Raw genomic sequence first — 72,089 nt, forward strand, 5'->3', positions numbered from 1 at the left:
CACACAAGAGTGGAATGTAATTCCCTTAGGTTCTGGTCTTGATTGGTTCAGACTAGTTGTGCAGTAGGACTGGAACTGCTTTCTATAAAAGAACAAATATGTATGGTAAGACAAGCAAAGAAAAATGACTTCAGTGTTTCAAAAGTTTACAGTTCCTGAGACAGCATCTCAAACAATGTTGATTGGCTATAGCTGTCATATCGCTACCAGTTATATATGTGCATATCCTTACATAGAGAGGCTGTGATGGGGAAAATTGATACAAATGTGACATCTCCCACAAGTATGGTTGCCCAGGGGTAGGTTGGATTTGCATCTGTGGATCCAGGAACTTCAGATGCTGACCATTTCTAAATTATAGTTCCTTTATAAAAATCATCATGATAGTCTCTAGTTTCTGCCTTATCTTTTTATCTCGAAGTCAAAACAAGAAACATTTAACCTGAGAAGTTGTCCAGTTTCATTTACAGAAATAAGACACTCAGCATTGCTTGTGCTAAGTAGGTCAGAAAATTCCCCACGGCATTGAACATGCAGTTGGAGTAAACATGGGTTGGTAGGCAAATGAGTTAAAATATGGACACAGCAGATTTACCACTTAAACACCATGGTCTTTTCTTTGAATAAAAGAGGAACATTTGGTACACAAGGAGTGACAAAAACCTTGCTGTTGTTTTAGTCAAACATTAGCCTTCCATGCAGAGAAAGTGTGTCTGAGAAGCATCAGGCCTTGTAAGTCTAAGTGTAAATATGAATATATTTGTGATAATGTCTACTTTGTTAAAAGCTCATCCCCATTGTGCCATATGTATGATGACCTATCTCACTGGCAAATCAAAAATCAACATCTGGAATACCCAGGGCATCACTGTTAAAAGTGAAAGAATCTGAATTATCTTTATGGAAAAGTGTGGCATACGTGGGAAACAACTAATCATGACAAAACTGCTAAGATTTTAAGGAAGGAAAAATTCATTACGAGCATCTAGTCTGATCTCTTACATTATAAGGCTGTAGAATTGTATCCAGTCACTCTAGCAGGAAGCCCCAAAGCAAGTGATTAACTTGGAGTATATATTTTAGACAGGTACACAAAACATAGTTGTTGCAAGCTGTGGTGATGGTAGTGTTCTTTTACTGAATAGCCTAAGGATACAGGTACTCACCTGGGAGGTAGGAGGTCCAGCCTTAAGTCCCTCCTTCGCATATTTTGGAAGAGGAAGCTGACCTTGATTTTCCCACACACCTGGGAGTGCTCTAGGCATGGGCTGTTGAGGAAAAAAAAAAAGAGGGCACCACCACCTCTAGCAGTTGCATTTTGTGTTGGGGAGAGCTGAGCTAATCGCAGCCCCTAAACAGGGTTCATAACTTTGATTCCAGAGCAGAGGGAGGAAATTAAATCCCTGAGAAGGGTGGAATTGAAGGCTCACTCCTTTTCTCCGTGGTCCCCACTGTGAATCTAAGCAGCTCAATGGTCTGGTTTTGTGGAATCTTTCCTAAATTCCTCACTTTTGCCAATCTCAGCAAAGGAAGCTGCAGCATCTAACCAAGGGCTACAGATCCTACCGTGTTGCAGATAAGTCATTGCCATGAGGAGTGTAAGTCTCTTTTGTGGATTTAGTCTTCAGTCATTTTGCAGGAAGCCTTCCTTAGGCTCACTTGAGCTCTGTGCAGTTAGGATGGGATTTACAAAGCAGTCTAAGGGAGACTGGAACCCAAATCATCCTGAATATGTGTTGTGACCCTTTAGGATTCATTGTACTTGTTCATAATGTTTTCCCTCTGTCATCCTTTCCAGTTTCACCTCACTGATATAATTCACCTTGAAATATATTTTTAAAATATATTTTGGTCCCTTTGGGCAAAAATTCCAATCCAATGATAATCTCTTGCAGGCAAGTGGATATGGCCCCTGTTTTCTTTTTCTTTGTACTGAAAACAGTTCCCTCAGATGTGGATTTCTAGAGGTATAAAAGTGGCTTGGGCGAGATGTTATTGTGTGACATATCCTGTCCTGTTTAATAAGTCATATTATCTTAAGTCCCTTCAAGTGACATAAGTAGAATGGAGATTCACAAAGTGATGTTCCTTTTTAAGAAACCTGAAAACAAAACAAAACAAAAGAGTGTAGAGTTTTGTTTTTTCCTTAACTTATCTGAGGTTTCATTATATGCTAAAAATGTGGCGGACTTAACAGCTGAACTGACCCGCAATTTGGGGGGAAAAATCCTGGTTTAGGACAGCATGTATAAGTCTAAACTTTATGTTAAGCATATTCTCAAGTTCAATTGTATTTTATAGGACTTCAATCATATGATTAGTATGTTGTCCTGAACTGGGATGCAGCTACCTAGGCACAGTCATAACAATGAAGGACACTGGGAAGAGGCAGTCAGAGAATGAGTAAGTGTGGTGTGGAGGAAGTGGAGAGACAGATCTGGGGTAAATCTGCAATAAAAAGATTCTAGTCAGGCTAAAGGTCAATTTTCACAAGATAATGATAAACCAAGGATGACAGAAGTTTGGTCATATAAATAGGGACACCACTGTGCCAATTATCTACAAGTATCTACAACTGGCAGTAGGCCAAGAGGACAATCAAGATTGAGGGGGAAAGGCAACATTGAGAAAGGTCTGAGAGAGCTGAACATCTAACAAAAGAATGTAACATATTGCACCACAGCCGGCAAGAAAAAGGGAAAAGTAGATAGGAAAGAATTAGATGTTGGACACTAGAGTACTTTTGCTTGGTGCCTGTATGACCCTCAAACTCTAGGGCTATGACATTACTGGCAAGTGCCAGCTAACCCTACATTTTAAAGCATGTTAAGCACTGAAATCATGTGGTTGAACCACAGGCCTGGCACCCAGGAAAACTGTAATTTACTCTCAAATCTGCCATATATTTGCGGGGAAATTTATTTCCAGTCCTCAGTAATTCTATCTGTAAGAGTTAAACATCGATGCCTCATGGGGAGGCTGCACAGATTACCCGATGTGTGAAATGTACATGAAGATTCTTGTGTAGATATGTTAAATACAAGTGTTATTTTTCATTTATTATAGGAAACCTGACCTCACACATCACTTGGGCTGTGTACAAGTGTTCATTTCTAGCAGTGGAAATTTCCACTTCTAGAAATGATTCTGGGAGACAGAACAGTACAGATATATGTGGCAGGGCACTGTTTGTGCCTGCCACTTTAAGGGCCCAGCCAAGCAGCCAGCAGATGCTTGATTGTAGCATTCATTTTAGATCCCTGGCTGCCTATATAATCAGATCAGTTCACTGCTGGCAGGCCAGGCAGTAACATCGCCTGGCTGCAAGGCTGCTTGGAACATCCTGGAGGTAAGGGCAGGAGCTGTAGGGGATGGCCTGGAGGCTCCTGGTCCTGGGCATGACCTAAAACTGCACTCTGCCAGGAGTGGGTGGCCTGGTGGGGCTCTTAGTGGCACGGGAGCCTCCAAGAAATACCAGGCCAGTTACCACCCTGGTGAAAGGTGGGTCAGGGTGCCTTAATAACCCCAGCTCCCACAACGGGGAGGGTTACTCCTTAATAGGGGCCAGAAGGCAGACCCCAGAGAGAGAGTGGGGCTAGAGGCTCAGAGGCCTGATGTACAGTACCCTCGACTGCTCAATGCTGGGGCCAGGACCAGACTGTTCAAAAGGGCCAGGAGCCTACTGCGAGGGACACCCAGAGCTGGAGGCCTGGGGTTTCAACTGGTTTTGGAGATGAGGCCAGGGCCTGTGTGGCCAAAGGTCCTGTGGGGGGACCATGCCTGAGAGGGGAAATAGGTTCAGGGAGCTAGGCAGCCTGAATGAAGGCAGAGTAGGCCGCCTGAATGGAGGGATCTTAGAGGGGTTCTGATTGGAGGATTCTGGGGCCCAGTGTAGGGCCGGTGATGTTAACAGCTGGATGCCATCTGTGAGGCTTGGGCTGCAGTGTAGGGGAGGAATGGAACTGCAGATAGTGCTCCCTGGCATTGAGGCAAGGATGGGAAGCCTCCCGCCTTAATAGAACCAATTAAGAGACAACAAGGCATAGCAGACAAGAAGGTGGGTGGTTGGCCCAGAACAGGTGGGTGGGGCAATTAGTAGATGGGCCCCGATAAGGCCCCTGTTACACATACTACCTGCAACCTCTCCATCTTCCCTGTTCCTCATGCATTTCCAAGCCTAGGGCAACCCTGTTCTGGGAAAAGCATGAGCTGTTCCAATCCTCCCATTCCCGGGAGGACTGGTACAGTGGGGCAAAGTGAGCTGCCTGATTCTCACACTGGGAATTTTACTGTGTGAGGAGCTGGTGGGGAACAGCAAGTAACTGCTCCTCCCCTCCCAGTTTATGGAAGGGGCAAGAAGAGCTACTTCCCATGCTTTCTCCAGACCAGGGTGACCCTGGTCACAGGAAGGCATGGGAGCCTTTCCCAGTGGCTCTATTTTTCCTGGTCCTCAGGAGGTATGCCACAGAAAAGGGTACAGATATTCATTATCCTGGGAGAAACTCTTCTAGAAGCAACTTTTACCTTGTTGGAGTTAGGCTATTTTCCTCCCCAAACTGCCTTTTTCACTCTGAGAGACAGTGTATGCTCCTGTTTTCTACCAGGAGAGTCATGATTTTCCTGGTAGAAACTGTAAAGGGAAAAGAGGAGGGCAAGAGGAAAGCCTCAAGAGACCCACACAAGGAACATTCATCTTGGGTGCAGTGAGAGGCCTGGCTAGAGCAGGGAAACACACTTCCATGTTTCCTCAGTGTGTGCTCTCTGTGGATAGGTGGGTGGAAGTTCCAGGAAGTTATTTCTGGCCCCGGAGAGGGGCAGTCAAAAGAGAACCACATCCAGAGGATAGAGGTGAAACTAGAAGTCTCTCCTGATGGCAGACGCCTGTGGCCAGTGGCAGAAGAGGAAAGCAGATCCTTCATGCAAAGTGTTCAGAGGAGCACTGACAAACTTCAGCACCTGCTGACAGGAATCTTTTGAAGACAGCCAGCTGAAGACTAAAGGGGCAGAGAGAAGCAGTCCACTGGGAGAGAAGCAGTCCATGAGTCCAGGGGCATGGCCCTGGTGGTTTCTTTATGTTCTTTTTTTCTTTATTGTTTTGTTTGTTCTCATCATTGTTTGGGGACTGTACTCCCCTTCCCCAGTATCAGAGCAAAGCAATTGGAGGGAATAGTCCTCTCCTGGAAGGATCCTCATACGTTCTTACCTTGAGGAGCCAACCAGGGAACTGAGACCAGTGAGACGGTTCTTGTGTGTGTGTGTGTGTGTGTGTGTGTGTGTGTGTGTGTGTGTGTGTGTGTGTGTGAAGAGTAGAGCCATCCTTAAATTTTGATTGATTGATTTGATTGTCTATTTAGCTAGGGGACTGGGTCCTCTGAAGGCCTGAGACAGGCTGATTAACCTAGGACCAAGAGATGCTTTATGTTCATTTTTCCTTTTTTTTTTCTTTGCTACCCACTAAATTACATTATTGGGTTCCTAAGGGCTGGCCCAGATTGATTAACCAAAGAATCTAGGAAAAGCTGATTTAAGGCCATTGGCCTAGTGGACTTGCGATGGACTGATCTCATTTTGGGAAGATTCACGGCTCAAGGGGGGATGAACTTTGGAAGATGGCTTCAGGTGGCCTGAGTAAAAGGGATTTAAATTCCTGGGCACTCCTTGGGTCCTCTAGCACTTGGTTGTCTGCAGCATTAGAGCAATATAAGACTTGAGCCCTGATTTAAAGAATCCATGACATGGTAAGGGTAGGGTGTGAGGGGAGGCAGAGCCCCACAAAGAAAACCCCTCAAAAAGGACCTGGCAGGATGTTTGCCAACCCCACATCCAGATACCAATAGTTAAAATCGCATCAAGATGTGGAAGGTGAGAGAAGAACATCAGAAGTTAGTACTGGCAATATTGTCTGGTGACCTAACACCTTACCCAAGTAAGACTCCAGGCAGATGTAGGCCATGGCCATACAACACGTATCCCCTGTGACAGCTGAAAATTATGTCTGTGTGATAAAGGTGCTTGCTGAAGGCTCTATGAAGATTAGATCAAGTATTTTTCTGTATTTGTTTAAAGATTAAGCTATATATTGTTGCTAAGAGCCTAATTAAAGTTTAAGATGTAGTAAAGCCTAGTAAATTTAGCAAAGCCTTGAAGTAGTAAGGCCCTGTGGCATAATTAAAATTAACCTTATCAAAGGAATGCAAGGCTTGTATTGCTATTGGTCAGTCTAAGGACAGTTAAAGTAAAAAGAATCTGAGTGGTTGTGCATTATCAGTACCATTCAGAAGCTATAAATTAGCTGGAATTTCCGGAAATCATTCTGAAGGAAGATACAGCTCTTTGAAAAGGATTAGTTAACTGTTGAACTGGATCAGTGAGCTCGTGGATCTCGAGGAGCCCAAGGACTGCATTCCAGGGTCCTTCCCAGTACCTCTCAGACAGTGCTAGGACTCCTGACTTCACTGAACTTTGTGGAAAGAGAAACTTGTTGTCCATCAGGTATCAAAGGGGACTGCCGATAAGCTGCCGATGCGAATTGTTCTTGTTTGTCATTGTTTGTCTTGTTACTACGCATAGTTGTGTTTTTGTTAAGTCAATAAACCTTTCTTACCTTTCTACCTCCAACCATACTCTCAATTCTGAACCCTCTGCAGGCGGCTGGGACATCCCCAAGAGAAACCAAACATTCATACGTAGCCTTTGAGTATTTAAGGGCATAAAGGTGGAAATGTGACTAGGTGGCTTGGATAAACAAGAACTTTAATACAACCCAGGGAATTATGCAGAGAGAAATTCAAAATTATGCAAAATTAATTACTACTACTTCTTTTTTCATTTTTGTTTTTTAACATTTTATCCTATATCCTTAATATCTGTGCCAAAACACCCATTTGGGTGGGTGTGGGGTTTGTGGGTGGGTGTGGCCCCCCCTGCCACACATCCATTCCTCCCCCCATGATGCACAGTTTCCGTGAGTGGTGGCAACAGCAGCAGCCAAAGAAGCGGGCCCTCAGGGTACTCATGGTTGCAGAAGGCAGAGCCTCCCAGCCAGGCATGGCTCTGGCTGAGTCCTAGGGGCTGCACATGGTAGCTTGGAGCCAGCCCAGCCCAATAGCATGTGCCTTCACACCAAACTAGGCTGCTCTGTGCCAGCATGTAGGGGCTGCTGCACTGCAGGCAGGAGCTGCACACCATCAGGCCAGGTGGGCTCCATGCCTTCATGTGGGGCTTCCAGCACTCCAGGAGGAATGTGGAAGCACGTGAAAGGCATGTGGATGCAAGGAGTCATGCACCATCAGGCCAGGTGGGCTCTGTGCCTCCATGTGTGGCTTCCTGCTGGAATGCTGGAAGCTCCCCATGGAGGCATGGAGCTGGATTGGCCCAATGGCACATGCCTTCCACCTGCAGTGCCGCAAGCTCCACATGCTGGCATGGAGCCAGCTGGTCTGGCTTGAAGGCGTGAGCCAGTGGGCTGGGCTGGGCAGGCTCTGTGCTGCCATCTGTAGCCCCTGGGACTCAGTTGGAGCCATGTGCCACCTGGTGCTCTGCCTGCCACAGCCATGAATGTCCCAAGGACCTGCCACCTGCTGCTGCTGCTGCTGCTGCTAGCATGGGTGGCAGAGGCTGTGCACCATGAGGTGGGGGGTGGATATGTGGCAGGGGGGGGCCATACCCACCCACAAACCCCACAACCAGCCACATACACCCCCCATGTCCATCCACAAACAGCACCCCCACCCTCCCTCCTGCAGGCAGGAGCTCCCCTCCCCACTCACCAGCTGTCCAGTTGCATGCCACCATGCTTGGTGCCTCCACATGGGGCTCCCAGCTAGAGTGCCAGGAGCCCCAGGGAGGTGGAGGCACAGAGCCCACCCAGGTTAAATTGTGCAAAATTATGCGATTATGTTTTATGTGCAAAATTGGGCAGACACATCATTGCATAATTTCCCAGGGTGTACTTTAGCTGTTGCTGTTTCTCATCACATCGTTGTAAAGAGAGGGATCTCCTGAAGCCATTTTTCTCCCCTGCCAGCACTTCACATTAATTAACACAACTATGCCTAAGTGCTGACCCACATTATTATACCTAGAGCCAAATAGGGACACAAAGGCTGCTTGCAAACATTAAAAAAAAAAACCAAACACTTTACTGGAAGAAGCAGCTCATTACTTGAACCCGCTCCGCAGTGTCTGTGTAGATCAGGCCTAATTTTTGCCATCTTTTTAAGAGCCAGTTCCTGGAGTCAGGTGCTTATGGGATAATCTGTTTCCATTTAAAACACAAAAATCATAGTGCCGTCCTCAGAGTTGTGAATAAATATGTGAAAATGTGAGTCATTGCAGTAATCAGTTTGGCTGCTTGTAGACATTAAAAAAAAGGTGCTTTACTTTAAACTGCACACTCCTGTGCCACAAACAGAATATGCCCAAAAGTTGGACCACACTAGTTGGACCCAGCTCGCCCAACATCTGTATAGATCAGCAGGGCTTTTTGGTACTTTAACAAAAGCTAATTCAATCAGCTATCACATAAAAGTGCCAAAAAAGCCCCACTAAAGCTCCTGATATAGACAGATGTTGGGTGAGCTGGGTCCAACTAATGTAGTACTTCTTAAGGCGTGTGCTGGGCTTGGCACAGGAGCACACAAAGTTTAAAGTAAAGCACCATTTTTTTTAACGTCTGCAAGCAACCAAACTAATTACTGCAATGGCTCACATTTTCATGTATTTATTCACAACTTTGAGGCTGGTAATATGATCTTTGTGTTTTAAATGGAAACAGATTATCCCATAATCATCTGACTCAAGGAACTGGGGCTTAAAAAGAGCAAAAATTAGGAAAAAGGCAATAAAACTATAAAGTTTATAAATCCCAAAAACTAGGTGGATAGCAAACACATGAAACTATTATAGAAAATTATTCTTACTTAGAGTTTTCAAAAGGGAAACCTTGTGTCCTATTTCTCATACTATTCCCTGTTCACTAGCAATCTGCTCATTATCTGTTCTGCAGACATGATGCAAGTGATAAAAAACAATAAATATAAAGTTTCTTGAACAATTAAATATTGGAAAGTAAGCAAAACATTTAATCTCATCTGTTCCTCAAACTTGTGATACAAATGATGGCTTACTTCTGAAAGGTTATGAGCTCTCCAAATTCCCAACAGACTCCATGGCAGGATGTGCCACACATCAGAGAACTGTTCCACACTGCATGCGTCTGAGCTTTCAATAAGTAAAAAGAAACTTTAAATCAGCTCTTTGTGAATGGAGAGGTGTGTTTATCTCTTTGTTGTACTGTTCAGGGTTGTTTTAAGCAGTACATTCAGCAGAAAGACTGCAGCTATTATAGGTAATTTATTTTTAGCTGAATCTGGCCCTGACAAAACCGTCCACTAATGATCACAATTCTGTTCCAGAGGGAGTTTGCATTTATAAATTATTCCAAAATCAAAGTATGAGCAATGGGCATTATCTATTTCACACACCTGTCAATGTTATAATAAAGCCCTTTTCTCTGAGCTGGAGCTGTGGTGGAGTTCATCTGAGATTTGAATTCTGGAGAACAAGCATTTTTGCACCTACTTGGAAAAATTGAAAAGCACATTGTTGTTTGCTCCTTTCCTGCAATGTTTGAGCTATCAAAGTTTCAACTAGAGCCTGGATTTTTGAAAGGGGGTCAGCTCTACCAAATGAAGCTAGATTTTTCAAAGGAACTTGACAAGTTCTGCTAGGTGTTGACTAGTGAGCTCTTCTGAAAATTCAGCCACTTATTTAGGCACCACAATGAAGTCTGTTGAGTGCTCAGAGCTTCTGAAAATCTGGTCCTGTACACTCAGCTAAATTTTAATTATTTGGAAGTAATGTAGGGTAGGAAAACCAGGATTGGATTCCCCCTTCCTTAACATCCAACATAACAGCAATTCACCATACTGAGTCTACCCTTCCCTTGTTTGCTGTCCTAGAGAGCACTTTCTATCAGCCAAGCCTTGAGCTGTAGTCAAATAAAACAAAACAAGACTTGCCAACACCATTTTGCCTATTTGCAAGATATGTTTATTCTTCTATTACTGAACCATGAAGAAACAACCAATAATGACATTTACTGGAAGATTCCAAGTTTTTATGGGATCTGGAGAGGATTTGAGATCTCCTCTGAAAAAGAACATGTCCCCAAAGAGATAAGGACATGTCATATTTATGAACCTCCACACAAGAATTCTTGTCCTTTGTGCTTGGTTACCTTTTGCTATAACAGTAGATAGCTTCTGTACTATAACTCAAAAAACTCTTTTTCTATTAAGTTACTTTGCAGCCACCAATTACCCATTTGATATTTAGCAAGTCACTCAGCCTTTCTGGCTTGTCTACCCAGCTGTTCATAGGGGATTTTATCATTTCTCTTCCTTACAGGGCTGTACATTAAAGATCACTAAGTCATTCAAATACTTCAGTAACAGGGTGCATATAAATATTGATCAATTAATAGAAGTAATAGTCCAGGAACAAAAAATATTTAAGGTGTCTTACAATAATCATGTCCAATAAATAGAAAATGAGATAGATTCAAGAACTTGACATAGAACTTTTGGAACCACAAATGGACTCTTCATATTTGATTTCAAGGTTATGTCTCAATGAAACCTACATTAGAAAATCAGGTTAAAGCTCATACCAGATGTAGAATGGCTGAATTAACCCTGTCCAGACTTGAAAGTGTTTCCCAAGTGAGAGCTCAGTGCTATAGGGAATTACTTCAGTGCTGATATTTAGGGATGTGAAGGCAGCCCATCAAGTTGAACGTTCCCCTAAAAGTTACTGCTTTGCATACTTCCCTCTCATTTGATTTTCAAATCCTCTTTTATCTCCCACTTCATATCACAAAATCTAAGTGCTCTAGTTTCGTGCATGCTGTTTTCCGAGAACAAAGTATAAACATTTCCAGCCAGTGCACTTAGCAGAAGTTTGTTTGCCAAGTGGTGCTGTCTCTTCTCTGGGTGGGGGTATTAAAAAGCATTTTAATTTAAAAGGAAAACAAATGATGAAATCCTTCATTCTCGCAGGCCTCCTCTTGGCAAGAATGAACATCTGTGGTATATGGGATTCACCATAGATTAAGAGAGACTTTTATCTAGGACATCTTGTGAAATGATGACAGCCATCTTGACCGAAACAACTGGGAAACTTCCAAAGAGAAAGTAGAAACTACCACTTCAAGAGCTAAAGAGGCAGGCCCTCCTAACTGTGGCTATAACAAACTCATATCCCCGAGAACTCAGGCCTGCAGGGGGACTGGTAACATGTTTCCCACTGTGTTACAAGGCCACATCACTTGCCTTATCTAAGGAGGTTTCAACTGACAGTGTAATCAACAGGGATCCTGTTTTCTCTGTTTAAAATCCCAAATTCTCTGATTAAAAAACCTAAAAGTCGTGTTTTTCCATGATTAAAATGAAACATTACTATGGATATAGATATCAGTTGAACACGATGTTTTATTGATATATTTACAATTTTAAAGCAATTTGGAAGCCTACCAGTGCCTCAATCATTATAATAACATTAATTCTAAATACCTATATATTTTTGGGGGGGGGGGCGGGGGGGTTGTTTTTCGTTTTCTTATCATGGAAAGTCAGAGCTCTCCCTGCCCCACTTCACTTACCAGGATGTGAGTGCAACTGCAGCTGCCCCACTCCCCCCTGTTGCTTTGTGGCACTGAACAGCCCTGATATGCTTGTGTGCTGCTCCTGCCCATGTTGTTGCTCCTCACTCCCAAACCACAGCCCCCACCCCATGCTGGTGCCCCTCACTCCCAACAGCCCTCTGGCTCTGCCAGTCCCTTTACTCCCACCCTATAGCCCCCCACCCTCTGCCCTGCTGCCCTCCCCTCAGGGTCCTCATCAACCCAGCAGCTAGGAGCTGGCACAGGAGGCCAGAATGGGGCAAGGAAGGTTGGTGCTGCCACCTCTGCTGCCACTACCACAAAAAGCAACCAGGAGCTGCCACCAGCAGAAGCACCACACTTCCATGGCAAGGCACCATGGGGCACAACTCTATGCTGCTGCCCACCCAGCAGCAGTAGAGGCATTGGCAGCAGCATAGAGTTGTGCCCCATGCTGCTGCCAGGTAGGCAGGGGGTGCCTTGCCATGGAAGCGTGACATTTCTGGTGGTGGTAGCAACACTGAGCCTGCCCACCATGCTTTGCCCTCCCACATCAGGTCCTATCCACTTGGCTGTGGAGGCCCCCAGAGGGAAGGCAGCAGGTTGGGGAGCCTTAAGCCCCACAGCAGGCAGCTCGCATCCTCTCCCATCCCATCTGGGGAGACATGTGCCCCACATGTCCAACTCACCAGGAGTGTGTGCAGTGTTGGGAAGCCAATTTCCCCACCATCTTCAGATGAACAACCCAGGTCTCCATCCTGCTCCCCCAGCAAGGCCCTGCAGCCACACATTCCTGCCCTAGCTGGGTAGTGCCCCCAACCCCAGTGGAAGCCACCAACCCTGCCCCCTCTCACCATGACCACTTCAATCTGCACCTCCCCGCATTGCCTATGCTGCTTCCCCCCCACTTCCCCTTGTGCTGCCTGTACTCACTCCCCCCACATAGACTTACCTGCAAGCAGCTGAGGGATCTACTCTCCACCACTGGCTGGCTGTATTTCTGGCCACATGCATATGTTTGCACACACACATGTACATGACACCCCCTGGAACTCTGCCAGCCTACAAGGGGAAACCCATGGTGTCCTGGGTTTTTCTCCTTTAAAGGAAAAATTTGTGAAGGTCTTTAAAGTGTAGATAAGTACCTTGTCTTTGATGTAGTTGAAAACAGATTTTTTTACCTAGAACTTGGACCCAGCCAGCCATGGACAATCTGTGTGGTTAATGACTTAGTCCAGTTTTGTGTTTTATGTTAAGGTTATGGGAAAGGTTATGTCAAGGCAACAGTCACTGTTTTTTAATGATCCTGGCTTTCATCCTTTGTCTGTCTAAGTTCCAATCTGGGTATGGCCCGGGGAACTGTTTTCGTCATATTGTTTTATCTTTTCCGGCAATAGCACAAAGCTCAGATGTCCAAGGTGAGGTGATCAAATCTGTTGTCTGTATTAGATATTACAGATCATAGCTGATTATGATACATCTGTGGTTTCTAAGGGGAGTGGACAGAGTTGGCCTTGAGTAGCTTTGCCCCTTTATTGTGGAGAGGCCCTGACAGTGAATTTGAGTAGTTGCCCCTGTGCTCCCAAGACTCTCTTAGCTAAGATAGAGATTGTATCAAGCTGCCCTTTCTCTTTTTCAATGCCTGTAAACACTTTGAGTGGGGTAGTGAGGAGGGCTTTCATAACAGTGGTTAACTCATCTTTTTCTCACTAGCTCCTCCATCCCTGTAGTTGAGTCTCTTTTTCCATAATCTGGGCAAACCAAGGGCTTCAGTAAAGGCAATCTGACAGAGAATCAGACTGAGACTATGATAATTGGAGCACACCAGAAATTTTCCATGAAAACAAAATTTAATTAAAACATGTTATTTTGTTGAGCCAGAAATGTTTTGTTTGATCAACCTTCTCCAGTTTCAAGGCAGAGTCCTGATATACCCTGATGTAAATTAAATAGGTTCTAGGCAAATCTGCCCAAGAGCAGGGATGCTAGCAGCAGTGTAATCCCCAGCTCTTGCAGACCCATCTAGCAGGTCTACACTGGAGCCAGAGCTATAAGGACCACCTGCCATGGAGAAGTGCATACACATTCTTATTAATTTCACTGCTGTTATATGCAGTGAAATGAACAAGAAATTAACAAGAATATAATTTTAACTGAGTGGCTGTAGCATCCAAAAACCTTTCAGTTCACTGGCAATTTCAATACATTTTGGTTTTGCTCTGATTGAAACAAAAATAAAAATTAAAGAACACAACAAAACAAAAACCCAAACCTAAATTCTTTTCAACTAGAGACCCTGGCTGCCTATAGACAAGCATGGAGGCTGCTCTGACATGCTGTAATCACAGTGCGTCAGAGCAGACTCAATTAATTGAGTCTGCTGGAATGTGGTAATTACCGCCTTCCAGCCAGCCTCTGCATCTTGTGTATCAGCAGCTCCATGCTTTCAAAATGTGGGAGGGGTGCTTTATCTAAAGCTCATTGAATAAACTTTAGATAAAGCTCCCCTGCCGCCATTTTGAAGCATGGGCACGCTGATACAAAAGATGCTCCATCACTTTAATTAGAGTTGATCTCAGAGTTGCTTTAATTAAAGTGGCCCTGCCCCCCCACAGCACGTGTATAGACACCCCCTGTTTTTCAGCAAGCTCTAATTACAGTGGGCTGCAGAGAGGGAAGAGGATGATTTGGCTGGGATTGTCCCAACTCTAATGTTGAAAGAATTTAGATTTTAAAAATAATATATAAGGGCTTGTCCAAACACTATAGAACAGTGTTTCTCAACCGTTTTAGTTTCAAGACACCTGTGGAATAGACTCAAGACACCCCTTGGAAAGTGCCAACTGCTATTTTTCACTCTTTTTTGCCTATAGAAATATAATAGAGCAGTTTTGCTGTTGCAAAAAACACGCAGAAAGACCATAGCTATAGATTTTTATTAAAAATCTCTGGGTTTATCTTCCATCTCCAAGCACTCTGTATCCTTAACATTCTTTCAAGTACACCTTGAAAAAGAGAAATCCTGCAAAATGTGCAAAAGTGCCCGCAAAAGACTTAAGTTCTGTGTTTCTCTGTAAGTCTTCCTAAATACTAAAGAGAGAACATGTGTCTGGGGCCAACCCAAATAGTCCCTTTTTAATTATATTTGTTTAAATTTATAGAATGCTTAAACAATAATGATCTTCAGGGTTGGATATTTCCTGGCAAACAGTGACCATGTGAAGGACTGTGGGCTCAAGGTTCAGCTGAGGTCCCTTCTCCCACCAGGTTGTTAACTGCCAGGAAATGCCTGACTTGGAGGTCATCATTGCTATTAGACACCATGAGAGGATAAAGATGTAATGAAAGAGTAAGGCAATTACCTTATTTTGTGTAGGAAAGTTAAAAGTAGAATTGATGGTTGCCATGGATATAGAGTTCTGTTGGCAATGTTTATCTCTTCTTTGCAGATAGAAACCAAGGTGTTCTTCCTGAAAGCTAAACAGGTCTATATAGGCCTAATGTCTTTAGACGACCTGGCTTTCTGGATCAGGGTCCAACACTATTATTAGAGCTGTAAAACTGAATTTCGTGGAATATATTTTTAAAATTTCTTGAGATACTTTGATGAAAAGAAAAAAAAAAAATGAAGATTTTTTCTTGTTTAAAAAAAAACCCCAAAATAACAAAAAACACACTTTAACATTTATTTTAAGGCCAAATGTAAAAAATAATCAAAGAATCAAAATAGTTTACTGAGACTTTATATCAAAACTATTTTTTCAACAAACATTTTCAGTTTCAAAGCTATTTCTGGTGAAAAAAATGTTTCATTAAAATATTTTAATTATCTCTGACAGCGACTAATAGAAAGTAGGAGTACCTTCTTATTATTCCCTTTTTCCGGGTTGTGCTGTGGTTTTGTTTCTGCTGTCACTGGGACAAGATTTTTAGTTAGAATTACATGTTTGTACGCTGCCTTCATTTGAGACTTGGTCCCCAGTGGCTGCTTCATTTTCATTTCTGTTCATCTGCAAAGAATATTTTAGGACCAGGCTTGTTAAATATCTCTCTTTTTTACTTTTTCTCCTTATTACCACATGCACAATATGCTATAGACACAATCTTGTTGGGTATACAAGGCATTTGCCTTGATCAATACATGTGCTCTATATTTACAACAAAAGCATCAGCAACAGGAGCAGAGTGGAGATTCCAGAGTAATTCCAAGAGTGTCTGTAATATTGCCCATTACAGGAAAAGCTATGTGCTTTTTTTCACTCCCCAGTGGTATTCAATGGGCTGTTGATAGCTGGTAGCAAATCAGGAATAGGAAAGGATATGTGCAGACTTTTAACATAGAAGCTCTGGATAATATCATTATAGTGCTGTATTGATTTTCTTTTGTATCCTTTCAATGTTTTGTACACTGTTGCAAAGAGATAATGGGTTTTCACAGGTAGATGTCGGAATTACACTCATATGCCTGGCCAAAGCATATAGCTGTGAGTCAATGAAGCAGACAGCTATTCTGTCTAAGACAGTCTCTGAGTAGTTTAGAAGTCCTGTAAATTCCAAAGGTAATAGCCCATCCCTGAGCTGGTATAAATCAGCAAAGCCCTATTGAAGTCAATAGTACTTTTATACAACTGAGGATCTGTCCCCATTATCAGATTTGGTCTATTTCTTTGGTATTTGAGCTGTTCAGAATATAATCTCTGCACTGATAAATGCAATTGCAACTTGCTTTGTAGTCACTCTGGGCCAGTGGTTTTTAACCTGTAGTCTGTGGACACCTAGGGTCTGCAAAAGGACTGTGATCAATCAAAAGCGTGTAAACACCCGCACTTAAAATTCAAAGGAGTCTGTACCTCCATTCAACATTTCTAAAGGAGTACACACCTCCATTGGACATTTTTTAAGGGTCTGCAAATGAAAAAAAGTTGAAAACCACTGCTCTAGATACTCTAGACTCACTCAAAACTTGCCAAGGCACCCCCAACAGAGAAATGCCGTCAAGTCAGATTTCAACATTGGGAGAAAATAAAATTAAAAAGTAAATGTTGTTGGCCTATCTATATTAGCATTTCTCCTAATCCTTGGTAGTAATGCTGTATGGATTGAATTATAGGCAGTAATGGATGCAGGGAATAAAACTGTATGGAAATTTGGAACCAGAACTTGAAACCTAGTGAAAGTCTTTGGTATCGTCAAGTTTGGGCCCAGATTCAAGGAAATCTCCAGTTAAACTCCTACCTCCCTGCTATGAACTTCTACCCTCTCCCTGAGCAGAAGTGGGGTTCACCTTTCTACATCCTTTTGACCTCAAGGATTGCAGAGCCTTACAATACACATTGAGGTTGCTCCACCACTCTCTTTTTAGTAATACCAAATGTTTTCACTTAGGACTAGATTATGGCAAGCTCCCAGGTGGGTGCAGGGGAAAGGGTGAGAACAGGCAGACTTCCTTCTCTGTACTCTGGTAGCTAATGACAACTGAGTACCTATGTACTCATGAGTATGAGAGCTGGCCAGGGCTAGTGAACAGGGTGAGCTGTGACTCTGGCCTTACCTGGAACCCCAGCTAGGGAGCTCTATTATGGTTAGTTGTACTAGTTGGGGAGCATGGGCTGTACTCTCCTAAACTACCTGGAGTTCTCTTTGGAGAGAGAAAGTCCCTCATCATTCCCTGGTCATTGCTGTGCTTAACTGAGCAGTCTGGACTATAATGCTTGGCAGTTCTGTAGAAGTACCCATACAGCAAGCAGTATTTGGTAAAAGACAGTACAAGGATGCTTCATAGTAAAGTAAAGAAACTAGCAGTGGTTTTTCCCTCATATGAATACATATAACAGTCATACTTAGTGCTCACATGCTGCTGTCAGCAAGTCAATGGCTGAGCCAGGAACAGAGCCTAGAAAGCTGGCTTTCATCCTTGGGCTGCTTGTCCTCAGTGCTCTGTATGTCTCATGAATACAAAGCAAAGGTCTAGCTAGTTCTTTCAGCATTTGGGATGGGGAGTTGTGGGGTGGGAATTATGCTGACCACTGGGGAGTGGATCAGGGGAGGACTGAGGGCTCTCCTTACTTGAGCAGCAGCTGCTACTGCTGTTGCTGTAGCAGCACAGGCTTGAATTCCTGCCCTGCCACTGTTGAATGCAGATAGGGGCTGCTCTTGGTGACTTGTTCACCCCTCTATCCCTGGGAGATGAACTGTGCCTCTTACAGCAAAGCCTCCTGGTGGTGGAGGTGGGGGGGTGGGCATAATTCTACTCTTCCCACCAGATACATTGCTGATCATGAGGCTGTACCTGCTCAGCTCCTATGGCTGGGCTGCACTTGTTGTGACAAAGACTCCTGGCAGAGAAGACCATACTAGCACCCTCTCTAAGTCAGCGCCCATTGCTGGTACCCCACTTGCCCCGCTCTAGTTATGCTACTGATACAAAGGGTCAGATTCTATTCTGCCCATTATGTATGAGTGGGCTTATGTGATGTTACCTGTCAGCTCTGCGTTCCTGGGAAGCCCTGGCAGAGTACCCAGCCTGTCTGACTCATGAAGGACTTCCCCCTACCACAACCTCACTTCTGCCTGAACCAGACCTGATCAGAAGAAGAGCTTGCAAAAGGAAATGAAGATACAGTGAGAAACACACCTAAGCCCCTCCAGATAAGGGTAACAAGATTACAGCAACTTCTCCCGGGTCTCATTTACATCAGAGATGAGGAAAAAGGGAGGCACCTTCATTAGCATCAAGAGTGGAGAACAGAGTTCCATGGCGAGGACCGCACTGAACTCTGGGACCAGAGAAAAAGGGAAGCACTGCATGATGGCGGGAGCGGGGTCTCTGCTCCAGATTTTAATTAATCCATGCCTGTACATATCCTGCTCAGCATTTATCAGACCAATTCTAGTGATAAATCCTTTATCAGGTACCCAAAAATACCGTCTCTACCTGATTGTATTATGAGCTCCCTCTGAGCAACATCACTCAGAACCAGAAATAATCAGTTCCTATTGTCCAGCATAAACAACTCCATCATTCTCCCTTGAACTATTGTTATTTTCCTATAAGAGACCTCAACTCTCTCTCTCTGTCTTGGTCCTGGTGCTTGGATCCAAAAGCTGCACCAGTTCCACTCCTTTTTTGCCTGCAGTACCTTCAGTAAGCATGCTGGGGGCTCTGCCTGCCAAGAAACACCTGGGAACCAAGGGAAAATCCAGAAACCAAAGTCCAGGAGCAAAGCAAACAGGGTTAGAAAATGAGGAGCAGTAGATTACAGAGGCTTGCCAGGGTAGACCTTCAGCAAAGACTGTTGGCTGCCCTGAAGTCCTTTGCCACAGCTGGAGATAAATGGAGAAGTTGCTCTCCCAGAAGACAACCAGAAGGCCCAGACAGTGGCCAGCTAGTCATTAGCTGGGTTAGGTCTCCCAAAGCGCCAGGCAGGTGTGACCCACTAGGCAATTAGCTCAGACTGGGTTACCTGCTAGGGTCCCTGACACTAAGTCCATTTAGATACCTAATAGGTGGAATAGAATATGGCCCAGCATAGTCAAAAACTTAATGAGCTGAAAACCGAAAGCCATTATTGATTATAGGATTCCCAGGATTCATTGCTTTTCAATATTTTTTTCTATATAGCAGGTCGTTCATGTCCCAAATTGTGAGATTATTCCAAAGTGAAGATACATCTGTCTCAGGCCATCATTCATAAGTTCCCATTTTATCTCAGGGCAAAAAATAAAGTCAACTAAATCTTAACCGAAATGGAGAACCAAGCAATAGGATGACAACTAGCTGGCTAACCACCAAGAAGCAAAGAACATGACAGAAATTACAGTTCATTGTGAGTGACATGTCTGAGGAATAGAGATTGAGTTTTAAAAAATCTGAAGTGTGTCCTCCCTTTAGTTGAAAAGCAGCAGATAGAAAATCAGCCATGGGAAAAAAAAAAAAAAGGCCGAGGAAGAAAAAAAAGGCCATGGAACTTGCCAAGGAGTGGAGTGGAGAAAATCAGCATATTGGGTGGAAGGAGGCAAATTCAGAAAAGTTGGAAGGCAAATTCAGAAAACTCCTCAAGACTTGAGTTCTTGGGGATGGGGAAGTCATCCCTTAAATGGTGCCCCAAAGGCTAAGAACTTTAAAATTAAATTCAGGTAGTCCTGTAGTAGCTAGCCCTGCAGCACCTGTCAGACACAGCACTAGGATAATTAGACTGCATAACAACTAGCAGCAACAGAAAGCTTTGAAACCAAAATTGATTTGAATCTGGAAGCTGGAGAGAAAATATATGGAAGCAGTTGTGAAAATCTCCCAGAAATTACTGTATAAACTGCGACTGAAAAAGCAGATAGTCAGTTTACCTTTTGGATAATCACCTTCTTTAACATCCAGTCTAATCCACATTGTGACTAGCTCAATATTTTCTCAGCCAAAGCGTATTGCAAATTTAAAATCGGTGGGAATGTCAGACTTCTGACACTGACAGAAGCATTACATCACAGAAGTATTTTTTTATGAGTTGTTACATCATCAGCTGATGATGCCAGCAGTGATTGCCTTCCTTTGGTTATAAACTGTACTACCAGCAGGATCGGTGCTGGATGTCTCCAAAACAGATATGTGCTGATTTGAAATCTGTTCAGTACACATCATTTTTATATCAGAATTTTAAATGTAGTTCTTCTGAATGTCATGACCCAAAGGCATGATTTTGTGTGTGCTTCGGCACCAGAATTATCCCCGCCAGGTTGCAACTTCATTGCACGGGAGAGTTTCCTATTGCAGAGGAAAACTCCGGTGCAGGGACAAGTTTCCCGCCTGTTTACAGCTTCTTTTGCAGGGTGCATTGCTCAAGTTGCAAGAGAAATGCATGGTGCAAAAGAGTTCCCGCCACCCGTATGCAAATTCGTTCCCCGCTATTGGCTAGTTCTAAATTATTCCCACGTGGCGGCTAGCGATTGGCCTGTTAGCCGTATAAGAGGCTTGAGCAGTTTCCACCCAAGCCGAAGAGGACTCCACATCCATCTCGTGGAGATTCTGGATACACGGCAGGGTAATAGAGACCCTGCGTGAGATTCAGAGGAGCTTGGCGACCTGATCCATCGCCCACCTCTTCCCGTCTTCGAGCGGAAAGAATTTATAAGACGTATCTACGAGTCCGATTTTGGTGGCGCACTCACCCAGAGCATCCGGAGCTCTGTTCCATGGAGTCTAGCAAACTCCGTGCGACCGTCCGTGTTGTCTGTGTCTGTAACCGCAACTCAAGCAAGCTTTCCAGCCTACACCACTACCATCTCGGTATAAGTAAACAATCTTTAAATCTACCGTTAAGCGTCTGTGCCTAATTCCAGCTCGTCGCCCTCCCTCTCCGATCCAGCGTGCCCGGGCTGCTGGCCACAGCCTGCGTGCAGCACGGAAAAGGGCCCGGGTCGCTCCCGGCCCGCACACTGAACACCAAAAGGTAGGAACAGTGGGCTTTAGCCTCTACTGCTGTTAATTTGTATAACTCCACTGAATTCAGTGCAGCAGCTAAGGATTTGGCTCAGGCTCTCTGTTAGCCCTATTCTGAATCAAATTTGCATGCTTCATCTTCCATTAGGACATGTATGGGCAGTTCTCTGAAAGGCCTTTAATATTTCATTGACCCTAGCCTGAATAAGATTACACCAGCACTGATAAGGGATCATGGGAATAGAAGGAAGCAGAACATTTACATGGGTCTCTGCACTTACGATGTTGCATTCAGTGTGATATCTCATTGCACCCTAAAGTACATAGGGCATGAAAAGATTTGCTGGTAAGACAGTCCTCTGAATACCCACTGTTATTTTTATCTCTTTGGACATGTCTATATTTTGACGTATGGTGACACTGTTATGTCACCGTGCCTTAGTAATTCTTTCTGGAAGTACACTGCACTGTGTGCACAGCGCACAGTTAAATTTCACTGCTACATTGCCATGACAGCATGCTATACTGGGAGAGTGTGCTGCTACTGCGACATAGCTGCCTATCACATGCACATTGCTACATCGCCATAAGGTGATGTGTAGATGCACACTTTATTTACTGAAATCCCTTTCTACTGGCAAGACAGTTAAGGTGTTTTGCTTGTTAAGGTGTTTGACTTGTTCACGTCCAGATTTTTTAAATAGTCTGTAACCTGTTCTTTCACCACTGAGGGCTGCTCACCTGCTTCTCAAACTTTGCTGCCTGGTGCAGTAGTCTGGGAGCTGACCTTGCCTGAGAAGACCAAGGTAAAAAAGGCATTTAGTATTTCAGCCTTTTCCTCATCATCTGTCACTACGTTACCTCCCCCATTCAGTAAGGGACCCACACTTTCCCTGATCTTCTTCTTGTTGCTAACATACTTGTAGAAACCCTTCTTGTTACCTTTCATGTCCCTTACTGGCTGTAACTCCAATTGTGCTTTGGCTTCCTGACTTCATCCCTACATACCTGAGCAATATTTTTATACTTCTTTCAAGCTGTTTGTCCAAGCTTCCACTTCTTGTAAGCTTCCTTTTTGTGTTTAAGCTCACCAAAGAATTTTCTGCTAAACCAAGCTGGTTGCTTGCCACATTTGCTATTCTTCCTGCACACTGGGATGGTTTGTTCTTGTGCCTTAAGTAAGATTTCTATAAAATATAACCAGCTTTCCTGGACTCCTTTCCCCATCAGCCTGGCCTCCCAGGGGATCTTGCCCATCTGTTCCCTGAAGGAGTCAAAGTCTGCTTTTCTGAAGTCCAGGGTCCATACTCTGCTGCTCTCCTTTCTTCCTTTTGTCAGGATTCTGAGCTCAATCATCTCATTGTAACTGTCCAACTTGCCATACACTTCTAAATCCCTCACCAATTCTTCCTTGTTCGTAAGTAGTAGGTCAAGAAGAGGATGGCTCCTAGTTGTTCTCTCCAATACTTGCACAAGGAAGTTGTCTCCAACTCTCTCCAAAAACTTCCTGGATTGCCTGTGCACTGTGCCATCCAAGCAGACATCAGGGTGATTGAAGTCCCCTATGAGAACCAGGGCCTCATCCTCCTGGTCTGGTGGTCTATAGCACACATTCACCGCAGCATCACCCTTGTTGCTCTCCCCTTTAACCTTAACCCAGATACTTTCAACAGGCATATCTTCAGTTTCATACTGGAGCTTCTGAGCAATCATACAGCTATTTCACTTATGGTGCAACTCCTCCTCCTCTTCTCCCCTGCCTGTCCTTCCTGAACAGTTTGCACCCATCCATGACAGTGCTCCAATCATGACAGCTATCCCACCAAGTTTCTGTTCTTACAATCCTATCATAGTTCCTTGACTGTGCAAGGAGTACCAGTTCTTCCTGCTTGTTTCCCAGGCTCTGTGCATTTGTGTACAGACACCTGAGATGACTAGCCGATTGTCCTACTTCTTCAGGAAGAATGAGGAGGCCTCCTGTGTTGCTTCCTCCTGCTTCCGCTTCCTCCAGGTCCCCTGTGTCCCAGGAGGACAGCCATCAGGAGATGGGGACCCCCCCCACCTTCTGTGGTGGGACAAGGAATGGGACAGCCTACTATTACATAAAAAGCCCTGGAACCAGGGCAAACTTACCACTTGCAGGAGAAGAGGAGGTGGACGCACCGCACCAGCACCAGCACCACACAGCCACGCAGTTTGTGAGCTTCACCTACTTCCGGCTGGAGCTGGCATGGGCGGGTGATGTCATCCCTGGATGCCACCTGGCTGGGATAAAAGTCGGCACTGAGAGAGATGCCAGGGAGGCACCACAGAAGGTGCACACTGAAGGTGCTTCCCACGCTGGGTGTTCACAATGCCGGTGTGCAGTGTGGGACATGAAGCTGGAACACCAGAGGGGGTCCCCAATGCGGAAGAAGACCTCGAACAATGCCGAGGGAAAATGAAGATCTTAATGCAAAAGAGTCCATGAGTGGAAAGGGGACAGACTAGGACCCTATCCCAGACTGCTGGGGAAATCATGTTCTTTTTTTTTTGCATGCTATTTCTTTGTTTTACCCCTTTCTGATGAGGATCAACCCCGAGAGGCCCTGAGGTAAGGGCAGGGGCAGAGGCGGCACTCCAAAGGTAGGCGTGACTGAAGGACCGCAGCCAACAACCAGGCTTAGCCAGAGGTCCATTGGGAGGCCTCGAGCAACTCAAGATGCCCCAGGAATGCAGAGGTTGAGATGAGCCATCATCTCCCTCCCCACGAGAGGGATGGGAAGAGACAACATTAGAGGGTAAGCCATGTGAACACCGAGGGCTGTCCTAGAGGCTGGTGCATGGATAGGGTGTAGGAGAGGCCCCATGGATACCCGCCATTGCAGCCAATCTGAGTGAGCCCACTGAAGGGGAGCTCACCACTGAACATATCAAAGTCATGGCAGGAAAGTTTCATAGTTTCATAGTTGGTAGGTTCAGAAGGGACCTGAGCAGATCATCAAGTCCGACACCCTGCCATGGCAGGAAAGAGTCTCTGGGCTTTCCCCAGGGTGATCATGGGCTCATTCAGATGTTGCCGGAATCCACGCAGCAGCCAACACCTGGTGCATGCACCAAGATGGCTCACGAGCGTATTCTTAAAACCAGCCAAGCACACCCTGCTTCCCCACTTACCTCAGGGCTTTGTTCTGCATCTCCCAAAATACGTATTTTAATGCCCTCCTGACTAGGTTAGCAAGCCTATTTGTGAAAATGCTCTTTCTTCTCTTTGTCAGGTGGATCCCGTCTCTTCCTAACAAACCTTCTTCTTGGAAGCTTGAACGAGATTTAGTTAAAGTGCCCCCACCACCATTTTGAAGTGCAGGGACACTGATTTATGAGACACGGAGGCTGGCTGGAGTAAGGTAACTACCACACTCCAGCTGACTCAATTAATCGAGTCCACTCTGATGCGCTGTAAGTATAGTGCATCGAAGAAGCCTCTGCATTCATGTATAGGCACCCTTAAACTCACAATGAAATAAAAATGCATAGGAAATGAAGAATTGTTACAAAGCATAAAAATTATCCTGCATTTTCCCTAATTCTGTGATTTATAACCTATGAATTTAAAATGGATCTGGGGTAATTGGCTCAAATTGGAACCTAATCTACAAATCCATTGTATTTCATATGGTTTCATATTTGTATCCCAGTGTCCAAACTTGCTTCTGTGATCAGATCCAAAACAAGAAGGAACTTGTTTCCCATTTACAGTTCAGATGCACTCAGAATCTCAGAGAATAAATAATCCTATGACATTTCCACCACTGAGGCCTACAATTTCTCAAGAATAGATAGTGAATTTCACTTTAGTGGAATACAAAATGAAATCTAAATGGTAGCTTTGTTTTGACCTCAGAGTAGAAAAAAACAACCTTAGTGAATCCAGATTTGAACCCCACCAGTTCAAAGCCCCCATCAAATCCCAAGTATGATTTGGATAAGCCCCTTCCTCAATTAAAAGGTATCTGGTTAACTTCCTGTTTCTTATCCCCTCCTCATCAATGATCATGGCTGATTGTGGCAGGCCCACACCTCACTCACAGCACTGCTGGCATCCAGCTGGCTGGTCTGCTGGCAGCTAGGCTAGCATCATGCAGCCGGAAGAGGGACTGTGGATTGGTTCAGCCTCTCAAAGCTCCTGGGATAAGAGGAGCTGGCCTGTTGTGTCCAGGGAGAGAGTAAAGGAGGAAGCACCAGGCATGCCTCTGAAAGCCTTCCCCACACTTGAAACAGACCCAGTGTGATGGCAGCAGCACCAGTCACCAGGCACCACAGACATTCACATTGCAGTGGGGGAAACCTCTATCTGAGAGCTTACTTACCTGCATCATTGAAGCCAGAGACTTGTCCTGGGCCAGGGAGCTCTGGTGAGCCATAGGACACCGTGAATGACTGGGGGGCTGAGAGAAAGGACCCAGGTATCAGCGAAGGAGCAGCCACAGAGGGACCAAGGGGTACAGACCTAACTGCAAAACCTTACCAGCAGGTAGACCCAGGGTAGCCGGGACAGGATCTGGGCAGCCAAAGGAACATCGGTAGGACCCATGCAAGGGAAGAACCCACCTGGGAACATGTTGAATAAGGCCACCATGTTTGAGTGGTTGTGGACCCAAAATTCCCCAAAATTCCCCAGCAGGTAAGCATCAGGACCCCAAGGGTCGTGGAGGCATGAGAAAACATTCCTTGGGACATTGTAACACATGGCCAGGCACCAGCTAACCCAGAGTATCAGTCCCCGCAGGGCCAAGCCACAATGCAGGATCACATGGGGGTTGAACAAGTCATATCACACATGGGACAGAACACTGAGGAAAAGTGCCCAGTGCAATAAGCATCACTGCCTTGCTCACTTGCCCCTGTGATTTCAGTTCAAGTCTAGTTAAGTTATCAGTTTGTCAGTCAGGCATGCCATAACTACGTTCCTGCCCAGAACCATGGGAGCAGACAATGCATGCAATACCATAGAAACTAAGCTGGACTGCCTACGTAGAAAGGGGTGGGGTGTAGGGAAGGGGGAGCCTCACAGAAGAAGCACCAGCTGAGGTGCTGAGGATCACAGAAAAACACTGGACAACACCTTCTGGTAGAAACTCAGGTAACATCAAATCATGGCAGACGAGTTGACCCTGGTGTGGCACACACAAGTGGGCAGGGCATGCTAGCAGCTGCTCTGCAAACATGGGCCTGCCACAGTGATACTCACAAAGACACTGGGAGTGTAGGGTGCAACATCTTTTAAATGGCTTTGGAAATCTCAGTCAATGTTGCTTCAGAAGAAGTGGTGGTGATTCTTTGCGGCTGCTCCTTTCAAATTTAGTGACTCTCTCCCATGAAGTGCCTTAGAGGGAATGTCAGTGTCACACACATCTTTGGAAAGCCCTTGATTTTTAAAAACAACCATAAACTGAAACAGCTACTGAGTGACAAGAGTGGCTGCACAAACCAAGAAGAGAGCAAGTCTGCAAGAAGCACTCTGAAAGCATTTGAAATAAAAAAGTATGGGTTATTACTAACAAAGCTTAAAGACTGAAGGGCATTTAAGATATCAGCCCATACTGACATCCAAATTTACTCCAACATATCTTACCTTTGTAGACTATCTAGCAAAGGTTTTCTGGAAATACCTTACATGATGTCAGAGAAGTCACTTCAGAACAATACCACACTACTCAGACTGGAGCAAATGCCTTCAACAGTAAAAACTTCACGTGGGTAAAGCATGCGCATGTAAGGAACAGGTGAAGGATGAGACTATGGTGCAGTGTTGCTGCAGCATGTCTACTAGCAGGGTGGGTGGTAGGAGAGCAGTATAGCTCTAAACTTTGGCTAAAGAAGGGGGAGGGGATACTGTGGTAGGTGAGTTAATTATTCAGAACATAACATTACCAGCTTCCATCAGTGGGGCTGCTCTGTGAGTTCCTGAAGAAATGGCACCTAGCAGAGCCTCTGAAGAGACACTTGGAGGGGCTGGATGTGTTTAAGTTAGCAGGCCCGGATGATCTTCATCCAAGAGTGCTGAAGGAATTGGCCAGTGTCATAGCAGAGCCACTGGCACGGCTGTTTGAGCACTCTTGGTGCTCAGGTCAGGTCCCAGATGACTAGAAAGGGGTCAATGTGGTCCCTATTTTCAAGAAGGGGAGAAAGGAGGATCTGGGTAACTATAGACCGGTTAATCTCGCCTCTATCCTCAGGAACATCTTTGAAAAAATTATTAAGGATCTTATTTGTGGGCGTCCAGCAGGGAAAGCAATGCTAAAGGGCAACCAGCACGGATTCCTAGCAGGTAGATGCTGCATGACTAACCTTGTTTCTTTTTATGACCAGGTCACAAAATGCTTAGATGCAGGAATCGAGGTAGGTGTCATCTACTTGTATTTAAAGAAGGCCTTCGATATAGTAACTCATTATATTCTCATAGATAAACTGAGCAATTGTAATGTAGATGATTACATGGTCAAGTGGGTGGCAAATTGGCTTAGGGGTCGTACCCAGAGAGTGGTGGTGGACGGGACGGTATCAACCTGGAAAGATGTGGACGGTGGAGTCCCACAAGGCTCGGTCCTTGGACTGGTGCTGTTCAATGTCTTCATCAGTGACTTGGGTGAGGGCACGGAAATCACTCTGTCCAAATTTGCAGATGATACCAAATTATGGGGTAAAGTTAACACACCAGAGGGTAGGAAACAAATCCAGGCAGGTCTGGACAGGTTGAAAAAGTGGGCAGAACAGAATAGGATGCAATTCAATATGGACAAATGCAAGGTGCTGCACCTAGAAAGAAGGAATCACCAGAACACTTACAGGCTGAGGGAGGACCTTCTTAGCAGTACAGCAACGGAAAGGGATCCTGGAGTCACTGGGGTCCAAGATGAATGTGAGCTGTCAATGTGACAAAGTGATCAGTAAAGCTAACTGCACTTTATCATCCATTAGCAGGTGCATGGCAAACAGGTCCACGGAGGTGATACTTCCCCTTTATGTGGTATTGGTCAGTTGGAAAATTGTGTCCAGTTTTGGGTGCCACACTTCAAGAGGCATGTGTACAACTTTGAGGGTTCAGAGGAAGGCCACTGGTATGATTAGGGGCCTGCAGGCAAAGCCCTACAAGGAGATATTGAGGGCCCTGGACCTCTCCAACCTCTGCAAGAGAAAGCGGAGAGGTGATCTTGTTGCCACATACAAATTCATCGGGGTGGGAAGGAATTGGAGCAAGGAATAGGAGATGCTCTGTTTACCAGGGCACCCCTTGGAGTAACTAGGAACAACAGCTGTAGCAGAAAGCCACAAACTGATGGAGAGCAAATTTAAGTTAGACATCAGGAAGAACTTCTTTACGGTAAGAGCTGCCAAAATCTGGAATGGGCTTCTAAGGGAGGTGGTGCTCTCCCTTACCTCGGGGTCTTTAAAAGGAGGCTAGACAGGCACCCGACTGGGGTTGTTTGACCCCAGAGCTCTTTCCTGCCCAGGGCAGGGGATTGGACTTGATGATCTGCTAAAGTCCCTTCTGCCCCAAACATCTATGAATATATGATATGGAGAGACTCCAAGGAAATATTGCATAACCCTAAGTGGAGATTGTGTTGTAGGAACAGCAGTTGCTGTATAAAGGTATGGGCTACTTTATTTCCAAATTCAAACACCAGGCTCCACCCAAACAACCATGAGTGAGTATTACAAATCCTATGATCTTTTAAAAGTACATTTTAATCATGGATTTTTATATAATATTTAATTTTTGAAACACCCACAATGAAGGTGATGGGGGTCCTCTGTAGGGGTTTCCCTATGCAAGAAGGGACAGAAAATATTACCAATGAGCTACACCAGTGCTTCCCAACCCCAGGCTGCAACCCAAATGAGGGTTGCAGGGGCAATGTCGGCAGTGCTTCAGGGAAAAGAGGAGCTGTGCTGCATACTGGGAGCTCCCCCACATCGGGCCTCCACCGCTGCCGCTGCTGCACTTCACTCCCAGCAGTGGGGTGCGGAAAAAAATGTTGGGAACCACTGAGCTACAAAAACATTTTGTGATTGTGATCTACCAGCTACAGAGAGCATAGCCAGATGTGACAGCACTCCTCTTACAGTTATTTCTTGGGACTGAATCTAATACAGGAGCTCAGCAAAATAAGATTTGGTGACAATTTAAAAAAAATGAAAAAAATAATTGGTTCTATTTTGGATTGTAAACACAAATTTCTAAAATGCAGTGAATAGAACAAAAGAAAAAGTATATCAGGGAAATTGAAACATATTATTTCAACAACATTGAAACATTTCACTTTGATGTCAGGATTTTTAATTATAAAAGAAAATAAAAGCTGATTTTGAAACAAAAAATAATTTCAAACCGTAAAACTGTAGTATTCTGTTAACAGATGCCAAAACCTGTTATTTGGGATTTTTCAGGATTTTCTTTTCCCCCAGAACCAAAATTTTGGCAAAATTGATACGTATTAAAAAGCCATTTTGGTATCACTGATTCTGCAGACTTTGTTGAAAGAATGTTTTGTGAAAAAAATTTACCCAGATTTACCTGAGACCATTGAGTGAAAAACATGACCCTCTGTCATTCAAGGTAATAACCCAAATAGCTTGTCATCAACAAAGCTGCAGAGTAATAAACTTCTATATGGAGACATGATATGAAGGTGTGATATACAGCCACACAACAGAGTGTAATCAGGTGTACTTCTGGAAGACCATCACAAAGTGGATGAATGTTGTTTTTTTTTTAAATAAAATTCCTGGGTTCTATGCTACTGATTTCCTTCTACGATAAATGCCAGGCTCTGTGGATGGTTGGGGAGAGCAGTGGATGTGATATATTTTGACTTTAGAAAGGCATTTGACACTGTCTCCCACATCATTTGTCGTTAACATGCTATGAAATTACAGACTAAATGAAAATACTGTAACATGGATACATAACAACTTAATGAGTAGACATCAATGGCTCAAAAACTAACTGGAGGGAGCTATCAGGTGGGGTTCCCCAGGGGTCAGTCATCTGATCAAATGGGAGCAAGTGCAAAGTCCTGCACTTGGGACAGAATAATTGCAATGCAAATAGAAACTGGGCAATGGCTGACTAGGCTGCATTACTGCAAAGGACCGACCTGGGGGATTACAGTGGGCCATGAACTAAATGTGAGCCAACAGTGTACTCGTCTTGCAAAAAAAGTCAACTGCACACTGGGTTGTATAAACAGAAGTGTCACTTGCAAATCAAGGGAAGTCATTATTCTGCTGTATTCAGCATTGGTGACGCATTACCTAGAGTACTGTGTCCAGTTTTGGGCCCCACACTTCAAGAAGGATGTGGACAGTCAAGCACAGGGTGACAAAAATGTTTAGGGGCCTGGGAAACAAGATTTATGATGAAAGTCTGAAAGAACTAAGGTCATTTGGTCTGGAGAAGAAAAGGCTTCAAATACCTGAAGGGTGATTTTAGAGAGGATGGAGATGTGCTTTTCTCTGTGACCATAGGGGATTAGAAGCAATGGCAGCAGAGGAAATTTAGGTTGGAGATCAGGAGGAACTTTCTGACTAGGTAAGTAATCAAGTATTGAAACTGACTACATAGGTAAATTGTGGAATCTAGCCTTCGAAATTTTCAAGAGCAGGTTAGACAGATGCTTCGCTGGGGTGGGTTAGTCAGCAACGATCCTGCTTTGAGTGGGGAGCTGGACTAGATGACCTTGTGAGGTCCCTTCCAGCCATACTTTCTTATGATCCTATGTGTGCACAACTAGGTAGTAGCACAGATTAGGCATATGCAGTACCTGGTATACCATGTATGTACAACCTTTGTGGATGTGTAAATGACTTTGACACATGAAAAATGGAGTTGGCCAAAACCCACAACTACCAGATTTAGCCTCAGGAATAGGCAGGGGTCACATCAGTCTCCCTTATAACTCAGCTGCTCAGTGGCTAAGGCCCTCACCTCAGAAACCAGAGTTCCTGAGTTATAGGGCATCTCAACCAGAAAGAATTTGAACTAAGGTTTCACTCACTTCCCTTTGCAGCAATACAACTGCCATGCCATGTATCAACCATTTTTTAATCCTGTCTCCTGTGCTCCTTTGAAGCTAAGCCACTAATATATTCATTGGAAAAGATGGATGGAGGACAGTGCAATATAAGTTAATACCTCAGTGGGAAAAAAGGGCCCAGGGAAAAACCCAAAGCCTCCACCCATCCAAACCAACAGCCACTTCTCTGAGCCACACACACCTGACTTACTCTTAACATGCCTCCCTGGCTGCTGGGGGTTCATGTTCAGAAGGAGTAATGTAGGAGGGGCACAGTAGTTAGGGAGTTGTCCTAGGTGGTCAGGAAATTCCAGGTTCAGGCCTCCATTGGGTGAGAGGGGATTTACAATGCAGATTATTTAGCCTCCTAGGTGAGTGCCTTACTAGTAAACTCTTTGGTGGGGGAAAAATGGTTGGTCTCTCACTCATCTCTTGTTGCCCAACCTGTCTGTGTATATAGTCAACTAGGTGCACAGGGTTATACACCCAGAAACAAAATCCCTCTGGGTGTGTTAAGGTCAGTAATGTCCTGTAGATTACCAGGAAACAATAAAATGTCACAGTTAGTCAACTAAATCTGAACACTTGGACAACCAAGAAGGGAACAGAATGTCACCCCTAGTCTCCAGGGTTGCAGCATGGTTCACCTTCCCCTAAGTTACAAGAACTGAGGGGCTCTCCTACTCTCAAAGTTTTGATTTGCATCTCCAAAATTATAAATACCGAGTAGGACTCTGTGCCATGACAAAATCAGCTAAAACATGGATCCAAACTGCATAACTCACAGTAACACTGGAAAAGTTCAGAGTAAAGGTCATTTTGCCTTTTAGAAAGTATAGCTCTGACTACAGGCTCCAGCTCACAGCAAGATCTTGTCTCTACTACATTATGTAATGTTTGAATTAAGGAATATTTGAATGGCTAAATACAAGCTCTCCAAGGCTTAGTGCAAAGGGCAACATAGCAGTCTTCCCTCAGGTGGCATGGCCTTTGCCAGCAACTGCAGGAGGGAGGTGGGGTATGTAATTTGGATCAGTATTGAGTGTGGCATATAGCAACTGCCACCGTTTGGTGATTCCCCTTCCCCACAAAATCTAAGCTTTTAAAAGGATATTTCCACCTGTTTCATGTGAAGGTGAGATGGTGATTTATTTGATCTTCTTGCTTGTTTACCAAACCTTGAAGGTGAACAAAAATAGGAAAATTACATCAAATGCAGCAGCAGGTGCAATCCCAAGCTCAGAGGGCTATTTCGCACATAAACAACCTAATTACATCCTCTGATTTATTTATTTATCTCTTGGCCCCCTGATAACATATCAGCAAGCACCAACTCCATTCGGATGCTCCAGGATGTATCATTCTGTGATGTCACAGATCTCAAGGAGATGCTACTGGAGCATGAAGCCAGCATGAAGCATGAAAAGGAGCTCCAGGCAAATCCCTTTAACACAAGCTGTATGATTTGCAAGCTTTTTCACTATTATTATTTTGTACCCAAACTCTGAAATACAGATTATTTAAAAATGCCATGTACAGGGAAAAAAGTCCACATGCAAACAGAGGGAACATGCTTTTGTCTCTTTGTCTAGACTAGATGTATAACCTGCATCTGGCCACTCCCAGCGTTGCTGCCACGTGCATAAACAGAAAGCAGTACCCTGAAGCTGACTGCTAGGGATGCTTGTCAGACTTTAATTTCAGGTGGTGGGGGAAGGTGCTGGATCCTAGTTCAGGGACCTAAGCTAGACACTAGCTCAGGGACATTTTGCCTTTACTGTACCTATAGGGTGTACCTGCACCTGCTACTCATTGTGCTCTGCAGTAAAGATGTAAAGGACAGTGAGTTGCTGCTTGTTTGATGCAGTTGCCTTGACAAATAACCTTCTGTTGCCTTGCAGTAGCAATGACATTGAAAGACCGGGTCTAAATTCTATCTTAGAATAGCAGGGTAAAATAATGAATTCCGAAAGCCTTAGAAATGGCAGCCACACATTTGATTCATTAGTACTCTTCTACCTTCTAATTGAGTTGGATGGGCATGGAGAGACTTTTATGCTGACTCAGCAATTTTCAACAAGTTGCCATGGTACCCTAGGGTTCCTCCTTTTAAGGGTGATTCAATGTGCTGCTCACATTTGCATGGTTAGATGTGTAAACACCTAACATGATTCACAAGATAGAGAGATTTCAAACAGGAAGCCATAGTGTCAAAAGCATACGGGCTTGTAGTCTTTTGGACTTCTTTGCAACAGAATTGCTCTATTATTTTCCCAACATCACAAACTAGTGAAAGCTAAGAGCTGGCATTTTCCAAGGATTGCCTCGAGTCTAACAAGTGGTCCCTTGAGTCTAAAAAGGTTGAGAAACACTGTGCCAAAGTGACCATGTGTACTGTTTTTCAAATTACTTCTCTATGCTCCAAGTATTTTTTTTTCAGGATGCCTGAAATGCCCTGGTTTTCCATTACATCATTCAAAAATATCTAGGCTTCTTTTGTCCAAGATGGACTCAGCAGAATTTGGAAACAAGTGATTAGGCGATAACTCAAGCACTAAGGTCCACTCGACAAAAAGGTCCCAGGAATCTAAAGCAAGGCTTAGATTGAATCCAAAATTGCAATTCTAAAAACCCCAGTTCAGAGCTGCTTCATCCACATATACAAATAGTTACTTCTGAATGATAGTTCCTCAGGAGCCTAAAATTCTGCATCTGAACATGTCCAGAAGTACCCCAAACTTACCATGTCTGAGCAGCTGCTGATACATAGCACTTACTTCAAATCTAGTCGTGACTGAGATCTAGAAAGCAGGCATCCTTTGGCTTACTGGTATATCTCCTGGGACATTTAATCAGGCATATATTTTCTCAGAGCATGCCTACTACAGAGCTACAGGATTGGGTTCCAGACAAAAATACAGCGGCAGCTATCATTTTCATTCAAAGCATAGATGAAGGTACCACACTGCTACTCGTTAGAGTATTTGCCCAGGAAGTAGGACACCTGGGTTCATTTTTTCTTCCCTACTCAAAGGATTCAGAGCCCTCCTCTACAGGAGAGTCCCTTGATATTTTGGATATAGCATAGTCTATCCGGGAAGGTAGTCTTTATCCACCTTGCTCAAGCTGTCCCACTGTGCAAAAAAAAATCAAGATTGATTGGGCTGCTAAGAGTTAGACCAAGGTCAGGTACAAGAGGGAACAAGACACACTGGGCTCATCTACATGTGCAATTAATGCACCTGAATTTACTGGGCAGTAAATTCAGGTGCATTAAACTAAACCTGGTCACGTGTCTACACTTGTGACCCTATTGGGAGCAAATTTAACCCAACAGGAGCAGTCAAGTCCAGGTCTGTTCCTATCCTGCTCTGCCTCCCTGCAACAGCCAGGGGGAACTCCAGGCTCCAGCCACAGCTGCCTGGGTGCCAGCCCTGGGCTGGCAAAGGACATTGGGGGCAGCCTCAGGCTGGCAGAGGATGGTGTCTTGGGAGCCTGTGGCCAACACACCATGGATGCTCCTTGCCCTCCCCCTGGCAGTTGTGGCCAAAGCACCATGCCTGCAAGGTACTTGCTGCCCACCTCCTCCTCTACCCCCTGTAGTTGGGTGCCTGGGTAGCCACCCTTAGATCTCAGGCCCACGGGGCAACCCCAAGATCACATGCAATATGGGCTGTTTTCAGCAAACACCAACCTTTATTTCCCTCCAGAACACAACAGACTGCCCAATAAATTCAGGTGCATTAATTGCACATGTAGATGAGCCCAGTGTGTCTCGTTCCTGCTTGTATGAGGCCTTGCTCTTACTCTCAGTGGCCCAATCAATTTTTCTCCTTAAAAGAGAAAATCTACATTTTTCCATGGCAAATAGAAAACCTGAATTCCTGCACACAATACTGGGGTGATAGTTGAGTGTGTCGATGGGAATCCAGGACAAATGGTGTCCTGGAGTCATTCAGCCTGGGACCAGGACTTATTGTTTATATTTCAGGACTGTCCTGCCTAATTAGGGATTGGTGGTCACCCTACCTAGCATGTGCTCACAGCACTGGCGCACAGAGCCCACGGAGCATGCAGATGCTGGCACAGGCCCCAGGGGTCAGGCCAGAGGTCCCTATAGCCCCAGCAGGCAGCGTGATGTCAGTGTCTACATGTGTGCTGAGGTGCATTAGTTTAATATACCATTTTCTAGTACTTGTATCTGTCATTACTATCAAACAGCACATTATACTGATCTCATGCACAGAAATTGCCACACATGTGTAGATGGTGATGCTTTACTGCACATCAGATTAGTCTAATGCACAGTAAAGTGTCTCATCTATATGTGCCCACTTAAGAGCAGGGAGTCCTCAGTTCTGGTGTCTGCTTTTGAGATTGGTTTCCATTTTCTTCACTGTCTGTGTAATGGAAAATGCTGAGTACAGAGGGCAGAACATGAAGATCTGCTTGTGAGATAAGTGCCAAAATCACTGGGATACAAACTCACCCTTTGTCTTACACCTTCTCCTCCTGGCCCCATTAATCTTCCAGTCTTAACTGTATAATACCCTGACTTCAAGAGGAGAGTGTCCTGCCTCTGTCTTCTCTATGGCTTCATAACTCTTCTTAGACATGGAAGATGTCACCCTAGTTTTGAGTTTAAAAATATGGTATCCTAAAATATAGGCAGTTCTTAAGGAAAGGTCTAGGAAATTTCTGGATTGAAGATGGGCTTTATTGGATAATTCCTGGGTGGACTGTGCAATTGTGCGGTCAGTCTTTTAGGGCTTTAGTAAATGTTATTATTTTATAAACTTCTAAATAAACCCTATATGAGTAATGCAGTATACAGCACATTAGCTCTTTGTGGCTAAGAAGGGCACCTGTCCATTATAAGAAAAAATTGAGAATCTAATAGTTTGTTAGTGCCTAATGGGCATCTTACTGCATTTTCTAACACAACACACTTTCCCAGTACAGGTCTACTTCTAATTCTGCTCACCATATAAGCATTTCCAACTCTAGTGGTTTTATTATAACAGCCACAAGTTTGTTTTGGTCTATTTTACCAAGTTCAATGGAAACACAATCAAAGACTGTTAACCTACCAGTTTTCTTTATTCAAAATGACTGCCAGCTTCTATTCAAATAATAAGAATGAAGCCTGCAAAATGGCTACCATTTCCAGAGCTGATTGTGATTGCCCTAAATAAAGATGGCTCCTACTGTTTTGTGAAACAGCAAAATGGCTATTGTTTCACAATGTGAGCAGGCTGGATAGCATTTAGACTGGGAAGATGAGCAGATGCCCAGTGAACTGCATAGGAGGGTTAAGACGGTATCTGAGTGGGGTTGGGAGGGTAGCTCCCTCTACTGGGGCAATGCAGAGGCTGTGGTGTTCCTTTGGAGTTTCCCAGGGGTAGGATGTAATGGATTATGTATCTTTAAGGCTGAATTGAACCCTCAAAGGTTCAGGTATGATTCGTGGGAGGCTGGGCAGTTCCCCCTGAAGGCGTCAGAAGCCAAAAGGAAAAGAAAAGACTGCACCAATTTGTTATTTTAGGAAATCTTTTGATTTTTTTTTTTTAAGCCAGCATCATGACTTTTTAAGTTCTTGATTGCATAGGGCTGTCAATGCTGCTGTACTTGACCAAATCTGGATATTGCCCTGTGTTTGCTTCTGTCCCTCAGGGGTTACAGTGGAGTGATATATGGGGCCTGGAGACCCCCTGAAGTTGACCTTACTGCCTTGCTGCCTCTCTCCTGTTGGTGACTGTAAAAGGTGGCCTAACAATAGCTTAGAAGTTTTGAGGTACATTCCTGTAACAGGGGGTTGCTCCCCTGTTACTGGAAATAGATTCAGAAAACTAGGACTTGCCAACCCAGAAGGAGCGAGAGACTGGTACAGGAGGGCAAAGAGACACAGCTGTCATCAAGCTGCACTCACCCTGATCAGAAACTTCAAGCATCCTGTGCTAGCCTGACCATGCAGGGTCAGTTAATTAACAAAGGGGAAGGGTGTGGGGGCATAAAGACTGGTCCCAGGCAGTAAGCAGAAAAAGAGGAGAGCCTGGAAGAGGGAAAGGGGAGGCATCCCAGCAACAGGAAAGCAGTGGACCCGAGGATCTCAGCCATGGTAAGATAGATTGTTTTTTGTTACCTTTTAGGTCAAGGTGGTTAAGTTTTGTGTTTTGGACTCTGTCACCCAGAGGAGAGGCAGTTCTGTTAAACATATATTGATTACAGCTGGTGGACCTGGTGCAGTTATAAGGGAAATAAGGAGACTGCATAGCTGTGCCAAGGAATGATACTCTGGTGACTAACTCTGGATCAATTCTGAGCTCACATTAGAACAGAGCGTACTTGCTCTGAGGCCTAGGCTCCAAAAGGGCAGCCCATAGGCCTGGCCTAGGACTTAATTTATTGGCTAGTACAGCTAAAAGTTCTGGGTTTGAGACCCAAGAGAGAGTGCAACAAGTCCATTATCCAGGGACAATAAGAGAGAATATGGCTGGAGAAGCTGAGTCCTTGGAAGGAGGGTAACAGAGATTTAAGTAAGAAAAGGCAGACTGGGATGTTAAGATCTAGTCTCACCACCTCACCCATCTTCTCCTATGGGAGAAGGCAACCTCTTTGGTCCCTTTAACAAAGAGGTACAGCAGGTACATAAAGGAGGAGGAGTGCAGGACCAGCTGTGGACTGAACCCCAGAGACACTTGCCAATGGCACCCTGTAACAGTTCCCATGGAGAATCAGAGTTGGGACTGATGGGATGCAACTGAGTCCAGTTAGCAGCATCTGGGTTGCTCTTATGAGTATGAGGAGAAAACTCTTTTTGTGGTCAATAAAAACCTTTCTGAGGCTTCTCTCTTTGAGGAAATAGGATTGATTGGCTCTGCTTTCAGAGCTTTCTGTCCAAAAAGTTGTATATGCAGAGACAATTTTTTAAATTTGTTTAAGCCAAGGCTCTTTCAGTACACTCAGCGATCCAGAGTTTCTGTGAGGCATCCTTCTCCAAAAGGTGTTTTGTGATTTAGGGAACATGTCTGAATTTGGGGAAGGGACATATTTGAGCTCCTCTGTAGGAGCTCCCAAAAATGTAATTATACCTGGAAACAGGGTGATGTCTTTGTCCATAGATCCTCAGCCTCTGGCCTAAGGGATGGGTGTAGCCAGCAGAGCCTTGGAATCTGGCCTGCAGGGCTTCCCACACATTGGGGAAATTTGGCAGTGGGGGAGCAGTGGCCATTAATATGGAAACAAATTTCCCAAACCCCAAGGGGGCTATGCCCCCTTCCTCCTGTGTGGTCAGGCCACACCCTGTTTCTCCCATGGGTCTGGGTTGGGACTGGATCATGCTCCCTTTTCATTTGTGGGGCTGGATGGTCCCTACACTCCCATCCTGGGCCCCAGATGGGGCCATTAGCCAGATCTGGCTCCTGGATGGATAGGGCACTGCCCATCCAACACATGGCAAGGGAAAAGTTTAGGTACCACTGTCTTAGTCCATGTCCTGTCCAGTCTGCCTAACTTCTGGCCTGATAGAAGAGCAATAGTGTATGACCCTTTTCTGACTGATTTTTCTAATGGCTGGGCAAATAAGTGTGAAACTGTCTCTGGCAACAGGATATAAGTTGTTCAGGCCCTGTTCCTAGACAGGCAGGAGTCCAAACTGAGGGTTACTATCTGGAACTTGTTCAAGCACCATCCCTGCAGGCTTGCATTTGGGAGCTTGGAGAAGCTGAATTGGGTAAGGAGGAGTTGGGGTCCAAGCCTCCTGTTTTCCCAGCTGTAACTTTTGCTTTTCTACTTTGGGAGACTGTGAAAACACTCAGTGTTTTTTCTTCTTCTTTGCCACTGAAGCCTGAGCAAATGTGCAGTAACACAGCATAGGGTTATTTTTCTTTCTCAGGGCATACTATGCTGCCAGCATAATGCTGGTTTCTAATTCAGCTGCTCTTTGGAAAGCTGCTTAAATAAGAAATGTCTGTTTGCCTGAAGGTGGACACTGGTAAAGAATGATGAAAATGTTTGTTAAGAGTAACTTCAAAATGTCTGCAGGCTCAATTTGGTGAAATATTTAAGTTTGAGTTCTTGTCTGAAACTGAACTGACACTGGTGCTTTAGTGATCTCCTGGCTAGAGCAGCACCTAGGATGGAAGTCTCCCTTTGTTAGATTTTGAATTTTGGCTTGAATTGGAATTGGAATGAAAACCAGAGCTTTTAAAATTCTCCAAAGGAAAATTTCCAGACTTGGATTTGGCTTGATAAAAACAACTTCAGTTAGACAAAATCAAAATGCTTCTTTATGCTTGCTTTCTAAATATTGTATGATAGTGTACAATTTAAATTTGCAACCAAGTAATTTCAAAACATAAATTGAAACATTTCATTCTAAGTGCCAAAACAGGAAATTTCCACATTGTCAGAAATATTTTCTGTTCTTCTGAAATAAAATTCTGGCAGAAATGACTCAGTTTAATGAATCATTTAAGTGAAATACAGTTGCACTAAAATGTCTCTAGCCAGCTTGATCCTGGTCCTTGTACTGGTATCTCTCCCTTACAGCTCTATCTTGGACTGCTCTTCAGTACCTTCCTGCCTAGATCAGGTACTTCCCTGGAGGCCTAATTGCCAGAATGAATCTGAGAGAAGATCCTTTATGCTGACTTTCTCTCCCTTGTCCCGCAACCCTCGCATTCAACTAACACTTATCCTACCTGGAGACATTCCACATTCCTCTGTGGAGGCTTGGCCTTGAGGGTCTCTAATGTACAGTGGAAGCAAGCCCACATTTTCCCGAATGAATCTGGCTAGGATAGTGCAAGCAAATCTAACTTCATAGTTTTCCAGTGGCTTGCGTGAGACCAAGTTCCTACTGCATAGGCTCTCAAGCCAAAACCAACTGTCTCCCTTCTTGGTAACTTCACTAGAATCCAGATATTGAACAGGTACAGAAATGGTTTCTCTCCACTAGGACTGGGACCTGAGACCAAGGTATTCTGGAAAAGCCTGTGCCACTGCTTTAGTCAGATGTATAAATTTTTTGGTTTTTGTTCTTTGCTGATTTTCAAAAAGCAAAAACAAGCAGAAACAATTAGAGGACAGAGATAATGTCTTTGCAGTGGGAGAATGAGGCTGAGGATTGGAAGGCTTGGATTCGAGTCACAACTCTGCCAAAGACCTGTTGGGTGACCTTATGTATATTAAGGGAAGCAGGGCACTTCTGAAAACCATACTCTTAATTTATTTGCTTCAGTTTCTCTAGAACTAACACACCCTTAGTTCTGATTAACTTAGATCATTCCGGCTGTAAGTAGCTGATGGGTTCTCGATATGTGCCTGTACAGCATTTGGCTTGATGGGCCTTCATCCCAGTTCTGACTCTTAGTACCACAAATGCACACAATATAGGAAGCATAAGTCTTCAGGGCTGCCATTGTGTATCTTTCACTGATGAGCAAAAGTCAAAATAAATAGTTGGGAGATTCTTAGTACTTGGATAAATGTATCCTAAACTTAAGCTGCCTAATAACAGGAAATCATGCCTTGAAGTAGAAAACAAAGAGACCTGAAAGGCCAGAGAGAGCCCCAGTCTTGTTTTCCCTTCTTTTAACTATGCCTAGTGATACCCATGCTATATCAGACTTGCCAGCATGTGTACTGGAGCATAGATAATGATAACAGCCAGGACACTTGCTCACTGATACAATGAAAAAAATACTGTAGGGCAAGGCTCTTGACAGCAACCCTTACTAACCACCAGATTGTCTATAAACCTCTTCCTTGCTCTGTGTCCAATGTGCAGCCCCACTGAAAACAAATAGAAAAGATAGGGTGGCTAATCAGACGTAAATGATTTCTGAAGTCAACACTCCATACTGAGCTAAATCATCTTTTCTGGCTTCTGCTTAATGATTTTTTTTTTTTTTTAAATCAATAGTTATAGTGTGCACTTATCTACACAATTTTCAGCAAAGGTACTTTACCTTGCAACATCACGGGTAAAGCTGTTGTAGCAGAAAATTGCAAAAGATTCAGAAATGGAAAATCACAAATGAAACATTCTGCATAACTTCACATGGCAAAACTTAAGGGTAGAGTGGGAAGTGTTTGGTTGTGCATTTTTTTTTTTTAATGCTAGAAAGTGAGTGTTGTGGGCAAATGTCTTTTCAGACGCTCCTCAATATTTAATGAGGGCTACATATTCTGTGGGTGCTTTGCATTTCCTTTTCAGTTCCCTGCTGCTCCCATGCACATTTTCTAGTGTTTACCTATGTGCCTGTTCACCTCTACTCTGGGCGCAAGGGTGGTGATGAAATGAAGATACAGTGATTCCTGCTACATAGACTCAGCAGTACAACGCTTGGCTCAGTGATGAACCAGTGACACCTACCATATTTCCAAGGACATTGAAGGTACACAAACACATTAAGTACTGTTTTTGTAAGAGGTAAACAATAATAATACATTTAAAAGGCATGGCGATTTGTTAAGCATTTTAAAAGTTGAGTTTTCTATCTGCTTTGTTTTCCCAATTAGTGTAATGAAGTGACTTCATGCCAGAAAAAAATTAGTTGTAAAGAAATTCCATGGGTTCATATGGCTCTGTGAAACTAGTATATAACATAGTAACACTGAGAACAATAATATTTCCCAAACCTATATAGTTATCATTAGAGCAATTTGTCTTTGTTGTAACTATTACCCCGAGGAAATGCTGCTTAGGATTTTGTTTAAGCAGCTGCAACATGCTCATATTCAGGTATTTGCCTGTATGTTTTGAGAGATGTCATTGACTTTCAGATGTGTAACAGGGCAGCTAGGTTCCTGAAGCAGCAGTGACTTCTAGCTGCCAATGTGGCTATTTGGGTGGAATTGCACCTGCTATTTTTTCACCAGTGCTTATTCTACTGGTGGCTTGTTCTGTCTGAGGTACTTTCCCAAACTCCAGTACCGTGGCAAGGAACTTCAGCACCTGGGGCAAAGCTCTCATTTCGTGCACAGATCTGGGGGAGGGGGGTGGGGAAGATTCCAGAATGACCTGGATAGACTAGAGAAATAATCCAGAATCAATTAGATGAAATTCAACAGGACAAATGCAAAGTCTTGCACTTGGGACAGAATAATTGTATGTACAAATGGAGACTGAGGAGTTCATGGTCTCTCTCTGAAGTATTGCAGCCTGAATGTGAGCCAACGTTGTGCTGCTTGGGGGGAAGCCAACAGCATGCTGGGTGCCATTAACAGGGATGTTGCTTTCAAAACAAAGGAAGTGATTCTTCTGAATACCTGGAACACTGGGCATGAGTAGACAAAATCGGGCCTTAAACCGAAGCGGTGGGTTTTTAAAAACTCCGCTTCAATTTGGGGCCCTTTAAACCCTCATGTCATGCATGCACACACACGAACGTACCTACCTCAGCAGCAGGGAGGGGAGGGTGAGCTGCCAGTAGGTGGAGTGGTCCCTGTGCTGTAGGGGGGAAATAGAGCTTCCCTCTGCAGCAGCAGCACCCCCCACCCCAGGTGGCACCTGCCCAAAGGCACTTGACTTGGGCAGTCCCAGGGGGCACTGCAACCGCAGAGGAAAGTACCAGCCCCCCACGCAGCTCAAGCAGGCTGGCTCTGGTGGCGGGGCAGGGGGGGAAGATCACTACTTTGTTTCTTAGGCAGAGCCTGCTTTCCCAGGCTGCTGCCAGGCTGCCTACACGGGCTTCCTGCAGAGTCCCTGAGCTGCATGGAAGCCAGTGCTTTGCTCTGTGGCTTTAGAGCAGAAAACTAAACTAAAACTCTTTGGAGGAGGTTTAGCTTGCTGCACCCCAAATCTTTTAAGGCACATCATGCTGCCAAATTTGCTACATTTGCAAATTTGCTGGAATTACTGTTCAATATGCTGTCAACGTGTACAGACACCAACACCATTAACATGATGCAAAAGCATTTAACCTGCTTTAAAGTGTCATGTACACATGCCCCTTGTTTCATCTACGCATGGCCACTGTGTCTAGTTTTAAGTCCCATGCTTCAAGAAAGATGTGGACAGGTTGAAGAAGGTCTAGTGCAGGGCAATAAAAATGATTAGGGACCTGGGAATAATGATTTATGAGGAAAGGCTGAAAGGACCAGGCTTACTTAGTTTGGAGAAGAAGACTGAAGGGGGATTTGACAATAATCTTCAAATACCTGAACAGTGAGTACAGAGGATGGGCATGGGCTCTTTTCTGTGCCTGTAGGGCCCAGGCCTAGGAACAATGGCTTGAAAGTACAGCAAAGGAAACTTAATCTAGAGATTAGGAAAAACTTTCTGACCATGAAGGTAATCAAGCTTTGAAACAGGCTACCTTGAAGTTGTGGAATCTCCATTCCTAGAAATTTTAAAGAGCAGGTTAGACAGGTACTTGGCTAGAATGGTTTAATGAGGGAAATGCAGGATATGTGCATCAGAGCAGGACATTGATTCTCTGAATCATTGGTGTCTTTCAATCATTTAAAACTTCCATCTGTCTTGTTTATTGCAAGTAATTTGTTCATCCTATGTGTTTGTCTGGTTTTTTTTCCACCTTCCTTCTGAACCTACCTCTATAATTTTGAGTCAGAATGAAGCACTTTTCATGCCGAATTAATGTTTTCACTGTGTGAGAGCTGCTTAATCAGTGGTGGGAAATCAGGAGCTCCAGTGATTAGGGGTCAAAGGATCTTATCTCAACAGGCACCCCAGTGATTTATTTTAGTGTCCGTTGACACCAGTGCTAATTTGTAATCCAAAGCCCCAATATTCAGTTACTAGCTCAAACAGAAGTTCTAATTCATTGCTTAACTTGTACCTGTGGGGTTTTTTTCCCCTCCTGGCTTCTCTTTCATTTCCTTACTGACAGCTTTTCAGACACAATTTCGTATTTGTTAGAAATGTTGACATTATGCTTGGTTAGCCTGCAAAAGAAACAGACTTCCAGAATCAGTTAACTAGACATGCATGTATCTCAGCCACTCTGACTGTTAGTACTGTTTGAATTGAACCATAAAATATAGCTCAGATGGCACTTGCACTAGAATGACATGTTGTTCTTTATGCAGACCTGATCAAGAGGAGGGAGAAGCAGTTCCTGTGAGTACTCATTCAGCTTGTCAACTGGATTGTTCTGAGTGTTTGTGTTCCATGTGCATTTAATTTCTGAGAGAGACTTACCCCTGTACAGAGGAAGAGCATGTGGCCTGGAGACCATCTGAATCTCACTGGAAACTTTAAGTGAGATTTGGGCCATGTGGTGATCTATGTAGAGATGACTTTTGTGTATGAACCCTCATGCAAGCAAACCTTGTTCATAAAACATTAGCAGAAAAAGTCTGCTGAGGTCAGTAAATTTAAATTAATTTGTAAGAGGGCTCAGTATTCACTGATGAACCACTTGGAACAGTGGAAAGCTTGTGGTCCTGTTGTGTAGGAAGGAAATCCTCATCTACTCTCAAATGGAGTTTTTGGTCACTCACTTAAAAATCTGGCTCTAAAAAAATTATATTATTTCTTAGTGGCTTAGGATCGAACTTCGGTGCTATTGCAAATTTCAGTTTTAGTTTCTCAGTGACTCAAATTTCCAGAAAGGAAGCAAAGGGCAAAAAACATTCTGTTAAGTATATCAGAAGTAGGAGGAAGGCTGGGAAAAGCACAGGTCCCTCACTGCATGTGGAGGGGAAGCCAATAATGGAGGATACAGAGAAAGTTGAAGTGTTTAATGCCTTTTTTTCTTTTTCTTTTATTTATTTATTTATTTCAGTTCTCAATAAAAAAGGTCAACTATCAGATGACAGACCCAAGTAGCAGCAAGGATAGGGGAGGAGAAGATAATGAGCCCAGAGTAGTGAAAGAGTACTTGGACAAACTGGATGTTTTGACATCAGAAGGACTAGATGAAACTTGGGAAATTGGCTGAAGTGGTTGTAGAACTGTTGGCTATTTATGTTTGAGAAATCATGCAGGTCAAGTGAGGTCCCAGATGATTGGAAAAAGGCAACTATAGTTCCTGTCACGTTTTTACTGGGAATACCTTCTCCGCTTTGAACAAGATTATCTATCTAACCAGTTATGTGCACTGTAATGGAGCTTCTACCCAGTTAATAGAATGGGAAGAGGATCCAGGGGTACCTGGCCCTCTTCCCCTCTTTCACCCCCTTCCCCCACCTTTTCCTCTGTTAACTTTTGTTTGTTTGCTGATGCGTCCTTACAGGTGGGGTTTGAGGTCCCTACAGGTGGGTACCCTGTAGCACCACTCAACAGCAGCCTACAGCTACCTTATTCTATTTTCTTATATTATGTGTGAGAATGTCCTAGGAGATGGTAGGAAAGGCTTTAAAAAAACTAAGGCATTATCACATCCACTTGTATCTCCCTGTCCACAAATCCTACCATATCATAAGTAGATCATATTTGTTAAGTATGACTTCCTCCTGCCAGATCTAGGTTGGCTGTTCCTTATTGCCTACTTATTTTCTAGGAGCTTAGAAACATATACATCAAAGAATCTAAATATATTATAGGGAAGGAGGACTTGGAGAACTATAGACAGATCAGTGGGGTCTCCAGGGCTCTGTCCTGGATCCAGTATGGCTTGTAATGGACTTGGAGAATGGAATTGACTACACACTTGGTAAATTTGCAGATGACACCAAGCTGGGATGCCTGAGAGTGGCAGAAACTTTAGAGGATGAGATGGGACTCAAAATGTTTTTGATACATTGTAAAAATTATGTGAAATTTAATGGAAAGAACAAGTACTGAACTTAGGACAGGTCAATTAAACACACAAATACAAAATGGACATTGAGTGGTTCACTGCAGGCTTGGCAAAAAGTATCTGGGAGGTATTGTGAAACATGGGTTTAATATGAGTCAACAGTGTAATATTATTACAAAATGCTAATAGCATACTGGAATATACTAACAAGGCTATGAGGAAAGTGATTCTTCGGCTTTAGTCAGCACTGGTAAGGTCTCACCTGGAATACTGTGTCCAGTTTTGCATACCACGTTTTAAGAAGGATGTGGAGGAATTTGGAAAAAGTCCAGAGAGCAACAAAAATGGCCAGAGATCTAGAAAATGTAACAAAGGAGAATGCTTAAGTTGGAAAATTAAACACATGAAGGGGGGTTTCATAAGTCTTCACCAGCCTCTCTCTAAACAATCTGATCAGTTGGGTATGCGTCTACAGGGAAAGGACAAGAAGTAATGGGTCCAAATTGTCCAACTCGCAAACTGTGGTGGATATTAAGAAGAACTTTCTAACAATTTGGGTAGTTGAATGCTGGAACAGGTTGCTGAGGGTAATTATGGAATCTTAGTCATTGGAAGTTTTTTAAGTACAAGGCTAGAAAAACTTTTATCTGAGGTAGGAAGATCAGTCTAAACTACCTCAGGTAAGCATTTGGATTAGGTGACCTCCTGAAGTCCCTTTTAGCATGTCTCATCTATGATGTCCCAATGGGGTTATTAGCATTTCTCCCTGCAAGAGGAGGGTAGGATGATAATTTTTTGAAGATGTGCTATTGGAGGACCATATAAGTACCACAAATAGACAGCATGTTGGTGATGGAGACAACTTTTTGGTCAGCAGTGAGACGGGAACTGCTGCTTTAATTGCAGCCCAGTCACAAGCTAGTGTATAAGCATATCTAACAAATAATGGTGATTGTGGCATGTCATATCTGGGCAGCCATGGTCCCCCTGTAAAACTTGAAAGGGTGCTGTTTCTAACAATGTAAAGAAGTCTGGCTAATGGAGAAATCATTATCTTGTTCCAGAAATATGGCTGACCTTGTGGCCTTTCAAGAGACTTTAAAGCAGAACTACCAAAAGGACTTGGGGGGTGGGGGGAGTAACTTCCATTCTTAAATTATTTTTACATTTTCTGCCCATCTCTGGATAAAGACGCTGGTTTCCTTATGGATAGCCCTTCCTAACATGCCTACATGCGTGCGTGCTGGTGTATGGAAAACAAAGCATAGTAAAGGGTGATATTTTAGCATTCATCATGAAGGATGAGCAAGGAGGACTAGTTCCATCTTGGGGAGGAGGTATTGGAAATAGCAGGGGATAGAACTTGGCAAAGATGATAAGGAATATGGAAACTTCTGTATGAAGAAAATTTAAAAGGATCAAGCCTTCTTATTTCATCATGCCCCTTCTCAGTGCTCACTCAGGTTATGAATGGGCTTATATGATGTGGTGGCCTGCAACAGGAGGTCACACACAGTTCTATATTCCTCTTATCTGCTTCTGTTATGGAGGCAAGCACATACTAAATGGTAATGAAAAAAACAATTATAGGATTCATTCTGCTTTTTCCATAAGTAAAAAGAGGGGACATCCAGTGAAACTGAAAGGTAGTCAGTGCAAAACTGATAAAAGGAAATAATTTTTCACACAGGAACTGTTTGGCTACTGGGGAATCAAGAGGGGATTGTGTGTGGGTATTCTTGGCTTGTTGGGGGGGCGGTTTGTTCCCTTGGAGAAGGCTATCCAATAGCTGCAAGGGACATGTACACCTTCAGCATAGCAGCCAGTACTACCCAATGCACTGCCATTCTGCAGAGCTGCCCTGTTATACCTCTGTACCTTTACCTGAAGGACCCTTTGAAACTGGTCACTGTAGGAGGTGAGTTACTATAGTTATGCCATGGGTCTGATCTATTCTACTAAGTTTCCTGTGTTTTTTGAATCTTTACAGAACCAAACCAGAGACTTTCAGATGTTGTGATGAGAAGCCAGTGAATATGGCAGAAACTTGTGACAGGGGCCTGAAGATGCCACTTATATCATCGGAGCCAGGGGTTGTCAGCTGTAGGGCCATTGAACCCACACACAAGTCCATGAGTTGCACTTGTTCTGGGGAATGTATGGGCTACTTGCCCCCCTGTCTAGAAGGTGCGGGGGGGGGAGGAGGGAAGATGCTCTGACTGCTGTCTTCTGATTGGGTGACTCCCTAGTAAAGTGGCTCCAGAGGATGTAGTGATAGAGAGCCTGTCCCAGGGCTGCTATATGAAAGATAATGAAACAACAGGCTACAGCATCTTTCCCCAGGATCTATTATTTTCTTAGCCCTCCTTTCATAGAATGGCTCCTGCCATACTCAGGAGGGTAGAACAGAGGCTGATAGGTTGACTACCAGTTGATAAAGCCTTGCTGCTATTAAGAAGTCTGGACCTCTCTGCTTAAGTGATTAACTTGTTCTCTGCTATACCCTGTGGTTCGTGCTTGATCAACCCACTTCAGTTTGGAGAGAGACTTTTGGTGTGGTCCTTACCAAATATTTTCTTTAATCCAAATACCTTTTATTACATCTACTGTTTCTCCTTCAACTGCTTATCTTCCACTTTTGTCAGAAAAGCAATCAAGCAAGATTTGTTCTCTATATCAATGCTGCTTATTCCTCATTACTTCATTATCCTTCAATGCAAATTATTTGGTGTACTCCAGTAGTAAAGTGCTACTCAACCAGAATAAAAGTAGTAGAATCTGATGCTTATGGTATACTCCATTATTTTGATGTAAAAAGAGGTTTTCCATGTAGAAATTACTTAACGTGCACCTATTTCCTCTTTTGATTTGTATGAATAGGATAGTTTTATGAAAGAGAAGAGAGCTGATATTGTCTCTGTCACTATTGAAACTGTAATTGGAATAGGGTGTTCAGTTCTGGTATCAATTTCAAAAAGTTTGTAAGGTTTTTGGAGAGAAGAAAGGCCCTCTAATCATGTTTTACAATGACAGAATAAATGGAGCTTCTTAAGTCTATTTGGAATAAAGTTGAGTGGTGACTAGACCATGGTCTGCAAGTGCCTATAGAGTAAAAGTGTATATAGTGTTGTGTGTTTTCTTTTTTTTTTTTTAGGTAGGGCTTCTTAATCTAGTAGGAAAGGGTATTACAAGATCCAGTGGCTGGAAAAAGAAGCAAGACAACTTGAGACTTTACTCAGTTTTTGATGTCTTAGTCCACAACAAAATATTGACTCTTGTAGGAAGCTAAGCTCTCTCTACCTGCCACATGATTTCTTTTCTTCCATTCATAACTGTGCTATTCAGGAACTCTTGAATTATCTATTTTTGGAGTTGCAATCAATTTGCCCTTTCTGTGCTTCTCCTTGACTCCAGTTGCTTGTGTAGATTCCCTTGTCTTTAGAAAGATGAAGATACAACACATAGTCCTCCCAATCCCTACACAGCAGAGATGCCCAATCTTTACTGGCCCATGGGTAAGAGTACTGAGCAAGTAATGTGCTGCAGGTAACTTCATATGTTGTACTCCCTGACAGTCTAGAAGAACAGGTATCTGTGGAAAGCCAAATACCATGTGGCTCTGAGTGTGTTACTTATGAGCTATGGGTTGGGATGCAGTGACGTATAGAATGAAGAGCAGCACTTATTCTGTGAACTGAATTGTCTCTGGTGTTTCTGTATCAGAGGAAATGGCTTCTACTCCAAAGATTGTTCGATGGAACTGTTGGGTGGAACCTTTCTTGTGTTTGAGCTGTCACACCAGCATGTCCAAGCATAAAAAGCAGTGTTAGATCTCCCTAAAGTTAATTTTAAACAATTGAAGTATAGGCTTAAAGGAGTAAGGCTACTTGAGACCCTGCATCAATGGGATGAGTAGTGTGGTAAAAAGTGCCAGACATACCTTCCGAGAGGGTATTGGGGAACTCCTGGTCCATACGCTGAATGACCAAACCAAAACAGACAAAAAAAAAAAAATACCTTGCCTGCAGTTGTTAGCTCAAGGCATTTCCAGAAGCAATTAGTACATCAGACTCACTGCAACTTATTATTAACCTCTGGTACCCTGGGAACAGTCTTCTGCTTAGTCATGTGTGCAACTGAAATTTTAATTTAATTTGTTTAATTTCCCCCTGTACACAGACACTCTTTAGTAAATTTATTAGGCTTCCACTACACTTTGCCCTTTTCATACTAAAAAAGTGATGGATTGTTTAGTCATTCTGAAATAAGCCATTCATCAACTCTGTGAGTCATGTAATACTAAGGGCATAAATAATTTATTACCTATGGTAGTAGTGGAAATAATGTACATTGAGCAAATTCTAATTAAAAATAATCAAGAGATTAATCACTTGATTGAAAATTATTTATGAAACTGAAACGCTTCTTTTCAAGAGTTTTAGACTTGGAGAATTACTGCAGTGTTTAACCAGTGACCTGATAAGTTAAAATAGTTTCTAATCCTCAAACTTCCTAAAAGTTGCTTTTTTCTTAAATAATCGGCTATTTCAAAAATGCTTACAAAAATGTATTTTACTGTGTTTTAGAGGGTAGTCTTTAGATGAGTGTGGAAAGTCTGATCCTTATTATGCTTTAGCTAGATTTATTTTAAAATGGTTATTAAAATTTGTTATCCTTTTATTATGAATGAGAACCCTATTTTTTCTGCAGCATAATGCTAGAGTCAAATTATCTGTGAGAAGACAAAGCTGATCTTAACAGCAATAACCTAGTTTACGTTCTTCACGTACTTTAACAATTTTGTAGTGTTTAGAAATTTTCAGGGTATGAAATATTGTAAACCTTAAAGGCAAATTCAGACCCAATGTAAATCTGAGAAACTCAATGTGTTGTCAGGCTTTTTACTAACAAGGAATTGTCCTTTTAAAAAATTCTCACTGTGACACACTCCCTGATGATACGTATTGTTATCTTTTGGACTAGATCCTGTTAAAGATTCAGGCACTGGCTGTCCAAAGCCCACTCGGGAGTGTGGATGCCCAAGATGATGTATGGAAAGAGTTCAGTGCCTCAGAAAGATGATCCAAAAAGCATGAGTTCAGAGTGAGAAGCCACCTAGACCTAGCCAAGTAGTTCTCAACCTTTTTAGACTTGAGGTACCCTTTGGGGAAGGGTCAGCTCTTACTTTTCAGTCTTTACTGCAAAAGAATAGAGGAATTCTGTTGTGAAGAACTCAGAACATAAGTCAGAGTGTTTTTAACACTGTGGATTCGTATTTGAAATCTCTGGGTTTGTCTTGTGAATCATGGATAGGTGTTTCCTAATATTGAGGGGAAGCCTGCAGCACCCTTAGAAGGATCTTATATCACTCTAAGACTCTGATCTAACCAGGAGGAAAGGTTTAAATGCAGGCATGCTTCTACAATACTATCCCCTCTCTTGAGCTTAGAAGCCTAACTTGGGTAATATGGGATGTAAAACCTGGAGCCTTCTTCCCCCTTCCCCTCCTTCCACCCCCCCCTCCCAAGAATAGATGCCTACAATGCTCTCAAAGACTGGAGCAGCACTTGTTATTTTTCTTTTTAAAGCACAGTCAAGTAGAAAGTAATGGTCAGGGTCACCTTTCATGTAATAGGTAAGTGGTCTAATCACTAGGCTAGGAAGCAGGAGGTCTAGGGTTTACTGCCCTTCTCAGTCTAACGGGCATTTGAACCCAAATCTCCCTCCTCTCAAAAAAGTACCCTCACTGCTAAGCTATAGAATGGGTGTGTAGAGGTGTGCTCTCTAACCCTTCTGTTGCAACTGAGCCATTGTGAAGAAAAGAATGCAAGATGTGTGGGGCCAGGAGGAGGAAATACCTTAAGGGGCATGAATGTAGTCTCTTGATTAGGGAATTTAGCTGGGAGCAAAGATTTCTGGACTCCAGTTTCTGCTTCCTGGATATTGTCTTGTTTGAAATCCAATGACTGTTTAATGTTAAATGCATGAGTTAAGGTGGGAGCAAAGGCTGAAACCCAGAATGCCCTCTCACCTATCCCCTACCTTGTATTCTCACTTAATGGCCTCATTAACCTTGTTTTCTTTGTTCATGATGAATTCAGTGGGTGTGAGTGCTATCATGTCTAACTGATGGCTAAGAGGTTAAGACACACTTACGGGAGGTGAGAAATGTGGGATGTGTCTTCAGGGTCTAGACTCTAGGTCTGCCATTTCCTGAATGAGTGTTTTAAGTGATAGGCTGCTTTAAAAAAAAAATTAAAAAAAATAAAAGTGGGCTTCTATAGTTATGACTGAACCTTTTGAGAAGCCCAGTCCTGTCACCTTTTTGGGTTCAGTCTACACACTAAGCTCTTAAAGCAGGGTTAAGCAAAGTACAGCTCACAGAATCGATCCAGACCACTGAGGGGTTTTGCCTGGCCTGTGGTGGGTCCCTCAGTCCCAACTAGCTAATGCATATGTGGCAGCCTTAGCCATAGTAACTGGAGCTGGTCCTCCTGCCCTTGGGACCCATGCAGCCAGGTGAATGGGATGGGACTGCTTGGAGTTTTTGTGAGCTATTGCACTAGCTGGGGGTGGTTAGGTACTGACCTGGTCCATGACAGCTCACCAAAACTCCCTATGTGGACCATGGGCTAAAATCATTACCTGCCCTCCCCCCCACCTTTTTTTTTTTTTTCTTTCTCTTTCTCTCTCTGAGGATTTGGGCACTGTTCCATTTAGTTTCAGAAACATCATGCAACCTGAGAGCGCTATGTCTGGTTGATCAGGACTGGGGCTGGCACATGCAAAACAGCAACATTGTTTGTTGTCACATTGACTCATGTTCATCTTGGAGTCGACAACGACTTGGATCTCTTTCTGCTGTTTTGCTGCTGAGGTCATCCCCCAGCCTATAGGTGTGCTGGTGATTCCCTCTCCCTAGGTGTAGCACTTTGTTCTTGTCCTTGTTGAACTGTATCCTGTTGCTCTCTGCCCACTTCTCTAACCTGTCCAGGTCCTCCTGGATTCAGTTTCTTCCCATCAGTGTATTTGCTTCACCCCATAGTTTGGTGTCATCTGCAAATTTTGGACAGAATACTTTCCATGCCCTCATCCAGGTTGCTGCTGAAGATATTGAACAGCACTGGTCCAAGGACCAAGCCTTGGGGGGGACCCCACTGCCCACATCTTTCAAGATCAATACCGACCTGTCCACCAAAACTCTGGATATGACCTTTAAGACAATTTACCATCCACATGACTCTGTAATCATCTCTGTATGGCACAACCATTCAATTTGTTTATAAGAATAGGATAAACTGTGTGTCACGGCAGAGTCCTGTAGGAGGGCCGTGATCTCCTTGAGGCCCCCTCTATGTCAAGTCAGCCCAAGGGCACCCTCTATTCTTGCCCGCCACGTCTTTGATCTTAAGTTAAGTTGGGAGGCTGCCTTATGCCCTCTTGGACACGTAGACTCCTGGACCCCTCGTGGGTCTTGTCTAGCACAAATGGGTGCTTCGGGGCACTCTAGCCTTATGGGCTATGCGTGGCTCCAACCACCCCTGATACCACACCCCAAGCCTTGCAGATGGGATAGACGTTGGTTTGTCTCTCTCCGTACACTGATGCCCCCTCCTGGGGCTCTACTTGCCCACTCCGGGCCTTCGCTGTGCTGTCGCCTTCTCTCGGGGCCTTCTCTGCGCTGTTGCCCCCTGTCTGGGCCTTTTCAATAGTGCCCCCTCCTGGGGCCTGCTATGCCCTTACTGGGGCTTCTCGATAATGCCCCCCTTTCTGGGGCGCTCTCTGCACCCACACTCGGGCTTCTAAAATGCTGCTCCCTTCCTTGGGGCTTGTCACGCCCGCACTGGGCTTCTCGATGCTGTCGCCCTCTCTCAGGGCCTTCTCAATAGTGCCCCCTCCCTGAGGCTCATCATACCCACACTTGGGCTTCTAAAATATTGCCCCCTTCCTGGGGCTTGCTACACCCGCACTAGGCTTCTCAATCATTGCCCCGCTCTGGGGCTTGCTACGCCTGCACAGGGCTTCTTAAAAAGGCTGCCCCTTCCTGGGGCTCATTGTGCCCAATTTGGGCTTCTCAAAGTTGCCCCTCTCTAGGGCTCGCTACGCCCGCACTGGGGCTTCTCCAAAGTGCCCCTCTCTAGGGCTCGCTACGCCCGCACTGGGGCTTCTCAAACGCTCCCTCTTTGGGGCTGGGGTCTAAGCACCCTGTAAGCTGCGCCCTCACTGGCACCAGGGTCTACACATGGCTGTGGGTTCCCCCTGAGTACGCTGCGCCCTCACTGGCGCTAGGGCCCCCACACCACTGTGGGTCCCTATGAGTATGCTGCACCCACTCAGGCGCTGGGGTCCTCACCCTCTGTTGTGAGTCCCCAATGAGGCCGCCTCCAACCCCTATAGCCTCACCCAAACCACCGGTCTAATAAATAACAACGCCAAAGCAAAACCACAAGCCCCTAGGCTGTAACACAAATTGAAGCCACCTGGCTATAACTTAACACCATGGCTCAAACCTCCCGAGCTGCCTTCTGTAACTCTGCTCAAGCAGTACTTGTGGTTCTCACTGCTTCTTGTCATGGCTGAGCAAACTCCTGCCTCTCTGGCTACTAGCAGAGACCTGCCAGCCTGGCCTCAGCCCTGGGCTTTATAAGAGCCAGGCTCTGCCTCCTACAGGCAGCTGACCGCTGGCAGGTGTGGGTCATTTGCTCCCTCCAGTTGCCCTGGCAACCCACAGGTGGGCTCCTATTCCCTGCTAGGGCTCCCTAGCTACTAAAAAGCTTTTCCTCTGGCAGTTTCTGCCCCTCTAAGAGCAGGGCACCTTGGTGCTCTGTGACACTGTGCAAAGGCCTTCTTAAATTTCAAATAGATTATATTTACCTCAACACCAGCATCTAAGCTTTGTGACCTGGTCATAGAAAGAAATGACGTTAGTCAGGTAGGATCTACCTGCTATGAACCTGTGCTGGCTGCCCTTCAGCATTATATGAACCACTAGACTCTCACACATGTGATCCTCAATTTTTTTCCCCCTAGTATTTTCCCAAGGATAGAGGTGAGACTAACTGGTCTATAGTTATCCAGATCCTCCTTCCTCCCCTTCTTGAAAATAGGGATTACATTGGCCCTTTTCCAGTCCTTGGGGAACTCACCTGAGCACCACAAGTACTCAAACAGTCATGCCAGTGGCTCTGCTATGACACTGGTTAATTCTTTCAGTACTCTTGGGTTGAGCTTATCCAGTCCCACTGATTTAAACATATCCAGCTCCTCCAAGTGTCTCTTTACTAGGTTGGCACTGACCGTTGGTGGGCTGGTGTTTCTCCTGCTTCTGCCACTAATGCATTTGAGGGATTTATATAGATCAGAGCTCAAGAATACAAAGGCAAAAAACTCATTGAAGAGGTCTGCTTTGTCCCTCCTATCTGGCACCAACTGCCCTTGTCTATCCTGTAGGTGTCCTATACTGCCCTGTGCCTTCTTTTTGCTCCCTGTACACCTAAGAAGGACTTTTTGTTGTCCTTAATTTTTGTAGCCAGCCCGAGTTCTAATGCTGCTTTGGCCTTCCAAACTGATTTCAAGCAAGTGCAGGCCAAGGAGGTATACTCCTCTTTAGTAGCTACCCCTTGCTTCCACAGCCTGTATGCCTCTTTTTTATTTTTATTTTATTTGCCCTTATGCTTTTCTGGATTTCCCTGTTTAGCCCCTTTGTCCCCTTTTTTCTATGCAGTGGGATTGCTTCCTTCTGTGCCTGAAGGATTGCTTCCTTGAGGAATGACCACCCTTCCTGGATCTCCTTTTTTCAATGCTCTTGAGACTTAATGCACCACTAAATCTCCCAAGTACCCTGAAGTCGGTCTTTCTGAAGTCTAGCACTTTTGCCCTGCTGGTTACTTTTTCCCATCCTTCACCAGATAGTGACCATCAACTGATTGAATTCTCTATCTCCTTGGTTGCCTTGTACCTGCAGATCCCCCATGTACAGCAAGGCATTCCTCCTAGTGGAATCATGACCTCCACCTAATGCAGGAGGTACCTCTATGCAAGTTAAAAACCTACATGGATGATTACTTCTGGCTGGCTGATCCTCCCAGCAGATGCAGGGTAGTTTAAGTAACTCATAACAACTGTATCTCTTGATTGTACAGCTTCTGAGAGCTGCCCAGAGAATTCCAGGTCTAGCTCCACCTTATGATGTGGTGGTCTGTAGTAGACCCCCACTACCAAGTCCCTTTCCCCTCAACCCCCTTTTATCCTAACCCACAGTACCTCAGTTTGGCCCTTCTCTGATGCCATCTTGATTATAGAAGATGTATATTGCTCCTTAACATAGAGCAACACCCTTCCCCCCTCTATCCCCATCTGTGCAACCTTTAACCTTCAATGCCTACCGCCCAATTGTGAGGTAGGGTCCCAGCAGGTTTCAGTTAGTTCAACCAGGTCGAAGTTGTTGCTTACAAGCAGGAGTTCAAGATCCCCCTGCTTGTTCCCCATGCTCCTAGCATTAGTGTAGAGACATTTAATTCCCTCAGTGGGTTCCCTTGGTACCCTCCTGTCCTGATGTCTATCAGGCCCTTTGTGCATCGCATGGCTCATGGTTCTCTGAATGTAGGTTCTCATTGTCCACTACATCCCCATCCCCCAACAAACCTGGTTTAAAGCCCTTCAGAGGAGATCAGCCAACCTGTAAGAGAACAGACTCTTACATTTTTAGGAGAGAGATGAAGACCATCTCGTCCCAGGATGCCTCTCTCGTGGAAGCATGGATTGTGGTTGTAGAAGGCAAAATCCACACAATGCCACCAACTCGGGTTGACTTCTCTGATGCAGGCATCTTGGTGTTGATGGCAACTGCCGATGGGGAGGATCAATGCGAAGACCACCTGTGCCCCCACCTTAAGCCAGGCCTCCAGATCACTGTAGTCACTCAAGATGTGGTCCGAACTACTCCTAGCCGCATCATTTGTGCCCACATAGACAAGGACCATGGGATAGTAATCGGAGGGCTGGGTAAGGTTGGGAATCCTTGCAGTGATGTCTCGCATCCTGGCACAGAGCAGGCAGCAAACCTACTGTGCCATGGGATCTGGATGACAAATAAGCCCCTCCATGCCTCTTGGGAGGAAGTCGCTCACAATGATGACCTGGCATCTTTTCTTCTGACTGCCCAATTGTTGCTCAGCCTGCATGGTTGTTGTGGATGCATCTTTCCCTGTGACTTCCTCTGCTGCATCATCCTTCAGTGCTGCCAGGGATTCATATCTGTTCCCCAGTTGTGCTGGGGAAACAGTCGCCACCACACCCTGTCTGGCTCTGGAGCTGACCATCTTCCATTTGGGTGCTTTGGGACCCTCTCATGGTATCTTTATACTAGGGGTCTCATTCTGCAGAGAATGCAAGTACCCAACAATTTTATCCTCTGCAACTCTGATTTCCACCCCCCCCCCTCCCCTCCCCTGCAGCCTGCTTGCCTCAGCCTGGAGTTCCCTCACCTGCCCCTCCAGAACCTCAATCCAGGCACATGTGGGACAGGTGAGGGGACTCCCAGACCCCAGGGGTCCTGCCAGGCAACTCCTGCAGACCAGAGGGCAGGGCACTGCCGACCCAGCCAAGGACCCTGTCTGTGAGGGCCCTACTCAGGAGCTCTGGGGCAGAGGCAGTAGCAGGGTAGGATCCCTTGCCAGCTATATGGGGAAAGGAGCAGGGGGGTGGAGCGGGGGGCTGGAACAAAAACAAACTTGCTGATCCCCTACAGCTGGCCTGGTTCCTCACCCCTCCCCCTCACTTTCCCTGGCTTACCTGATATTTTAGGGTATATTTCATGGTGCAACTAGGTAGTACTTGGTTTTCTAGTGTGGTGGTTTGGGTTTTTGTTTCGTCTTTTCACCTTCCCAAACACATCCCCCAGATCAAAGTACTCTGGTTGTGCTTTACAGAGGAGACAACTTTTAGATTGTTTCCTGCACCAAGTTAGATTCCAAAAGTATTGAGGATTGTATTTCACAGATACTGTTCCGTGTTGAACAAAGGTAGTGGAGTTTACATTGGGGACAGGGTGTCAGGCTAGATTCTGGGTTTGGATTCAGTGTAATTTGACGTGTTGAGCGCTCACAGGATTTATTTATTTATTTTTTTTAGCCCCAGACTGTGTCCATTTCATGAAGGCAGTTGATTTCCATGATTAAAGACAGCAGAAATGTTGGGAATCTCAGTCAATAATCCCCTTTCTTGGGGGTTTAGCCAAATCTGGACCATAAAGAAAAAAGAGCCTTTTTCTGGGTTTGGTTAGAATCATAGAAAATTTAAGGTTGGAAGAGACTTTAGGAGGTAACCTGTTCCAGTGCTTTACTACTCTTTTGGGGGGAGTTTTTTCCTAATATCTAACTTAAACCTCCTTGTTGTGTCCCATAGGACCCATATCTCAAACTTGTAGAGACTGCTTTGGCTCAGAGGATTTGCATTTGTCACTCCCTTTCCCCAAAATAGGAAGGATCTTCAATCTGAGGTTTCATTTCATTGCACCTGTTACACTGAGAAGACTGAAATTTAAAAATAGCCCAGTGCTAAAAGTTGAATTCTGTTACACATGGGATTGGGTCATTAAAGTTACTTGGGTGGGGGTCACAATTGCTCCTTTAGAGAAAAGAAATGGATGCTCTGAAAGTTGCTCTGTTTGCAGGCAGAATTATCATTTGCTTATGTACATAAATAAGTGACAAATTTATGAAGATATAGAATAAAATTGTACATGCAGCTCATAAACCCTGACTCGCACGGTCTGTATTTGAAGCACATTAGCATATATTCACTCCTATTTGCATGTGAAATCATATCTTTTATTTTCAAAAGATGAGTTTAGACAGATTCTGAAGAACACTGACATGGAAAAAGAGGAGGCTAATACTGAGTTCCTTAGCAGTATTTGTAGCTTACATAGCTCAAGGCTAGAAGACTTACAAATGTCCAATAAGGGACAAAAGAGATGAGGACTTGAAGGCACAACATGACAAGATGTAGGATCAGCTAACTTGTATAGCACCTGAATAACTTGAGCTAGAACAGGAATAAGAGGCAGAAAGGCCTCACACGGTGACTATACTGGCAGCAGTAGCACAGTAGTGAGGGTGCAGAACTTGGGAAGCAGTAGAAGAAGGCAGGAAAAGAAAGGGAGAAGCCAAACTTTTGTGTAAAATTTTGTAGCAGCAACGTTGTCTCAATCTAGCCGAACACTTCAGCATATGCTTAATCCTTACTGAAGTCAGGGATTTACCCATAGACTTGGATGACCAAAGTGCTTTGCTAAATGAGGCCCAGGTTATTACCAAGTTAAAGATCACACTGAATTTATAATGATACCCTTCCTTATTCAGCTTTGAAATTTGACTGTTACGGTAGAAAACAGTCATAAGGCTTGATCCAAAACCAAGTTAACTCTAATGGAGTCTTTTAATTGAGTTCAGTATCTCTCTTAGCATGTGCAGAGAGAAAGGGGGAAAAGGAAGAATTTTAGGGTATGTACAGAGGTTAGGGGGAAGTCAGATCATGTTAAAAATGACAGTGTGAACTGTACAGAAGTTTCAGGAAACTTAGATTAGTCAAAAAATGGCTGACCTGACTAATTTAACTGTACCCTGGCAGTGCACTTAGTTAGATGAGGTATGGTGAGACTGATCTAACTGAACTTCTGTGGTTGCTCCCAATGCAGCCCCAGGGCTGGGAAAGCCCAGCTACTGCCCCCAGCCCTGAGGCAGTACTTTTCCTACTCCCCCACTGGCACCAGGCTATTATTAGCTGCCTCTGGTGCCACTTTTACTGATGTTTACCAGGTCTGGAAGCTGATGAAAGTAATTTGGGGTGGGGGGAAGGGGTGCAATCAGGAAGAGGAGAGGGGTAAGGGGTAAGGGAGGGTTGGTGGGATTGGAGAGCCTCTCTAATTTCCACCACTCCCCTTCCCCCCTACTCCAGTTTACTTTAGATTGGGAGCATTTTATCCCAATCACATCCTCCCCCAAGCTGCTGGCTGTAAAGTGCATTTAATAAAGGCATTTTTTTTATGTACCAGCACAGTCACAGGAAATTCTGAAAAGTGCAGGGGGGGGATGAGATGAGGAAATGGGATATATAGTAGGGCTGTGCGAAATTTCACTGGTTGTTTCATTTAGACTTGTTTCAAGCTTGAAACAGCGAAATTGAAATGAAACAAAAGGCTTCAAAACAGCCTCTAAACAGAACACGGGCAGTCGAAACATTTCAAAAGTTTCAAAATGTTTTGGGTTTCAAAGCTGTGCTTGCTTGCAGCTAAAGGAAAACTAAGGTGAGGGAGGGGAAAGACCTAAGGGGGCGGGGGGGAAGGACTGCTCTGATATTGACATGCATAGCTGGCCAGTGGCTGTGAGGGATAAAGGAGGGATGGAAAAACGGCATAAAAAGCCTTGTCTGAACTGAGCTTTCTCTGTGCCTTCACGCTTACAAGTGACGCAAGTTTTGCTCAGAACAGTTTGAGGTTTAGTTTCCCGGAAACCCCTGCACTATCTCCTTGAAACCTAGCAGACTTCATGGCCTCAGAAGGGGCTACCATTCCTGCAAGTGTCACTTTTTTGCCCGTGTCAGATGAAAAAGTTATAGGCAGTTTCATGCTTCCCCATTATAGTCTATGGGTGAAACTTTGAAACAGTTTTGACGAAATGAAATGGAACAGTGCTTTTGAAATGAAACACTGTCCCGTCAAAACGAAATGGTGCTGTTCTTGCACAGTCCTAATATATAGTAGGCTGCCTGGCTCCTTTTTAAGGAAGTTTTTGAGTCCAGCTCCACCAGTGACTAAACAGCTGTGGGGCTGGGAGTCAAGTGATTTGTCAGATGAGCATGTAGTCGCTACAAAGGCCACCCAGAGCTAGAGAAACTGCATGGAGCAGGCTGGTCCTTGAATTACTCTATGAGGTGGGACAAAGACCAAGTGGAGATGTGGGAAAAGCCTCTTGGAACTGCAGCCCATAATGGACAAAGGACCGACTTTATTTCAGTGTATTCCTAAGTTAGTGTTTGACTGACGCATTTCACACTGAAGCAGGATCCTGAAAGAAGCTCTGGGATGGCATTGATCCTTCCTGGGCTGGTGAAATAGCCCGGTAGCTTATGTGAAGAAGAGTAGTTGAGGTGGTCCTATGAAGTACACGTGGAAGGCAATTAGCCAGTCAAATTTGCAAGGTTTGTATATGGAATCTGCAGGCGTGGATCAGTGACAGCAAAGCAGTCCTTCTCTAGGATCGGCTGAAACCACTTTTTTGTATTTATTGTTTGTTTATTTAAATTCTTAGAGCTGTTTGAGATTTTTTTTTTTTGAGTACGTGTTGACAAAATGCCTCGAAGCAGAAACTTTTTAAGGGAACATAACCCCCTTTTTTTTTTTTTTGGTTTAAAAAAAAAAGGTCAAGGGAACATAACTCCCTTTTTTTTTTTTTTTGGTTTAAAAAAAAAAGGGGGTGGGGAGGGGAGGGAGGCAAGTTTCAGCTCCAGGATGGTGGGGGGGTTGTTTGTTTTTTATCCTGGTTAAAAAAGCCCCATTGTCACCACCTTCAGCAATCCCTTGCATTCAAGGATGATTGTCTTTCATGGTTGTCTTAACCCTGTGTGTGAAGATGGTGGATGAGGCCTATCTGGGATTGACGGACTCTACTGCAGCTCGGATGTATATTTTCATGTAGGGTGGGTGGCACTGGACTTCGTTATATGGTCTGTGACATGCTGTTTCTGCTGCTCCCACTTTTCCATCTCCTGTAGTTATTATGATGTTTCAAAAGTACTGACATCCCTGCAGTAGACTTCCTCCATTTGGGGTGGTCCTCAGTGAGTCTCCCATGAGTTGACATCGATGTTGCTTTTAAAATTTTTATTTATTTATTTTAAGTTGGCCTTGACATCCTTGAAGCGCTTTTTCTCTGGCCTTGTCTTGACTGTATGCCTTGGCTGACCTGGGAGAATAAAAAATTCTCCCATTGCCTAAGAATAGCTGATAGCATGGTTGCTAGATTACACACCTAGGATATAGGAGACAAGTTCTTATCCCTAGGCTAAATTGCATGGACCCGGGAATTGAAGCTAGGGCTTGCGTATGCCAAATGAATACTGTACAACTTGGAATTGCAAAATGTTCATAGGGTGAGTAAAATTTCCAGCTTGGCTGTGGTAGTCATTACTAAAAAGCATATATTTGCTTCAAGCAGGGTTTAAATATAAAAATGTGAACAGGAACTCTAAATTCTGTATTCAGGAATCGGTTTTAGGTACTGAAATTTAGAGTTGAAAATATTGTTTGCATAGCAACCACTGAAGTGATAAAGCTGTAATATGGCATAACCCAAACTGAAAGACTGTTTTCTGGATCCACTTGGATTGTGACAAATCTCATGAAAACACAAACTATTAAACTTGTGAAGAGAGCACAGCTCCCATTTGGGGACCTCAGCTTAAGGTGCCTAAAATGTATTCTACTAGGTACCAAACTTACAAATCTAGATTTAAAACCTCTCTCACTACTCAATACAGAGAGAGAGAGTGTACCTTAAGCCCTTTCTGGGACATCGTGTGTGTGGGTTAAAGAACTGAACAGTGTTTTGTTTTTTAATAGGGACAAAGTGTATTGAAAAAATGCATAAAAAATGTTCATGACCTGCTGGCTTTAATGTACAAAAGGCTCACTTAGCACCACTTAATGGCAGTTGTGTTCACTGACTGCTGGGGAAAAGAATAATAATGCCTTTACAGTGGTGTTGCTGGAGAGGTTATGGGAATATCATTTACGGTTTGTGAAGATACACTGCTGCATGGAATTGTAGAATGGAATTTCAGCAGAGGATACAGAGATGTTTACAGAAGGCATGGCGGAACTAGACAACTTTCCAGTTCATTTATCAAAGTGCCCTCAGTTCCCATTTCAAGGCACGTGAAACAATACATGAATATTAGCAAAATAAATTAAACTGTATCCAGATTAATTTAATAAATAAAAGGTCAAAAAAAATTGCAGTTTTGCTAGGTCTTGCCAAAATTTGATTGCTTAACTTTTTTTTTTAAAATCACATGAAATGTAAACCCAAGTGTGGGTTGAAGAAACTCTGTTATGTTAATTCTCTACAGGGTCAGCCACCAGGGCAACATTTTAAACTAAGACTTCTGTTGTATTAATTATGTTCTTTGCAAATAAACAAGAATCTAACTGCATTTTGATTAGCAGTGGGAGAAGCACATGGGTTAGGGTTGGATAAGCACCTAAAAGCTTGGATGCTTACCTACACCTAGTACAAACTATTCAGATCTCTTTGGCATGCAAACATATAAGACTTCTCCTAGTTATTCCTTCCACCTGAGTCAGAAAAAGCTTGAACAGTCTTTTTGGAAATTAGCAGTTCGGACATACCTCAGTCACAGCCAGGGTTGGCATTAGCAGAAGCTTTTGTACAAAAAGCTAGCTAGACTTTTAACTTCCAGTAGAAATGGGAAGGATGAGTTGTATTCAGGAATCAATCTGGGTCCATGGTACTTAATGGAGATCTTTATTCAGTGACCACTTCTACCCCGTTTAACAGAATAAGTGCTGCTTCAGTGTCCCACAAGTCTCTTGTGTCTAGGGAAGTAAGCTGTTTAAAGGTAAATGATTCTCAGTCCAGTGACTTGATTTAAGAACTCAGTCTGGGTTTGGCTTCTTATTTTCATAGACTTCTTGTGTATAAGCCTCTATGGGCCTTGTTACACCTTACGCTGTAAGACAAACAAATGTTAATTGGCTTTAAGTGTTGTTTGGCTTAGTGGAGCAGCCACAACTTAAGGCAAAAAACCATCTCTGAGACTGACTGTCCCTAACCTGCACAACTATGACTTACCACTAGAGACTTGGTGGGGTGGGGCATGACTAGGAGCCTATGTAAAATGTTTCCTAGTGCAAACCAAACTGGTGTGGTCAGCCACAATGTCTTCATATGTTGTTTGTTTCTTTAGTCTGTTGTATTTATTGGCATTGGCTGCAATGCCGATAAGTACACTAGGGGCAGGACCACTTTGCTGCTCCCATTGGGCAGAAAGCACTGTAGCCCTGGAGAAGTCAGCAGCCACAGGGCCTCCTGCTGCCACTGAGTCCTGATTCTTTTTCTTTTTTTCTCCAGAGCTTGCCCCCACTGCTGGCTGGACTGGCTCACTGGTCCTTCCAATGGTGAGGTGTGTTTGTGGGCAGTTGCTTCAAAGGAGGTGGGGGGCCAGGAAGGATGGGGCCCTTTGAGGCTCAGCTGGCCAGGGTCCTGATCCCTGCCCCTACTTTGCTGCTGGCTGGGTTCTGCCTGAACTCTGAAGGGCCTGATACTTACTTTTTTTTCCCTCTGGAGCTTGTTTCCCCTGCACTGCCAGTGGCAGGGCTACCAGCCATCTGGGAGCTCTGGAGAAAAAGGATTGGGCCCCTTAAAGCTCAGGTAGTGCCTGGCTGGCAGCAGCTCAGGGGGGAGGGGGTAAACTCTGGGTGGGCCTGATCCCCTTCCCCGCCTCTGGAGCTTGTTCTCCAGCACTACCACCAGCAGGAGCAGCGAACTGATTCAGGTGCTGGCAGGAGGCATCACAACCACTGGGTGCTCTGGGGCTATACTTTGCTGGACATCCCCAAGGGGCAAGGTGATGTGCCCAGACCTGCTGCGCCTTGGTGTCTCCACTCACCCACTGCATCCTGGGATGCTGGAGGACTTCGACTTTGGCACAATAGCTGTGGGAAGTGGCCACACCTTAAAGGAACAGGAGCAAAATTAGGCAAATTTAAAGATAATCCTGCCCTGGAGTGGCAACACTTGTTATTCATCTTTACGTTCTTTTTAAGCCATGTAAAAGGTATTAACGTATAGGCAATCCAGGGGTTAAAAGCTGCAGAAGTGACCTAAACTTACTATGTAACATGGTCCTATTGGTATGTCTACAACGGGCAGCTATGGAACGTGGCTAGGATGCTCCCAAATTTCAACTCCCCATCCAAGATCTTGTTACATGGCAATTTTAGGCATCTTCTGGAGCTCTTCACCCAGGGGTTGGCTGAACACTAACACCTTTTAAGTGGCTTAAAGGACTTGCTCATTTTAGTTACACCACTCTAAAATGGGACTGTCTTTAATCTGCATAATCTTGCTTCTGTTCCATTAAGTTGTGGCTACTAGAGAGAGCTATACTGCCCAAGTTGAAGTCCTTCAGCATCCCAGGATTCAGTGGCCCCTCCTGAGTCAAGGTGAGCTGGGATGCTGAGGCACAGTGCCTCACTGTAACAGGTGCTGGGTGCACCTGATTCTTTAAGAAGGGAGAAAGCTCTGGAAGGAGTTGAGTCAGCAGATGGGATGGGGGGGACACATGACCAAAAGGAGTAGGGCTTAACCAGGATATAAGCCCAGGGCCAGAGTTGGGGCAGGCAGTCTCCTCTCTGGTGCCTGACAAAAGCAGCTCCTGAGCAAGCAGCAGATAGAGGGACATCTGCATTCCTAGTAGCTAAAAGAAAGCAGCCTTATTGCTGAGGTAGGGTTTGGTGGTTTATGGCAAGGGTTTTCAAATTTTTTTTTGGATCGGAGTACCCCCAGCAGCCAGACACGGCGGGAGTGGTGCACGGCTGAATGTGGAACTGTGGCAGCCACTGCATGCGAGCTTCCCCACATCCGGCTGGCTGGGTGGTGCCTGTGCAGCAGCGTGTGATTGGTGCATGGTGGCATTTCATCCCTGCCTGCCCGTCCCCCCTAGGGCCTTCTCAAGTCCCCTCCCCCCCCACCCCCCGGCCCCAGTTGACAATCCCTGGTTTAGGGGATTGAGACAAGGAGTGGTGATGGTCTCACCTGGCCCAAGAGCAGGGCCAGGACCAGAGAAGGTCCAGTGTCTAGGAAGAACTAGGTACCTGGGAGCAGCCAGAATGGGTGAAGTGCATAAGTGTGGATAGACGGAGACAGTGGCCTGAGCCCTTGGAAGGTTGATGGCAGTGAGACTGCAAGTCCCAGCAGTAGTGAAAACTGGGTGCACCACAGTATAGGCCTAGGAGTGGTGCTAATTGATAATATCTGCAAGGCATGGGCGTGATATAAGAGGTAGTTGAAGCCATGTAATCAGCCCTTAAGGTGCTGAATAGTGACATCTAAACAGCAGTTTAGGATTGGGGATCTGTGGGGCAGCCTCCCTTTCCAAGGATTGAATAATAACAAGGCAGGTGAGGGTGAAGGGGGCAAGCAGCCACCAGGGGGCATCTCGGCCACCCCTGGGACCAAAATCTGTTATACTTGCTGCCCCCCTCACCCCCAGAATATAGGACAGTGCAAGCGCTATATCTGTGGTGCCTTCCAGCACCACCTGGACCATCTTGTTGCTCCTGCTGGTGGTGGTGTGTGTGGGGTGGAGGGTGAGCTCCAGAGAGTGAAAGGCTTGAGGTCCCTTGGAGCTCAGGTGGCAAACCAGTTTAGGCAGTGGTGGGAGGCACCATGCAGGAGCAAACAAAAGCAGAACAAAGACAAGGCTGCAACAGTGGATTGGACCCAGGCTCCGTCCCAGGTAAGCAGGGACATGAGGGTGGGGGGACTGCTCAGGAGGCGTGGGACCCCTGCCCCCCCCCCCCCCCCGGGGCGGCAGTTGCAGTGGTTCATCAGGGTGCTCATGCCTGCTGCAGGCAGAGCCCCTCAGCAGCAGGCAGCACCGCCTGACACCCGGTGGCTGCACGTAGCGCATGGCACCGGCCTGGCCTGGCAGCAAGAGCTGGATTGGTCCTGTTCAAAGGTGTGCACCACCTTCAATACTGAATGTTCAGTACTGATAAATGCAAGGTACTCCACCTCAGGGAGAGGGGGGGGGAAACCTGCAGCATACTTATCAGCTCGACAGTGCTATGCTTGCTAGCACTACTGCTGAAAGAGACTTGGGGGTCATGATTGACCACAAAATGAACATGACCCACCAATGTGATGTCACAGCTGGAGAAGCAAACAAAATCCTGGCTTGCATCTATAGATGCCTCTCAAGGAAATCTTGAGATGTCATCCTCCCACTGTACTTGGCCTTGGTGAGGCCGCAGCTGTTAGTACTGCATCCAATTCTGGGCTCCGCAATTCAAGAAGGATGTTGAGAAGCTTGAGAGAGTCCAGAGGAGAGCCACGCACATGATTAGAGGGCAAGATAACAGGCCCTATGAAGAGAGGGTGAGAGCCATGGGACTCTTCAGTCTGGAAAAGTGCAGGCTCAGGGGGGACCAAGTGACTACCTATAAGTACACAAGGGGTGTTCATCGGGATCTGGGAGAATGTCTGTTCACCAGAGTGCTCCAAGGAAAAACAAGGACCAATGGTCATAAACTCCTACAAGACCATTTTAGGTTGGACATAAGGAAGAAATTCTTTACTGTCCAAGCCCCCAAGACCTGGAATAGACTCCCTTCAGATGTGGTGCAGGCACCTACTCTGGACTTATTCAAGAAGCACTTGGATGCTTATCTTGCTGGGATCATTTGACCCAAGCTGACTTCCTGCCCCTGGGGCAGGGGGGTGGGCTTGATCTTTAAGGGCCTTTCCAGCCCTAACATCTATGAAATCAGTGGGCCATGCTGGTGCCATGTGTAGCCACTGGGTCTTGGGTGGCACTGTATGCTTCTGGGGGGCAATGCCTGCAGCAAGCGATGAGTGCCTGGATGACCTGGTGCTGTTAGGGGGGAGGGGGGCAGCGAGGGATGTGGTGCTGGGTGGAGGGATCCCTATTTAATGGAGACAGAGCCTGGGTATGATCCACTGCTGCCAGCCTTGCCCCACATCAGTTTGCTCCAGCATGCTGAGGCACACAATATGCATAGAGATGCTCTGACTGTGTCACACCTTCCCCTTCTGCACCCCTTTACTCCCCTCTCCCCGCAAACCCAACATCCCCTCCACAAATCTCATACCCTGCATGCCCATCCACCTGCTGGTGAGAGCTGCGCCTGCAGAGGCAACTGAGCAGCAGCCCTGCCCACACTGGTACTGGGACATGCCACCTCAGTCTGGGGGGGGGCTCCTGGTTCCAGGAGCCACTTAGGTGTGTGATGGGCTGAGGGGAGGGTGGAGGTGGCAGAAGGGGAATGTGCGAGACAGAGATGAGGGTTGAGGATGGGAAAGCGCTCCAGGAAGGAGAGGCCACCAGAGCTGGGCTCAGAGCCCCCCTGCCCTGCTAGAGTAGCCTGTGCAGGGGAATGCCAGCCTGCAAGGGAAAGGGGCTTGCCCAGCCCAGTCCTTGAGTCCCAGTCAAGGACTTCCCGAGAACAGCATGGGGATTGCTGGGGCCTGGGCACGGGCGCAGGGAGCACAACAGTAAGGTCTGGCAGCGCTCAGACCCACAAAGCAGTGGGTGGGACAGCTGCAGCTGGACTCATGACCTGCTGCTGGGATGGACCTGCTGCTGAGAGGGAGTTAGCAAGGGGCAGGCAGGGGCTGCAGGTCAGGAGTAAAGGGAACTGGCAGGGCTGTGGGTTGGGAGTGAGGGGCAAAGGCTGGTGCAGGGCACTGGCATGTCAGTACTGCTCATCATCCCATATTCTGGTGAGCGAAGGGGGCAGAGGCAGCTCTTTTTTTTTTTTCTTTTCTATGATTTAAAAAAATAAATAAAAGCAAATGCCAAAGTGTATAGGTATTTAGAATTTGTTTTATTATGATGAATAAATGCGCTAGTGTGGTTCCCATTTTTAAGAAGGGGAGGAAGGAGGACCCAAGTAACTATAGGCCTGTAAGCCTCACCTCGGTCCTCGGGAAGATCTTGGAGAAAATCATCAAGGAGCACATCTGTGGGGTGCCAGCAGAGGAGATCATTCTCAGGGGCAACCAGCATGGGTTCATCAAAGGCAGGTCCTGCCAGACCAACCTGATTGCCTTTTATGACCAAGTAACTAAATCTTTGGATGATGGTGTCACCATGGACATAGTCTTTCTAGACTTTAAGAAGGCCTTTGACACTATCTCTCACCCCATTTTCATTAATAAATTAAGCAACTGTGGCATTGATGCCTACACAGTTGGATGGGTAAAAAGCTGGCTGATGGGGCGCACCCAGACAGTAGTGATGGACGGGTTGTACTCAACCTGGTGAGATGTGAGCAGTGGGGTCCCCCAGGGCTCGGTCCTCGGGACCGCACTGTTTAACATCTTCATCAGTGACTTGGACGAGGGGGTTGAAAGCACGTTGTCCAAGTCTGCTGATGACACTAAGATGTGGGGCGAAGTGGACACACTTGAAGGGAGAGAGAGGCTGCAACTAGATTTAGACAGACTACAAAAGCAGGCAGATGAGAATAGGATGGGGTTCAACGTAGACAAATGCAGGGTGCTGCGCCTTGGGAGAAGGAATCCACAGCATACATACAGGCTGGGGAGTTCCCCTCCTGAAAGCACATAGGTGGAAAGGGATCTTGAAGTCATTATTGACTCTGTCAGAGGGCTCGAGTTGGGTACCCCTGTACCCCATTATTCTTCCCTGCCATGACTTTGATCTTTAACAAAATTGGGGGAAAGGAGGTGATGTTAGTACCGTGGGTACCTGCGCAAAGGACCACGCATGCTCAAATTTTAATTCAGGTGCTTTATTGCTCTTAATAGGTTCTCCCTTCTCTCTCTAGGAGCACGAGTTGAAAATGAAAAGAAGCAGCTGCCAGACCCCCGCCAGGGACTCTCTGGAGTACCGGGGATCTGGCTCAGACATCAAATATCAGAGGCGGTTTCAGTGATCAGCTGCTAATTGCCTCATTAGCGGCTGATTAACACTGATACTGGGCTTCTCTGGCATTGTTCTGTTGGCTTGTGTATGGCGGTTCTTTGCTTGTTTCCCTTTCCTTTTCTCTCTTCCTTTTTTCTTTCTCTCTCTGGGTGAGGGATCGGGTTCCCACTTCTCCTGGACAGGATAGGGCGTTCCTTCCCCACACCCTTTTCTCCTGGGCAGTCCTGCCGCGCCCTGACTCGGAGCTGCGGCTTTCGCCGCATCGCCACTCTGTTTCCCCGGGACTCACCACAACAGTTGTTTGTTCGGACTGACCATAACTCAAAGGATGTCAATCTACCAGTCGCCATCTGCGTGATGAGTCCCGATCTCTTGACCTTCCTACGGGTCCTTGGTCGCCGGGCTCCTCGCCCGCTTCTCTCTGTGCAGAGGTGCCCGAAGGCAACCTCCTTCCAGCTGCCTCACCTTCCACCTTGTATTCCTCCTTTCGGAGCCTCATTGGCTCTCATTGGCTGCCGTGGTAATCATCCTCAGCTGTTGCCCTTCTTTAGTAACAGAGTTACAGTTGTGACTGTTACAGACTCCAAGATGAACATGAGCCTCCAATGCCAGACTGCAGGCATCAAGGCCAGCCATACTTGTCATGCATCCACAGATGCATCTCAAGCCAGTCCAGAGAGGTGATACTCCCCCTCTATGCAACATTGGTCAGGCCACAATTGGAGTACTACATCCAGTACTGGGTGCCGCACTTCAAAAGGGATGTGGCCAGCCTGGAGAGGGTTCAGAGGAGGGCCACCCACTTGGTGAGAGGGCAGCAGGACAGGCCCTATGAGGAGAGACTGAGGGACTGAACCTGTTCATCCTCAGCAAGAGGAGGCTGAGGGGGGACCCGGTGGCTGCCTACAAACTCATCAGGGGAGATCAGCAAATGGGAAGAGCCCTTTTCTCCCCAGCACCACCTGGGGTAACAAGGAACAATGGTAATAAACTGATGGAGAATAGGTTTAGGTTGGAGATCAGAAGGCAATATTTTACAGTTAGGGTGGCCAAAATCTGGAACCAACTTCCTAGGGAAGTGGTTTCCACCCTTACCTTGGGCAAATTCAAAAAGAAATTAGATAATCACCTGTCTGGGGTCTTGTGAACCCAGCATTCATTCCTGCCTGTGGCAGGGGGTCAGGCTAGATGATCTGTTCAGGTCCCTCCTGACCCTAGCTACTATGAAACCACTATGAAACTATGACAGAGATGCTGGTAGGCTTCCAAATTGCTTTTAACTTGTAAATACATCAATAAAACATTGCCAAACTGATCTCTCTCTATATAGTGGGATTTCATTTTAATTGTGGAAGAAAAATGGATTTGGGGTCTTTTAATGAAAGAGTTTGTTTTTTAAATCATAGAATTTTAAGTTTTTAAACAGGGGACACCAGGATCCCTGCTGGTGAGGCAAGTGGTGGGACCCGGGCAGAGGAGCCTGCCCAGAACCAGCACCAGGGACCCAGCTAGGGGACAAATGACGTGAATGACCTACTGACCATTTGGGGCCAGGAGAACATGCTTCAACATTTCGAAGTGGGCCATTGCAATGGGTAATAGTTGCCCAGATGGCAGGGCAGGGGCACTAGTAGATACGACAGCAGTGTCCACGAAGGCCAGTTGTGCAGACACAGCCCACTGTCAGGGCCCAGAGGTACAGGCAGCTCTGTTGCACTGCCCATACCAGAACCCAGGCAGTTGTGCTGTCCCTGTCTGAATTTTGCAAGTGTGCAGCCATGGGGCCGTAGGTCCAAGGGGGTGGATGCTGTCACAGGTGGCAGCAGGTCACAGCCAGGCAGCACAATTTGCCTCACACCAAAGTGAATGTTTGGGCATTTGTGTTGAGGCACAAATCTTCGGCATAAATTTATGCTACTGCTATTTGAGCTGCTGCAAGGGCATGTGCTTGCACGTGTGGATGTGCTGCAGAAGGATATTCCAGAATGGATTTGTCAGTGTATTGCTTGTTGTTTTTTGGGCAGTGGGTGGTCCAGACACATTTGCAAACTTCCCAGCTTGAACACTGTCACTGTGTAGACATACGCTTAATCTCTGTTTTGGCTCTCCATCTGTAAAATAAAGTGATAATAGTTCCTTTTCCCCACCCTTTGGATTACAATTGCTTTAGACTGCAGTTATCTTGGGCCAGAACTGGTGTTTTATTATGTGTGCACGCTTGTTGCCCTCTTCAGTGTGCTGTACCATTGTACTGTAGGAGCACATACATCTTCCAGGAACTCTGTGGTAATCTTGGTTTTAGAACATTTTGAAGGATGGGGAAAGGCTTCATTTGTTCTTCCTCCTGAGTTAATTTACTCCTTAATTTTAATATGAGCTATCTGACTGACCTGCACAAATTTGAGTAGTTTTGATAATGCTTTATAAAGACTGCATTTTTTTTTCCTGTTGCCAAAAACAAATTTGAATTTTTTACTGAAGAGAGATTTAATATTCAACCTGATGAA

The 72,089-nt window shown here is 45.0% G+C and overlaps 1 long non-coding RNA gene across 2 annotated transcripts; it reads left to right on the forward strand.

The window, feature by feature from the left end:
- Positions 1-37,204: 37,204 nt before the first annotated feature.
- Positions 37,205-48,270, forward strand: LOC102372184. 2 transcript variants are annotated; one of them, XR_324963.1, is made up of 4 exons: positions 37,205-37,274; positions 41,376-41,556; positions 44,213-44,243; positions 47,858-48,270. It is a non-coding gene; the product is annotated as an uncharacterized LOC102372184 (long non-coding RNA). The 2 variants fall into 2 exon arrangements; XR_324964.1 differs by lacking the exon at positions 44,213-44,243.
- Positions 48,271-72,089: the final 23,819 nt, after the last annotated feature.

Source organism: Alligator sinensis, unplaced genomic scaffold (assembly GCF_000455745.1).
Source record: "Alligator sinensis unplaced genomic scaffold, ASM45574v1 scaffold977_1, whole genome shotgun sequence".
NCBI classification, from domain to species: domain Eukaryota; kingdom Metazoa; phylum Chordata; order Crocodylia; family Alligatoridae; genus Alligator; species Alligator sinensis.